This window comes from Zalophus californianus, chromosome 8 (assembly GCF_009762305.2).
Source record: "Zalophus californianus isolate mZalCal1 chromosome 8, mZalCal1.pri.v2, whole genome shotgun sequence".
Taxonomy (NCBI): domain Eukaryota; kingdom Metazoa; phylum Chordata; class Mammalia; order Carnivora; family Otariidae; genus Zalophus; species Zalophus californianus.
This window is the reverse complement of record NC_045602.1, coordinates 38,147,327-38,215,061: the sequence shown is the minus strand read 5'-3', so window position 1 is coordinate 38,215,061 and position 67,735 is coordinate 38,147,327. Positions and strand designations below refer to the sequence as shown.

At 42.8% G+C, this 67,735-nt stretch overlaps 2 protein-coding genes and 1 pseudogene across 3 annotated transcripts; 1 reads left to right on the top strand and 2 right to left on the bottom strand.

The window, feature by feature from the left end:
* Window positions 1-8,885: 8,885 nt before the first annotated feature.
* Window positions 8,886-13,503, bottom strand: LOC113938399 (interleukin-36 beta-like). Its single transcript, XM_027623838.1, has 4 exons — window positions 13,488-13,503; window positions 12,824-12,931; window positions 9,892-10,031; window positions 8,886-9,098 (listed from the first exon to the last, which is right to left on the bottom strand). Exons 1-4 carry the CDS (start codon window positions 13,501-13,503, stop codon window positions 8,886-8,888), a joined length of 477 nt encoding a protein of 158 aa, XP_027479639.1.
* A 17,941-nt stretch (window positions 13,504-31,444) lies between these two features.
* On the bottom strand, window positions 31,445-62,787 carry IL36G (interleukin 36 gamma). Of its 2 annotated transcripts, none has more exons than XM_027622715.1 (5): window positions 62,703-62,787; window positions 36,300-36,367; window positions 35,730-35,834; window positions 34,918-35,057; window positions 31,445-32,169 (listed from the first exon to the last, which is right to left on the bottom strand). In XM_027622715.1, exons 2-5 carry the CDS (start codon window positions 36,346-36,348, stop codon window positions 31,960-31,962), a joined length of 504 nt encoding a protein of 167 aa, XP_027478516.1. In that variant the 5' UTR covers window positions 36,349-36,367; window positions 62,703-62,787; the 3' UTR covers window positions 31,445-31,959. The 2 variants fall into 2 exon arrangements, with proteins under 2 accessions (XP_027478516.1, XP_027478515.1); XM_027622714.1 differs by lacking the exon at window positions 62,703-62,787 and adding an exon at window positions 36,864-36,909.
* LOC113937838 lies at window positions 50,823-51,765 on the top strand (annotated as a pseudogene).
* Window positions 62,788-67,735: the final 4,948 nt, after the last annotated feature.

Here is a 67,735-nt window from a genome sequence, read left to right as displayed (position 1 = left end):
AGATGCCTGGAGTGAGTTTGGCATCCAGGGTCCGATCTGCACTAGTTGATATCCAACCTAGAGACAGGAGACCAGATACAGAAATCCAAGGCCACCCTACCCTTCCTCTCTCAGCCCTTACACCCATGACTATTTGCCTTCAGTCTGGTGATAAGGGGAGAAGATCCCAAGAGGACATGGTTTGTCCAGTCCTCAATGGGCAGTTTCCCACTGACTCACTCTCCTTGCTGAGTTCGCACCTGAAACACAAGCACAGATGGAGATTCAGCAGTCGAGAGAATAGGCTCTCTCCATCCCGTCCCTGAATCCATGGATTCTATGAAGCTCAATTTTTTTGTCCTCATTTCTGTCTCTTTGTCTCCCTCTTCTACCACTGGTCCTTGAAGTCATGAAGTTTATCTCTTCTCCCTGCATTCTGGGATCATGCCTTCCTAAAATAACTAGTCCCACAGCCTCTCATTTGAGCCTTAGTCTTCACTATCTTGTATCTTCCCCCACATCAGCCATCCTCCTCAGACTGGAGACACAAGGAAGTCACACACTATCATACATCTCACTCTGTATGAACTACCACTGTGAGGCAACCAGAGGTCACAGCTGGGTTTGATATCTCCTATCAGGAAATTATCTTTCCTTTAGGAACTGGACCTTCTATAGAAGACACATGGAGCAGAGATTGCTGGAAAAAAAACTGGGCATGCCCAGAATCATCTGACTTCCCAGTGAGAAAGCTCCTCTATCTGCAAGGAAATAGAAGTACCACAAAACAGGGTCTCGGCCAGAATGACAAGAATTTTGTTTTTGTTTTGCGGGTTTTTTGCAAGTGTCCATATATACTTTATTCACACAAAGTATTATCACCTCTTGGGTCTCTGTGTTCAAGCAAAAGTCTGTGGCCAGGCCACCTGCACTACGCCTCAAGACCACCCAACTGAGGACATTCTTCCAAGGGACACTCAGGCTTTGGCAGAGCTGGGCTTTTTGTTTTAATAACAAAACTCAATTCTAAAAGTACATAAATACTAACTGGGGAGAAATTAAGTTTTACAACAATGGAACTCAAAATTCCAAAATGGAAAATGTAGAAAGTGAGAGCCGATCTACACCCCACCCCCTAGCTACACCCCATCTCCAAGCTCTGGCCTCAAAGAAGGGCAGTCCTGGGCACCTAGTCTTCTGTTCCCCGAGCTCTGGGCCCCTTCCCTCTCATCTGCTGCTGATCCCAGATGGGGATAGAGTAGAGTTTGGTTTTTGGTCAGAAGCCAAGAGCAGTTGAAGAAAAAAAATGAAGGAATGATATCAACTTTCTCTGCACAGAGGACTGGCAAGGACAGCTCAGAGATGATAGCATTTGGGTTAAAACTACATTATTTGCCAATTTAGTTCTCGTATCTTTCACTTTCTTGGGCAGATCCCTGAGCCCAACCAGCAGTGAGAAGCTCTCTGGGGGTGGGATTATCTGGTCTGGATACTTTGTTCTCTAAAGCCTCCTCTCCATCATCTTGTAGCAAGAAGAAAAGCATCCTTCCTGTTTGGGCAGTGCAAAGCTCAGATCACAAGCTGTTCTCTGGACTAAGTTATCAATACAATCTATCCTCTGGGGATATCTCAGCCCCACGTAGGGCTTTGTAGTGGAGGGGAGGGAGGTGCCTATCAAGCTATCATTTAATCTGAGGAGGAACAATACCACTGGACTTCAAATGTCAGTATCTAAGGCTCACCAAAATTCCTGCTATTCATTCTCTCAAGGAGGGAAATGCCCAAGGAAGTTCTCTCATTGCAGAACTGCCCTAATTATGGTGCAGAAATTAAACTGGACTAAGAAACACAAAATTATCCATGCAAATTTAGTAGTACAAAACATCCACTCCTTTAATTGATCTGACCTAGAGTCAAATCAGCACATAAAATTTAGTATACAATTTTATAAAAGATTTTATTTATTTATTTGAGAGAGAGAGAATGAGGGATAGAGAGCACAAGAGGCAAGAGGGTCAGAGGGAGAAGCAGACTCCCTGCTGAGCAGGGAGCCCGATGTGGGACTCGATCCTGGGACTCCAGGATCATGACCTGAGCTGAAGGCAGTCGCTTAACCAACTGAGCCACCCAGGTGCCCTAGTATACAATTTTGATGAAAATTTGCCTCTAAAGCATAAATATCTGGTAGTTACTAAGGCTAGCTGCCTAAAGTGTACTTAAATGTGTTCAAAACTAGACAAAATAAAAAGACAACTATAAGGATACAGAAGAATCCCATCATTCATATAATGATTTGAAGAGTGTACAAAATCAAAAAGTATGGACCCAACTGGGTCTTCTATAGGAGCTGGGTCGTCCAAAAGAGCAAATGGTTACCTTCTCCGGGCTATTGAGAGAATCCACAAATGAGACTCAAAAGAACTCCAAAATAGCAAAGGGTCTTGATGCTGGAATATCTACATAGGCCCATGACAGAAAGAACCTGGATATGGTGGATACACAGCCTTGTGGAGGTTGAGAACCATACCTCCATCTGTGGTCATAGATGCATACAGACACTCATGCTCATCGTGGGGAGGGACAGAGAGAGATGCCACTTGGTTCTCAAGCACTTATAAACACACCTAAGCATCAGAGGGAGGAATCTAGAGTCAGGGCTCCTCAACTCTATAGATTCAGGTTTAGTTTTAGCAATTATTTTTGCTATAGTTACGGTGGTTCAATTACATTCTCCAGACTGGAGAAACTTAGGGAAGGGCAAATTGCCTACAGGTGGAATGCAGGCAGGGTAGTGCAGCCCTAGATTTTTGTCTTGCCCAGACATAGCCTCCTCTGATTGACTGAATCACCAAGGTTGGGCCTCCAACAGCATCCACCTTACTCTAAACCAAGAGAGGGACATCTCTGAGTTCCTGGCTTTGAGAAATCAGGATAAGGCACTCTGAGCAGGATCAAGTGCTTACTTATTTCTTGGCTCAAGGGCCTCTGAAGGCCTGAGAATGACCTATCCAGGAATTCAGCTATTTGGGCACCCAGAGAAATGCACTCTTCTGAAGGGTCAGGAGATGGAAGTTCTAGTTCATCATTGACTTTATTTATCACCAAGAAGGACAGGGATTGAGGCAGAAACTCCAACACCCAGGTGAAAATGAATGTGAAAAATGAGCTTGATGCTCTCAAGTATATTCATCAGAGGTTTGATTTTCCTCTCTAGAGAAAAGAGGAAAGATGCTATGTTTTGTGATTTTGGATAAACCCTCCTGGGTTTCCTATATTTATCTCCTTAAAAGGGACTCAGTCCTCACCCCAGCAAAAAAAAGACATTTCCAGATGAGTAAAACAAGGGCACAGAATCATACTATTTAAACTCATTTTAATTTTTATCATAGTAATACATGCACATTGCTTTTAAAAGCCAGATAGGATTTTTAGAATGCATAACTATAAACAATAGATTCCTGCCCATGCCATCTTCTTTCTCTTAGCCCAATCTTCAGATCCATTCAGGAAAGGTATTCTCTATTTGCAGGAATTCCCATACCTCTCTCCTGGACTGAGCCTTATCCTGTGACTCCTGAGTCTTTTTCTTCTTCTTGGTCTCTTTCCTTTTCTAATCCACCTCTAAGGGCCTTCTAATCATCGAGGTATAAATGTCAAAATACTTCATGCTTTGCTTTTCCTTCAGTGCAATCACTTCTTTAGGGTTTGCAGTATTCACTCCACTTTCCCACTTGGTATCAGGCCCCCTAACAACATTCTAGTCAAAGTATCCTAACTTTCTTGTCATTTTTCTCAGAATGGTGGAGGGCAAGATGATAGTTTGGTTTTGGAAGCTGTTCCCTCTTTTTTACCAGACCTAGTGCCAAAATGTTGCAAGCAAAGAGCAAGAATAGGAAAGGCAGAGCCCCTCTCAGGACACTGGCTTTGCGTTTGCAGGGAAGGTGTTCCCACACTCCTGGGTGTAGTCTGGTTTCATCAGATTTCAGTAGGTGGTGTGTGTGTGGCTGTTGGGGAGGATATGATGATCAGCATCACCTTGCCTCCACCCATTGTTAAGCACCCTTGGAGGGACCTGAGTTGCTCCCAGGCTCAAACTCTTTCCAGGGTAGAGCATCTCATCACATGACCCATTGCTCCCTTGGAGAAAAATCCCACAGTTCAAAGCCTTCTGCTAACCCCAGGCTTCTTTACATGTGTCATGAGAGCCTCTGGGATTATCTTCTACCCTCCGATGTATCTCAAAGTTCTGAGTTGGGGTGGGAGTTTCCACCAACGGCTTCTGAAGAATATTACCCCATAGTCCCTTCAAGCTCTGCTGGTGTAAGGAACGTTAGAAGAGTTTTGTGTCTTCATATACCTCTAGAAAAAGCCCACGCTTTCTAGGCACTGGGAATTGGGAAGAGGTTACTGGGGAAAGTTGTAAGCCAGAGCCTCAGCCTTAGAGAAGATGCCTCTCTCTTCTGGATCCCTAATGGGATCTTGAGTCCATTTTAGGGACCAGGATACTCACTATGGTGACTTTCCCTGGGCTCTGAGAAGAGGAGGAGGTCAGTTCCTCAATCATTCATTTATTAATTTATTAACAATGTATTTATTCAACATATATTTATTAAACACAGACACTGCACTAAGGACTGGAAATACAGTAGTAAACTAGACAAATACCACTTCCTTGGAATTGAGGACTTTATAATGTAAGGAGGGAAGTAGAGATAAAGACAAATAAACAAAGTCCTTACAATTGTGTGAAGGAAACAGTCAAAAATGGGAGATAGAAAATTCAGGAGGTAGAAGAAGGGGCTTACTGTGGACATGATGCTTAAGGAAGGCTTCTTTGAGGAGGTGACATATAAAGAGGTGACTTGAAGGAGCCAGAAAAGCAGAGAATGAGAGTAAACTAATATAGGTATAGGGATGTGCATGAGCACGGCATATGCAATGGTCCTGAGGCTATAAAGAATTTGGCACACATCCAAAAACTAACGATGTATTGTATGGTGACTAACATAACATAATAAAATTAAAAAAAAAGAATTTGGCATATTCAAGGAACTAAAAGATTGGCATCACTGAGAATAGTAATAGGGAGAAAGAATTACCTTGGAAGATAGAGGAGTTTGAGGCAGGGGTCAGGCCATCCAGGCAACCCTTAAACTATGGAAGGGGATTTGCTTTTCCTTCTAAGTGCTAATGGAGGCACTGAAGGAGTGAACATAGAAATGACATAGTTTAGATTTACATTTATGGAGATTACCCTGACTGGCTCACGGAGACTGGACTGAATGGGCAGAGGGAGGAGTAGATGGAACTCACCAGTCAGGAGTCTGATTTACAGCACCAGCAAGCTATGGTGGCTGCCTGGTTTGGATTGGAGAGTGGCAGAGAAGCTGAAGAGAGATGGGTGGATTGGAGATCTTTTGAAGGTAGACGTCTTTAGAGATAGACTTCATGGATTAGAGGTAGGGCTCAAAGGAAAGGAGGAATCAAGGGTGGCTCCTAGGTTTCTGTCTTGAGTAACTGAGATGGAGAAGATGGGGTGTGGGAACGGGTATGTCTGATTCCTTCAAAATCCATATGATGAAATCCTAAAGCCCAATGTGATCAGATAAGGAGGTGGGGACTTTGGGAGGTGATTAGATCCTGAGGGCAGGGCCCTCACAAACAGGACTGATAGCCATATGAGAGAGGCCTAGGAGGCTTTCTCCCCTTCCACCATGTGAGGCCCACAATGAGAAGTCTGCAACCCTCTGAGGGCCCTCACCTGACCATGTTGGCACCCTTATATCACACTTCTAGTCTTCAGAGCTGCAAGACATAATGTTTGTTCTTATTATGCTGCCAGTCTAAGGAATTTTGTTACAGTAGCCCAAACAGATGAAAACCTTCCTCAAACTAGGAGAGCCAATAAAATATCTGAGAATACCTCTTGGGTCCTTCTGTGGTTTCTCTTCTTCCTCCTCTTCTTCCTCCACCACCACCACCACTTCCTCACCTCCTCTGTGAGAGGGTGCAGTGTAGGGTGGGCGAGCTGTCTACCTCCTGCTCATCTCCAGTGCTCTTGGGATTTCCAAAAAGTTAGTATTTATAAGAACAGCCTAGAGTTATTTTTTTCTATCACTCTCTACTATCCTTTCTACACATTCAGCTATTTACAGAACTCACATTCTTTGCAGCCCTTCTCAGAAAACCTGCTTACTCTGTGTCCATTTCATTGCCACCAGAAGCCTCTCATAGCCATCCTTGGGGTCATTTATGCTTCGTCCTGACCTTGTCAGAGAAAAAAAACTGAAACACTGGATTCCCCTGTTATCATTTTCCTGTGCCCTTAAGTAGTTTATGAGTATGCATAAATGTATGTTGGTGAAGGCTTGGATAAAATCCAAGAGGGAGATGCCATGGAGTCAGTGGACATTGGCTGGAAGCCCTCTGGGAAGCTCTGGGTTGTGCTTTGTTTCTACAGCCATCCCCTCCTGAGAGAATATCCTAACATCATTGCAGTCTACTAAGGTTAGACTGGCATAGAAGGAGGAGGAAGAAGAGTTGAGACAGAAAAGTTCCTAGCCAGCTTTTCTGTGCTTTCCTTCCCCACCTTCTCTGAGGAACTTTGACATTCCTCACACCCTTCTTGCAGTTAGGGCTGCCTCTGCCATGATAAAGCAAACTCCACTCTGACACACTTCAGTATCATTGGAGGATGCTAATACATGCAATGAGAATTCATTTGTTTCAACAATATATTTTGAGCAACTATTACGTAGGAGGCAAGATTTTGCACCTAAGGAGTATAGAGATATCAAAGTCACAATCTCTGCCCACTATGTACCTAGAATCTGGTTGAGGAGAAAAGAGCAAAGAGGCCAAAACAAGGAGAAAAAACTCTAGCACAAGTCGAACAAAAGAAATGTCTGTCACATGGTAAGGCAAAGTGCTATAGACTTCAAAGAAGATAAGATGTTGGATTTTCTTGGGAGGATGAGGAGCAGCCTCTAAACACTTCAGACAGATGTAGGATATTAGGAAGACATAGGCAGGTGAGAGACACAGTGATGAAAGTGGCTGAAATGTTTGCAAAATCATGTGCAGAGGCACAGAGGGAAGAAATCCAACGTGCTGGGTGTAGCTGGTACAGAAAAGAAGCTCACTTTGATTGAATCTGTCTTAGCCTGGGTTTACACCGGAAAGCAGAACCTGAGACAAGGGTTTTGCATTCAGATGGTGAGAAGTGACCCCAGGGAACAGAAATGGGGCATGGAGAAACCAAAGCAGGGAAATGAGATAAGCCAATGCAAGAGTGTGTTCTTGAGCTCAGCGCTGCCATGGATGACTATGACTCAATTCTACTGGGACCCTCTGAAGAACCCTGTAGGTAGAATGCATCTCAGAACTGTGCACCTGAAGGATCCAAGAGAATAGCAGGTACCCACCCACTCCCACCCCCCACTGGTCAAGGGTTCTTCATGGGCAGCTCCATCTCACTTCCAGGTGTGTGCATGTGTGAGTGCAAAGCAAGTTCCTGCAAGTGTCTTTCCCCAAGGTGTCCTAGGAGCCCCCGAGCAGAGAGAGACAGATGCTTGGTGCAGCTGAGATGACATGATGTCAGGTTACACCTTTTCAGAGCTGGTCACACAGCAATGACTAGAGTAAGAGGTAGGCAAACAGGATGTAAGGGGGGATTCAAGGGTTGTCTCAGGACCATGGCCAGCGAGGCACCAGGAGATAATGCCACAAGGATAGGTTTTGGAAGAGATTATGTCTCGGTAAGAAATTTGAACTTAGTTAGCAATGGGTATCCATTGCAAAACCTGATACCACTGCCTGTCATATGCAGAGAAGGGGCAAGGTCTCCTGAGGGAAGAGAGTCCATCATGCTCACATTCAAGTGCAGGATATTATGGTAAATTATAGTTCCTTGTGACTGGCTAAGTGAATCTGGAGATTTTATTACAGGCTTTAAATAAAGTAACCCTCACCAAAGGGACAACTGGCCTAAAAGTATCCCAGTAAAGAAACTGTTAGTTAAGGATTTGACTAAAATTCCAGAAAACATGAATAATAACAGGAAAATATCAAAGCTGGTACTTCTCCTTTGAGCTAATTTGTAAGTGAAAACAAAGACAATACAATAAGTTCTGAGAAGTCACCTGAAAAAAATTTAAACTGATACAAGTGATTCTCTGAAATATGGATTGATTTAAATTCACTACAGTTAATAATTAATCTTAACCAAAGTATGTGTTATGTGTCAAATTATTAACTAATGATATTATGAATCCATTATGATGATCAAGACATGTAAAATTTTTATTTCACATTTATCTTATCCTTTAGATTCATCTTTGGTGGGGCACTTGGCTGGCTTAGTCGGAATAGCATGTGACTCTTGATCTCAGGGTCATGAGTTTGAGCCCTATGTGGGGTGTACAGATTACTTAGATAGATAAAAACTTTAGATTAATTTGGGAACAGACATCATAATATTTATAATAAACATGCAGAGAATTAACAGATAATACTCTTTTATTGATAGGGTTCTATGAACAAAAATGTTTGGAACTCACATCTCTAGGCCATAGGTCGTCAGAAGCAAAAGAGAGAGGTGTGTACAGGAAGCATTTTGGATGTTGATTTAACTGGACATGGCAGATAAGTGGATGGTGGGACAAGATCAGGAAAGAATAAAAAGTAACTCAGGTTTTACACTAGGATGATGTTCAGGGGAGACATGGTGCAGAAATGGATATCTAAAGGAAGAGGTGGTTTTGGGTGATGAGAATGAGGGGGACTACGGATGGGCATCAGTGCATGGAGGTCTCTCAAGATGATGACTTATTGTGTTTTGGAATGGAAGATTCTCTGACTGCTTGATCCTCTCTCCTGGAATCAGCCACCCACAGCCCAGGCTGAATTTAGTCCTGAGGATCTAAATAGAAGTTAGTGGTATAATTTTTGCCCCTCTCCTTGGTAAGAATGACAGGCTGACCTGCCATTTTGGAATTGGCTATGAACCAGTCCAGGTAGGAGACAGACTCAAAGGTGGAGGTGGAGCCCTCCCTACTATGGAAAAAGAGAAAGGGCTTCTGCGCTTTCTTCTCCTTGGACATATCCATGATCTTTTTCTCCTAGGATTAGGAAAAAGGCTCATTAGAGAGGATTACTGAGAGGAAGGGTCTAAATAACACAGCCCCGAGAGTGACTGCTTCCCCAAAGGGAGGGACAGAGGCCAGGGACACAGGCAGGTGAAAGGACACCAAGTGTCAAGACAGACAACCCGCTGGCTCCCAATAGCTTTGCTCCATCCCAGCATCCTATAACACCAGGTGTTTCTGATTCTCTGAGACAGCACTATCTTCCCTGAGAACAGAGACCAGCTTAAGTCTCTTCTGTGGGTGCTCCTGGTGGGCACCCATCTGCAGGTGTGGGCATCTCACAAGATTCCCAGCCTCCAAGTGGGTTGACATCTTACAGCGTTCATCATAACCAGAAGGGTTCGCTTCATAACTACAAATGCTACCTTCGGTACAGAGACCACAGGCATATAATCCACAAAATCCAGACTAACAATCTCCCCCTGTCTCCTCTGCCACGCAGTGGCCTTTGCTTAAGTGGGAGCAGCCCAGCATCTTGGAGGACTTCTGGGAGGCAGTTAAAGAAAACTGATGATTAAGAAACCACCATTCCTTGGCCTTTTTGAAACATTCTCATGGGTGTACCCTCTAGCTTTCGGAGAATGCTCTTACGTTCAAATGAGTGTTACACCCATGCCCATTGACTTGGGGGTCAGCCAAGTCACATTTCCTTCCTTAAAGTGAACAATTCAGGATTGAAAAAATGTCATTTTTATTCAGCAATATGTTAAATGAAATAAAAAGTGCATCTCACAGTGCTTCTCTCATTAGCTGTACGATCACTCACCTTAAGCTGCAGAGTAGGCTGGCCCTGAATTTCTGCACAGAAGAGACAAAGATGGTTGCCCTTGATTCCCAAGTAAACTGGATTGCCTTTTCCTGCATCATGAAATTCTTTGTCTGTACATGTTGTTAAATCAAGACTGACTGGAAACACAAGGAAAAATGGAAACAGGTATCAGGTCCCAAGCAGCAGAAAGTCCAGTCCTTCTGGCCGAACATTACTCCTCCTAGCCAGGGGGGATGCTGAGCAGTCAGGAGTCCCTCAGAAGGCTCCTCCCATTCACCATGGAGCTGAGACCCTTCATCATTATCTGAAGCCCATTTTCACTCTCTTACTTAATATCAGAACCCCAGTTGTTACCAAGGCATATTGTGTCCCAAAAATAAAAATAAAAATTCCCTACCACATTTGCAGCTAAATTTGATCATACGCTGAAGTTGTAGCCCATTAGATAAATGTGGAAGTGTTGTGTGGGATTTCTAAGAATGTTCTTTAAAAGGAGTTGACTCAGCTGGGAGAAGCTCCTTATACCCTGTGTCTTCTTACTGCCAGCCTCAAATACTTGGTTGATGGTTGAGGAGAACTCGAGCTTGGTAAAGCAGAAAGCTAGAATCTTTGGACTATGGGGTTATCATGGAGCCACCACACTGGCCTCAGCCTGCCTGCTTAGCCTTCTTTTTCATGAGAAAGAAATAAACTTCTTAGTTAAGTCCCAGTTATGTGGGTTTTTTGTCACCATCAGCTGAATTTAATTCCCAACTAATTTAGCCCAGGAGCCTGGGTGTTCTGCTTCTATCCTTCTGCGCAGGGGGTTGAGAATTCTCCAGTCAACTCTCTTTATTGAATTCCCACTTAGGACAAGGCTGCATGTGGGCACCAGAGATTTAGCTGAGGATAAGACAGACATTGTCTTTGCCCCTGCAGAAAATGAGACCAAAATATGTAAGCAGAGAAATGACCAGAACCACAATAAATTGCAATGCCTGCTTTGGGGTAAGGGACCAAAGCCTGAGACAGTAGGAGACCAAATTTAGATAGAGAAATCAAGAAAGACCTCTCTGCAGAAGTGAAGTTCAAACCAAGACCTTAAAGTTAAGAGGAAACTAGTATATGAAAACATGGGAAAACATGGTGCTGGAGAGGGTCTGAAAGGAGAGTGTCACAGGGAAAGGATTGGTTAAGGCCGCTATGTGACTCTGAAAGAAGACCGGTGCCCCTGAGATCTCCCCACTAGCCCCCACCTCCCACCCCCAAGACACAAACACATGGGAATGATACTGTTCAATTAACATTGTTCAGAAGGTCACTCTTAATGTTTTGTAGAGAATGGATGAGAGGCTACACAAATGAAGGGTGAGGGAGGGCAGTGAGGAGGCAATGGCAGTGGCCCAGGTGAGAGATTATATTATCTTAGAAATAAGGCATATTTTGCACAGAGACTCCTCAGTCTTTGCTGATGGATTGGACAGAGATTGAATCAAGGATGTCTCCTGCACTTCTGGCTCGAGGAAACAAGTGATGGTAATGCCACTAATAGAGATGGGGAAGACTAGGCTCATCAGCAGTTTTGAGAAGTCAGATCCATAATTCTGCTTGGGATAGATGAAGTTAAAGATGTCTGAGGGGACATCGAGAGGACATGGGTAAACTATCCAGAGGGGACTTTTTGGTTGGAAGCATAAATGCCAGAGTGATAGAGATGATACATCAATCTAAGAGACCAACTCCCAGTCACTTCAGTGGGGTTACATAATGATTGCAGACTGAGATCCGAGGATCCCCGGCATTTGGAGATTTTATAGAGAAAGTGGAGTCGGAAAGGAGAATGTCAAAGAGAAGCCAGTGAACCACAAGAGAATGTTCCTACAGAAGGAGAAGATGGGGGTGTTCAAGAAAGAAAGAGTTATCAATTATGCTGACTGCAGCTGAGGAACCAAACATTATGAGGACAGAGGAGCATATTTGGTGACCTTGGGAAGGGGAGCTTTAGAGAACAGTTCAGAAGTCAGGTTGTTTGGTGCAAGTGTGAGCAGGAGATGAAGTGGAAACAAGTTGTGTAGCCAGCTCTCCTATGAAGTTTGGCTATGACTAGTACATATCACTGTATGGAGATTGGCATACAGGGAAAAAAAGAGTGGTAGTAAGAGTGGAATGTGGGAATCAAGAGAAGGTGTTTAGTATTAAACTTAGAAATATTATATTAGAGCATGTCTGTCAGTGATAGAAAGGATCCAGCCAACAGACAAAGGTGGACTATGCAGGGAAGAGAAGAATTAAATCGAACAGTCATTAAGCGTCTGCCTTCAGCTCAGGTCATGATCCCGGGGTCCTGGGATCAAGCCCCACATCGGGCTTCCTGCTCCTCAGGAAGCCTGCTTCTCCCTCTCCCACTCCCCCTGCTTATGTTCCCTCTCTTGCTGTGTCTCTCTCTGTCAAACAAATAAGTAAAATCTTTAATAAAAAAATTAAATCAAACATTGAAGTCCTAGCAAAAGGGAAAGAAGCTGAGACAGATTGATTTTTGCTAGGAGAAAGGAATATCCCCCATTATCAGAAGACAGGACACCAAATTAGGAAAGTGTGTAGGTTTGATAGTGAAAAGATGATCAAGTTTGATTCTGGGGACATAGGTAGTGATACGGTTGAAATTTAAAGGAGAGAAACTCCAAGGAAAAGGTCAACCACTGCTTAAGTGGATAATCTCTTCTTATCTGCAGACATTTTCTCTTGATAAGAAGAACTGCCAACCCCTCACATCCTCATCTCTAGGTGCAGGGTTTCCTCTGTGGAAGAGAGCCTTCTTGTCCTCCCTGTGGACATTGGGCTGCCGCCCAGAAGTAGGAGGGGCCCAAGGCCAGGCTCAAGCAAGCTCAGCCCCAACCCCCAGAAGCTGGTGTCCCTTTTAGAGGAAACAGTGGCTTTGATTGTCACTCACCAGGTCTGACATTTCTGCTAAAAGGAGTTGCTATTAATGAATTTTCTTTCAAGATCCACACCATTTGTTGAGAATCATAAACACCAAAGATTCTGGGACTATCTACCGCTGAGAGAAGACAGAAAACACAAAACATATATGAGGCTATTATAAACTTCAGGACCCTAGCTGCATCTTGGTAATAATGGTTTTTGAATCCTTGGGGGTAGGCTTACTGCTCTGAGAAAGAGTGGCTATAAGGAGAAAGGGAGAAGAAATAAGGCAGGAACTGGTTTGTGGATCAAAGCGTCTGTAAGGATCTACCTGCATTTATAGTCCCCAAAAGATTTTCAAGATTTGTCTTTTTTCTAGGGATATCAGTGACTTGTCTTTTTCTGATTGATAGTCTCTGGGTAGTAACAAAACCAAAAATATTCAAATTGGTCATCGATATGTTTCTTGTTTTTTTCTTTACCCTCTTTATTGAAATAAATAATAATTCTGAACATACATAATAAGAAAAGAGCTAAATGCTCTGAGATTTTCAAATGCAGGTTTTGCAATCTGCATATTTTAGCAAGAAATAAATGCATCTATAACTGAGTAAATGATAGGGGCCCGGTACTCTATTGTCTTTGGTGCAGGATGGAGATATTTCCAGGCTGGTTTGAAATTCACCACTCACATTGTGTGGTAGCCATGATGGTTTCAGAGCTTCCTGTGAAGAGGACAAGGTAGATCAGATAATAGAGAGGAGGTTGTCAGCAGCTGGTCTTGTGGGGGAAAGAAAGAAGAAAAACATGTCATCAATTTCTCACTGCCCCTCCTCCACCCTGGTATTTTGTGTAAAAATTCTTTTGAGAAAGCTGCCCCAAAATCCTGTCCCAAATACACATCTGAGACTAAGGATGGGGTTTTCCAAGGCCAGAAAACCCCAAATGGAAACTCCCATCTCTGTCCTGACTGGTTAGTCCTTGTTCTCCAGACTCTGATGGCCTTGGGATGCCCTCCATCCATCACATCTGTGATTGTTAGGAAGTTCCAGAGCATCACCTCAGGCACTGTTTTGTGCAACAAGTCTCCGGATTTAAAGGAAGGAATGGAGGGGAGACTGGGCATCTATCTCCATTCTAGCTTCCCATATGGCTGGTGAGTCACCACTCATCCGGACTTCAAGCTTGAACACCACTAAATAACTAGCAGCAAATCTGCCTCTATAACCCCGTCTTCACCCATTCTTCGTCCAAAGAGGCATCACTAGGATCTCTATTAGGTGTTTTGACTGTCAGGGGCCATCTGTCCCTGGGCTTCTGATTAGGGAACCAGGACAGTTCTCCAAGAAGGCCATAAACTCCCCATAGCGAGAGCCAGCTGTTCACATCCCTCCCCGCCTCAGGATCCTCACGGCCTGATTCAATAGTCATCACTGGACAGGGAGTAAGCAAATCACCACCTGTACTCTTGGAAGAAGCCTTAGCTTCTCCAGCACCCTGTGCCTTCCACCAAGGCCCCCCCAAGTCTCCCCAAGGCTAGACATAGAGCAGTGAAACAAGACTCCCCACAAATGGCTTCTGAGCTGAAGTTACCTTTGTCTAGGAGATGCTCTTGTCCATGGATCCAAAGTTAAGGTTCTATCTGCATCCAAGGGCTCTGGAAAGTTTTCTAGGACTCCTAGTTCTTTTACTGAAAAGACAGGAGAAACCAGAGACCCAGATGCAAGAGAAGATCAAAGGTCAATAGGCTTTGTGACTTCAGGCTGTACCTGTAATCTGTTATTATGGACTATGGCTTCCTCTGCACTCAGGTGCTCTGACTGACTCCAACAGGTCCCAAGCATTTTATCCACATGCGGAAGGAAGGAGGTTCTGCCTCACTTGGGCTGGGACTGCCTGACACTCAATATTTGCTGGTTCCTGGTGCCAGAGGATTCAGTGAGTCTTTATGTAAATATCAACCAAGCATCGCTATGACTTGTCTCTTCACCCTGAAAAAGTAGGGCATGCTAAGCCCTTAAGAGCAATGACCAGGAAATATAGTCATCAACATCGAGTTTGAGGAAAGAAATATTATGGGACTGCCCCAGGGCCCATGACTGGATTCTTTTGCCACAAAATGACATACTGGAATGTTATTACTAGGAGTGGAAGCCCCTAGTAGGTTTAAGATAGACTAAGGAAGGGGTGGGTTCCCTAAGACCTGTGTAGCTTGCAACTATTCCTGGTCCAGTCACCATATTCTCTGCCAATCTCAGACCAGGTAAAAATGCCCCAGTGTATGCTTCTCCAGCTTTTCAGAGTCTGTTTGCATGCTGCTTCTCCACTCAAGGGAGCCTAACCTGGGCAAAGCCAGCTTTTGTGCACCCTGCCTATCACTGACTCTAGATCACTACCTTGGATTAGTGGGAAAGGGAGCCTGGCTCCCAGATGCTCCACTGCTCTGAGCTAGCAGACACACATTAGGTCTTACATAAAGGAAAGCTGAGGCAATGCTGTTGATACTCTGCCCCAATCCCTTCAGGCCAACTGAGTTCACTGTCACTGTGACAGTTCCCAGCACCTGTCAGCTTCATACCTCAAGGGTATTCATCTCAACGGCAACCTCAACCAATGGGGGAAAGGGCTCGTGGATAAATGTCCCAGCCTCCCCAGCTTCTGGTGGGACAATGGTAGGGTTTCTCAGGGAGAACCCACACTATGATAGTAGTTTAGTGTTCAAAAGCCAGAGACATGTGTTCAAAAACCAGAGACTTATATTCAAAAGATGTGTGTTCACAATTAGGCTTTGCAACTTTCAGACTTGTGTCCTTGGCAGAGTCTCTTCACATCTCTGATCCTCAAATGATTATTATATGAAATGCATTGTACCTTGTTAGATTATTGTGTGGGTTAAAGAAGAGTATGCAAAGCCCCCAGTACATGACAGCTTCCTGTAGCAACTGGCCTATTAAGTCTCCTAAGTCTGTCACCAGACCCCAGATCAGCCTATTTGTCTCTACCAGCCTTTTTGCTTTGACCACCAATAGATCATCCTAGCTCTTGACATTTCTACCTCATCAAATTACCTAACTACCTAACACCCTCATGTTCACACTGTATACAGTTCCAAGGGATTCCCACTGCACAGTGGGATGTGAAAGGTCATTATCATCTTGTCCTGGATAGCCCCATAACCAATCCTTCAGGAGTGTGGAATCATAAAGCACCCACACTTAAATGTGCAGTAGGTGTCTCTGACTCAAAACTAGGATTCAGAATCAATCTGTGGCTATGATGAGGAGTTGCCCTAGGTATCCATTAGCATGAGTTGATTTCCACACTCTAAGAAGAAAGTCTGGAGCCTATGGCATCACCCCCATGCTCCTTATGTAGGACCAGACCCACTTGGATATCTTGAGGAGAGAGATTCAATGTCCTGCCATAAGGTACAAAGAAGCAAATATTCAAGATACATTGGTATGGATGATGCATGCCAACTCATTCGGGACCAGAGCTAATAAGATGTGGATCCTTTCAGATTCATTATTTCATCCTATAAATACATGGAGCTCCATGTAGCCAGTGCCATTAGTTGAGGTGATGGGGGCTTTCATGATACCAGATAACCCAAGACCTCTACTTATGTCTCCCTAGTATGGAGGTGTATCCTTTACCACCAAGGTGGTGGATGATCCTGAGAAGGGACACTGCGTCAAATATGTGAAGGAAATTTCTCTCTCTGTAAGAACTCCATAGGAATAAAATCTAGAGATATAGCCCTCCTTCTCTCTTCAGGTAGCCAGAACTGGATCCAACTTGGGATTTCATTCCTTTATCCACCCATATCTATCCTTCACTACTTCACATCAAGGTCTAACATGTCACCTCAGTTCCATAAATCCTTCCCAACTTCTATAGCACAATTCCCATCATTCAATTTGGCTATTGTTCACATATTGCCAAGTTATTAAATGGAAGAGTCTTTGTTCTATATATCCTCAATATTCAGAGTGTGACCTGTGGACCAGTATCATTCGCATCACCTGGAAGCTTGTCAGAAATGCAGAATCTCAGGGTTTATCCCAGACTTATGGAATCAGGATCTGAAATAAAGGAGCATTAAAACTACTGAACTATATGTTCTGTGCTGATATAACACACACACACACACACACACACACACACACACACACACACACACACGCCATACTCTAGTCACAGCAGCACAAAAAAAGAAAAAAAAGGTCAAGACTCAGGAGCCGCCTATGACTGGAGGGGGGACAAGCAAACCAGATCTAGACCCACTCTCACCTTTCCCCAATCTCTGGAACCCATGAAGTGGGCTGTCTTGGCACTGAACAAAGTGGGGGAGGGAAAGATATAAAGAAAAGAAGTAATTTCTGGAAGGCTATGGCTGTGGACAGGCCCTCTGGAGGATTTCCACTTTGAGTACTCACAGCTTGATTGAGCCAGGAACTCTCAAATTGGTTTAATGTAGACCAAACACTTTCCACCAGAAACAAAGAGAAAGCCTCTCTAGAGGAGGGCAGAGCCACTTAAATAATTTTACAAAGACAACAAGCCACAAGGAGTTGAAGATTACTAGGTATACAAGTAAACAAGATCACAAGAACAAGAACCAAAAAAATAAACAAAGCAAGATAGCAGAAACATACACAGACATCAGATTCTGTAATTATTATACAGAGAGCATAAAACAACTATCCTAACCATATTTAAGAAGCAAATGACAAACATGGATATATTTTTCTAGAACAGCAAACTATGAAGTGTGGCAGATTTGGAAGAGTTAAACAGCATCTCTAGAATTATATAACACAATAAATAAAATGACATAAACCAAAATTTGTATTTAGCAACAGACAGCACACAGCAGAAGGAAGAATTAGAGAGTACCACTGATGGTATAGGAATTTCTAGCACTCAGTGCCTCCCAGAAATGTCAATTTGAACTATTATCCATACATAAAAATACTTCCACAAGAGCTAAGAATTCCAGGTGAGGGATGACAGCACCTGGGTAGAACACAGAAATAAGAAAAGATGCACTGAAAAAAGGATAGGAAGCATAGTTTCACATTACTCCCATTGCCCAATCCCCCAACCAAGCCAAGGTAGAGACATCCAACTCATGGGAGGAGAGTGAAGTAAGGAACTGACTTCACAGTGGATTCTACCACCAGCCCACACCAGCACCAGACTGACTCCTGTGGCCTGAGGCTCTGGGCCTATCCCAGCACCAGGCCAGTTCCCATGGCCCCAGACCTCTGGTGGGCTCCAACAACCAGGCTACCAGTCCACCCAAGCACTGGGCAGACCCCCACAAACCCAGGCTCCAGAGAGCCTCCTGCTAATCCAGATTCCTGGCCCTCCCTAGCATCAGGCTGACTCTCATGGCCCTAGGCTACCAGCCTGCCCCAGCACCCAGGGCAGCCTTCACAAATCTAGACTCCAGATAAGCTCCCATGAATGAGGTTCCTGGCCTGCCCCAGTTCCAAGCTGGTACCATTGGCCCCAAGGTTCAGGCAGTCTCCCGTGGATCTAGGCCCCCAGGCTGCCCTAGCACCAGGACAGACCCCATGGCCTCAGGCTCTAGACAGGTTACACCCATAAACTTAGGCTCTGGGTGGGCTCCCATGGGTGCAGGCTACCAGCCCACCCCAGCACCAGGCTGGTCCCTAGAGACCCAGTCTCCAGACTAACTCCCATGGCTCCAGCCTCCAGGCTAGCCCCCATGGATCCAAACTCCAGAGTGGCCCTCATGGCCCCCGAAGCTACAGGTTCAGGCTTGCCCAATTGCTAGGGTGGCCTCCATAGTCCCGGCTTCCAGGCCAGCTCCCATGAACCCAGGCTCCAGGGCCACCCCACCATCAGGCCAGCCCCTGTGGACCCAGACGTCAGGCCCATCTACACAGACCCCAGTCCCAGGCCTACCACCAGAGACAGGCACTGGGCCTGTGAACCCAGTGAACCCAGACACAGACTAGCCCCTATGGACCTAAGTACCAGGTCTGCTCAATTGTTGACCCAGGCAACAGACATGCCTATGAGAACTTCAGCAGCAAGCCCACCCAGAATCTCTGGACAAGCTGACTGGCAAAGGGCTTTCCCTTCCAAAGCCAGCCTACAAAAACTGAAAGAAGTGCCTACTTCCTTAAATGCACAGACATCAATAAAGGTCACAAGGATCACAAATAATCAAGAAAACACAACACCACTAAAGAAAACTAATAAAACTCCAATGACTGACCCTAAAGAAATGGAGATAAATAAACTGTCTGACAAAGAACGCTGAATAATCCTTTTAGAGAAATTCAGTGAACAACAAGAACACACAAGTAGACAACAAACAAAACATGTATCAAATAACCACCTTACTTTGTACACATTAAACTTATACAATGTTATATGTCAATTATACCTCAATAAATCTGGAAACAAAAAAAAAAGTAAGAGAGAATTGATTAACTTGGAAATAAATGAGAAGAAATATAAATTATAGCACAGACACAAGAATGATGGAAAATACAGAAAAGGGTGGAAGAGATGTGGGGAATAAAGTGAGAAAGCTTATGACATTTATTGGAGTCCCAAAAGGAAAGATAAAGTAGGGCAGAGGCACTATTTGAAGAAAGAAGCGCTAGCAATTCCTCAAACTGACTGGTGAAGACACAAATTCACAGATTTAAGAAACACAATAAATTCCAAGTAAATAAAAAGAAATCCATCTCAGACTGAAATTGCATAGAATCTAAGACAAAGATAAGCTAGTAAGAGCAACAGATAATAAAAAGGCACTATCTTCAAGGAAGCAAAAGACTGACAACTAACTTCTTAATAACAACAGTGGCAGTCAGAAGACAGTAGAATGATATCTCAAACATGGAAAGAAAAAACTTGCAATGGAATTCCACACTCTGCAAAATTTCTTTCCAGATTAAAGGCAAATCAAAAACAGTCTCAGATAATTTAAAGCTCATCATGTGGAAAGACTCACTTTGGGGAATAATAAAGGAGGGGCATCAAGGAGAGAATTCTCTATAGCAGAGAATTTTTTTAAAGATTTTATTTATTTATGGAGTGCCTGGGTGGCTCAGTCGTTAAGCATATGCCTTACGCTCAGGTCATGATCCCAGGGTCTTGGGATCAAGCCCCACATCAGGCTCCCTGCTCCGCGGGAAGCCTGCTTCTCCCTCTCCCACTCCCCCTGCTTGTGTTCCCTCTTTCACTGTGTCTCTGTCAAATAAATAAATAAAAATCTTTAAAAAAAGATTTTATTTATTTATTTGAGAGAGAGAGTGAGTGAGAGAGAGAGCACAAGCAAGGGGAAGGGAAGAAGCAGACTTCCTGCTGAGCAGGGAGCCTGATATGGGACTTGATCCCAGGACCCTGGCATCATGACCTGAGCCCAAGGCAGACACTTAACCAACTGAGCCACCTGCTGCCCTCTATAGCAGAGAATTCTATGCTTTTTTTTGGAAATAGCTCTTTGTGTGTTAGTGAGCCCTCATGGAGAAACACATATATGAGGCACTAAGTGACCATTCATCCCAAACTGCCCATTTTGATTTGAATTATGTCAGACTACCAAGCAATAAAGTTAGACACATGCCCAGCAGCCATTCACTCTCAATCCAGAATTGAATTCAAGCAGAACTAGAGGGTACATGTAAGCTATATGAGCAGGTAATGCAGACCCCTATGTCACCCAGCACAATTGTACAAATGCCCTTCCCCTAGCTTGCATTTGCAGTTGTATGGAGGGTCGCCCTATAGCCAGTTGAATGAGGAGAAAAAAGCCCAAGTATTGTTTACAAATGGGTCAGCTGACTATGGTCTAAAAGGCAAAAATGGATTGCAGCTATTTTACAACCACACTTGGCAGTGCCTTGAAAAATAGTGAAGAGAGGAAATAATTCAATGGGAATAGCTGGGAGTAATACTACTAGTCATTCACTTGGTATTGTCCCAAAGGAACAATACACACAGATTCCTGGGCAGTAGTCAATGAGTGGCTTGCTGATCAGAAGACTGAAAGATAAGGAGATAGGGAGTAAAGACATGTGGATGGACATACGGGAGTGGACATAAATGTGAAGATGTTTGTATTATATAATACAATGTTAATGCCCACCAGAAAGCATCGACCACAGAAGAGTCACTGGATACCCAAGCAAATAAAACCGCTCTGCTAGTTGACATTAGCCAACTACCCTAAAACAGACACGACGGGCATATGAACAGTGGGAGTGCATTCTATTCCTTAAGGCCCTTAGTAAAATAATGATTCTTAGACCCTGCTCTAAACCTACTAAGTTGGAATTTTGAGGTGAATGGGTTTTAATTTACTAGGTCCAGAGTGAGCCCAAACATCTGAGCTTTTAGTTCAGACCCCAGATGCTTCTGATATTGTTTCAAGTTTGAGAAATACAGATACACAATATATTTCAGCACTGACACCATTACATAACAATGTTTAGGTGGCCAGGAGTGTTCCGCCCTAGGTTGGGTCATCTGCTGATACACTACTAGGTAAGGATAGCCCCTATGATGGGAACGAGGTGGCGCAAACGTTGCTCTGCTGTCTTGCTCTGGGTAATTGTTGCTGATTTCTCACACAGTGCTTTATAACATCTCAAGAGAAGGAGACAGAAATTGAAAGACCAAAAATCAAGATTATCATACTTCCAGGCCTTCTAACAAATGTCAGTGCAGTCCTCAACAAGTCATATCCACTTCCAAGGATCCCCCCTTTCCTTTTTTTTTTTAATTTTATTTATTTATTTGACAGAGAGAGACACAGCGAAAGAGTGAACACAAGCAGGGGGAGTGGGAGAGGGAGAAGCAGGCTTCCCGTGGAGCAGGGAGCCCGATGCGGGGCTCGATCCCAGGACCCTGGGATCATGACCTGAGCCGAAGGCAGACGCTTAACGACTGAGCCACTCAGGCGCCCCAATCCCCCCTTTCCTTACCCATAAAAAGAAAAGGCTGAAGGAAAATGATGTCATTCAGAAAAGTTACCCAAATCTTGAAAAAGGCAAAAGGATTATTGTGTGCCTTTTCTTTTTTTTTTTACTTTTTATTGTTATGTTAATCACCACACATTGCATCATTAGTTTTTGATGTAGTGTTCCATGATTCATTGTTTGTGCATAACACCCAGTGCTCCACGCAGAATGTGCCCTATTTAATACCCATCACCAGGCTAACCCATCCCCCCACCCTCCTCCCCTCTAGAACCCTCAGTTTGTTTTTCAGAGTCCATCATCTCTCATGGTTCATCTCCCCCTCCGACTTACTCCCCTTCATTCTTCCCCTCCTGCTAACTTCTTTTCTTTTCTTAACATATATTGCATTATTTGTTTCAGAGGTACAGATCTGTGACTCAACAGTCTTGCACAATTCATAGCGCTCACCATAGCACATACCCTCCCCAATGTCTATCACCCAGCCACCCCATCCCTCCCACCCCCCACCACTCAGCAACACTCAGTTTGTTTCCTGAGATGAAGAATTCCTCATATCAGTGAGGTCATATGATACATGTCTTTCTCTGATTGACTTATTTCACTCAGCATAACATCCTCCAGTTCCATCCACGTCGTTCCAAATGGCAAGATCTCGTTCCTTTTGATGGCTGCATAATATTCCAGTGTGTATATATACCACCTCTTCTTTATCCATTCATCTGTCGATGGACATCTTGGCTCTTTCCACAGTTTGGCTATTGTGGACATTGCTGCTATAAACATTGGGGTGCACGTATCCCTTCGGATCCCTACATTTGTATCTTTGTGGTAAATACCCAGTAGTGCAATTGCTGGATTGTATGGTAGCTCTATTTTCAACTGTTTGAGGAACCTCCATACTGTTTTCCAGAGTGGCTGCACCAGCTTGCATTCCCACCAACAGTGTACGACGGTTCCCCTTTCTCCGCATCCCCGCTAACATCTGTCGTTTCCTGACTTGTTAATTTTAGCCATTCTGACGGGTGTGAGGTGGTATCTCATTGAGGTTTTGATTTGGATTTCCCTGATGCCGAGCGATGTTGAGCACTTTTTAATGTGTCTGTTGGCCATTTGGATGTCTTCTTTGGAGAAATGTCTGTTCATGTCTTCTGCCCATTTCTTGATTGGATTACTTGTTCTTTGGCTGTGGAGTTTGATAAGTTCTTTATAGATTTTGGATACTAGCCCTTTATCTGATATGTCATTTGCAAATATTTTCTCCCATTCTGTCGGTTGTCTTTTGGTTTTGTGGACTGTTTCTTTTGCTGTGCAAAACTTTTTATCTTGATGAAATCCCAATAGTTCATTTTTGCCCTGGCTTCCCTTGCCTTTGGCGATGTTTCTAGGAAGAAGTTGCAGAGGCTGAGGTCGAAGAGGTTGCTACCTGTGTTCTCCTTTAGGATTTTGATGGACTCCTGTCTCACGTTTAGGTCTTTCAACCATTTGGAGTCTAATTTTGTGTGTGGTGTAAGGAAATGGTCCAGTTTTATTCTTCTGCATGTGGCTGTCCAATTTTCCCAACACCATTTGTTGAAGAGACTGTCTTTTTGCCATTGGACATTCTTTGTCCAAGATGCTTTGTCAAAGATGAGTTGACCATAGAGTTGAGGGTCCATTTCTGGGCTCTCGATTCTGTTCCATTGATCTATGTGTCTGTTTTTGTGCCAGTACCATACTGTCTTGATGATGACAGCTTTGTAATAGAGCTGGAAGTCCGGAATTGTGATGCCGCCAGCTTTGCTTTTCTTTTTCAATATTCCTCTGGCTATTCGGGGTCTCTTCTGGTTCCATACAAATTTTAGGATTATTTGTTCCATTTCTTTCAAAAAGGTGGATGGTATTTTGATGGGGATTGCATTGAATGTGTAGATTGCTCTAGGTAGCATTGATATCGTCACAATGTTTGTTCTTCCAATCCATGAGCATGGAACGTTTTTCCATTTCTTTGTGTCTTCTTCAATTTCTTTCCTGAGTATTTTATAGTTTTCTAAGTACAAATCCTTTGCCTCTTTGGTTAAATTTATTCCTAGGTATCTTATGGTTTTGGGTGCAATTGTAAATGGGATCGACTCCTTGATTTGTCTCTCTTCTGTCTTGTTGTTGGTGTATAGGAACGCTACTGATTTCTGTGCATTGATTTTATATCCTGCTACTTTACTGAATTCCTGTAGGAGTTCTAGCAGTTTTGGGGGGGAGTCTTTTGGGTTTTCCACATACAGTATCATATCATCTGCAAAGAGTGAGAGTTTGACTTCCTCTTTGCTGACTTGGATGCCTTTCTTTTTGTTGTCTGATTGCTGTGGCTAGGACTTCTAATATTATGTTGAATAGCAGTGGTGAGAGTGGACATCCCTGCCGCGTTCCTGACCTTAGGGGAAAAGCTCTCAGCTTTTCCCCATTGAGAATGATATTGGCTGTAGGTTTTTCATAGATGGCTTTTATGATATTGAGGTATGTAGCCTCTATCCCTATACTCTGAAGAGTTTTGATCAAGAAAGGATGCTGTACTTTGTCAAAAGCTTTTTCTGCATCTATTGAGAGGATCATATGATTCTTGTTCTTTCTTTTGTTAATGTATTGTATCACGTTGATTGATTTGCGGATGTTGAACCAGCCTTGCAGGCCAGGGATAAATCCCACTTGGTCGTGGTGAATAATCCTTTTAATGTACTGTTGGACCCTATTGGCTAGTATTTTGGTGAGAATTTTTGCATCCATGTTCATCAGGGATATTGGTCTGTAATTCTCCTTTTTGATGGGGTCTTTGTCTGGTTTTGGGATCAAGGTAATGCTGGCCTCATAAAATGAGTTTGGAAGTTTTCCTTCCATTTCTATTTTTTGGAACAGTTTCAGGAGAATAGGTATTAATTCTTCTGTAAATGTCTGATAGAATTCCCCTGGGAAGCCATCTGGCCCTGGGCTTTTGTTTCTTGGGAGATTTTTGATGACTGCTTCAATTTCCTTCGTGGTTATAGGTCTGTTCAGGTTTTCTGTTTCTTCCTGGTTCAATTTTGGTAGTTGATACATCTCTAGGAAAGCACCCATTTCTTCCAGGTTATCTAATTTGCTGGCATAGAGTTGCTCATAATATGTTTTTATAATTGTTTGTATTTCTTTGGTGTTGGTTGTGATCTCTCCTCTTTCATTCATGATTTTGTTGATTTGGGTCATTGCTCTTTTCTTTTTGATAAGTCTGGCTAAGGGTTTATCAATCTTGTTAATTCTTTCAAAGAACCAGCTCCTAGTTTCCTTGATCTGTTCTACTGTTCTTTTGGTTTCTAGTTCATTGATTTTTGCTCTGATCTTTATTATTTCTCTTCTCCTGCTGGGTTTAGGCTTTATTTGCTGTTCTTTCTCCAGCTCCTTTAGGTGTAGGGTTAGGTTGTGTTTTTGAGACCTTTCTTGTTTCTTGAGAAAGGCTTGTATTGCTATATACTTTCCTCTCAGGACTGTCTTTGCTGTATCCCAAAGATTTTGAACAGTTGTGTTTTCATTTTTATTGGTTTCCATGAATTTTTTTAATTCTTCTCTAATTTCCTAGTTGACCCATTCATTCTTTAGTAGGATGCTCTTTAGCCTCCATGTATTTGAGTTCTTTCTGACTTTCCTCTTGTGATTGAGTTCTAGTTTCAAAGCACTGTGGTCTGAAAATATGCAGGGAATGATCCCAATCTTTTGGTACCGGTTGAGACCTGATTTGTGACCTAGGATGTGATCGATTCTGGAGAATGTTCCATGGGCACTAGAGAAGAATGTGTATTCTGTTTCCTTGGGATGGAATGTTCTGAATATGTCTGTGAAGTCCATTTGGTCCAGTGTGTCATTTAAAGTCTTTATTTCCTTGTTGATCTTTTGCTTCGATGATCTGTCCATTTCAGTCAGGGGGCTGTTAAAGTCCCCCACTATTATTGTATTGCTGTCAATGTGTTTCTTTGCTTTTGTTATTAATTGCCTTATATAATTGGCTGCTCCCATGTTAGGGGCATAGATATTTACAATTGTTAGATCTTCTTGTTGGATAGACCCTTTAAGTAAGATATAGTGTCCTTCCTCATCTCTTATTACAGTCTTTGGTTTAAAATCTAATTTGTCTGAGATAAGGATTGCCACCCCAGCTTTCTTTTGGTGTCCATTAGCATGGTAAATGGTTTTCCACCCCCTCACTTTCAGTCTGGGGGTGTCTTTGGGTCTAAAATGAGTCTCTTGCAGACAGCGTATTGATGGGTCTTGTTTTTTAATCCAATCTGATAGCCTGTGTCTTTGGATTGGGGCATTTAGCGCATTTACATTCAGGGTAACTAGTGAAATTATGAATTTAGTGCCATTGTTATTGTCTGTAAGGTGACTGTTACTGTATATTGTCTGTGTTCCTTTCTGATCTATGCTGCTTTTAGGCTCTCTCTTTGCTTAGAGGACCCCTTTCAATATTTCTTGGAGGGCTGGTTTCGTGTTTGCAAATTCCTTAATTTTTTGTTTGTTCTGGAAGCTTTTTATCTCTCCTTCTATTTTCAATGACAGCCTAGCTGGATATAGTATTCTTGGCTGCATATTTTTCTCGTTTAGTGCTCTGAAGATATCTTGCCAGTCCTTTCTGGCCTGCCAGGTCTCTGTGGATAGGTCTGTTGCCAATGTAATATTTCTACCATTGTAGGTTACATATCTCTTCTCCCGAGCTGCTTTCAGGATTTTCTCTTTGTCTCTGAGACTCATAAGTTTTACTATTAGATGTCGGGGTGTGGACCTATTTTTATTGATTTTGAGAGGGGTTCTCTGTGCCTCCTGGATTTTGATGCCTGTTTCCTTCCTCACATTAGGGAAGTTCTCTGCTATTATTTGCTCCAATATACCTTCTGCCCCTCTCTCTCTTCTTCTTCTGGGATCCCAATTATTCTAATGTTGTTTCGTCTTATCGTATCGCTTATCTCTCGAATTCTGCCCTCGTTTCTCTCTCTTTTTCTCAGCCTCTTTATTTTCCATCATTTGGTCTTCTATATCACTGATTCTCTCTTCTGCCTCATTTATCCTAGCAGTTAGTGCCCCCATTTTTGATTGCACCTCATTAATAGCCTTTTTAATTTCGACTTAGTTAGATTTTAGTTCTTTTCTTTCTGCAGAAAGGGTTTCTCTAATAACATCCATGCTTTTTTCAAGCCCAGCTAGTATCTTTAAAGTCATGATTCTGAACTATAGGTCCGACATCGCACTAATGTCGGTATTGAGTAGGTCCCTAGCTGACGGTACTACCTCTTGTTCTTTTTGCTGAGGTGATTTTTTTCGTCTTGTCATTTTGTCCAGAGGAGAACAGATGAATGAAAGAACAAAATGCTAACAGGTTAACAATGTCCCCAGCAAATATACTCTATACAAATCAGAAAAGACCTGAAACCAGGGGAAAAGAAAGGGAAAGAAAGAAAAAAGAAAGAGGAAAAAAAAAAGAAAAAGATAAACACAAACAAAAACAGAACAAAAAAAAACAGAATATGATCAAATATGATCAGGCTAGTGCATAGATCAGTGCCACACACTAGATTTGGGGTGTATTTTGGTCTGTTAGAAGAAAGTGCCTCCTAAAATTTTAAACGAAGAAAGACTCCTATATGTACAAAATAAGGGTTGATACAAAGAAGGGATGGAAGATGACTGTAAAGATGAAAATTATAAAAGATTTTATAAAAGGAATTGATAAGAAGTTGTTTGAAAAAAGAAAGAAGAAGTTTTAAAAAAAAGAGGGAGAGAATGTGATCAGACAGGAGACTAGAGCAAAGCCATACACTAGTGATTTAGGATATATTTTGATCTGTTAGAAGAAACTGTATCTCGAAATTTTAAAGACAGAACAACTTATATATATATATATATGCCAAAAATAAGGGTAACTACTATGAAGGGATAAAATATGACTCTAAAAATGAAAAATAAAAAAATTTTTTTAAAAAGGGATTGATAAAATGTTGGTTGAAAAAGGGAAAAAGAAAAATTCAAAAAAAAAAGTTAAAAAAATTAACTTTGAAAAACTAATGGTAAAAAAGCCATGAATTCTATGTGCAGTATTCCCCTAGCGCTGGAGTTCTCCCATTCTCCTTGATTGGTAAACTTGGTCTTGGCTAGCTGGCTGTTCGTGCTGATCTTCTGGGGGAGGGGCCTGATGCCGTGGTTTCCAAATGTCTTTGCCAGAGGCGGAATTGCCCCACCCTTGTCAGTCTGGGCTAAGCAAGCTACTCAGGTTTGCTCTCAGGAGCTTTTGTTCCCTGCAAGCTCTTGGTACAGCTTTGGAGGACGAGAGTGAAAATGGTGGCCTCCCACTCGCCGCCCGGAGGAGCTGAGAACTCGGGGCCCTGCTCCTCAGTGCGCCCCCAGAGAAAAGCAGTCAATCACTCCCGTCTCCCCAGTCTCCGGCTGCACGCCGTGCTCACCCCACCTGTGACCGAGCGTTTCTATCTCTGGCACCCGACCCCGTGTGGAGTCTCCAAACCCAGCAGATCCCTGCGATGCGCTCCTGCGCCGCTCCTCCTGGGGGAGGAAGGGGAGTCTCCCCAGCTCTGCTGCTTGTTGGGTCCCTGCTGGAGGAGCAGTGGCCCGACTGGGCCGCGGATCACAGTTTATGGCCACCCCGAGCTGAGAGCCCATGCCTCTGCTCCGTCTCTGCAGCCGGCTTCCCCGCTCCAATACCTGGGAGCTCTGCCACACTCAGGCACCCCCAGTCTTTCTGTGACCCCGAGGGTCCTGAGACCACACTGTCCCGTGAGGTTTCCACCTCCCGCTTAGCCACTGGAGCGACGTCCCTCAGCGGAGCCGACTTCTATAAGTTCCGATTTTGTGCTCCGCGGCTCTACCACTTGCCAGAAGCGGCCGACGGAGGCCCCCTCCCCCGCCGTCTATCCTCCCGAATATCGCCTCAGATTCACTTTTCCGCACGTCCTACCTTCCAGTAAGTGGTCGCTTCTCTGTTCAGTTGTTGCTACTCTCTTCTTCGATCTCCTGTTGAGTTCGTAGGTGTTCAGAATGGTTTGATCCCTATTCAGCTGAATTCCTGAGACCAGACAAAATCCAGGTCTCCTACGCCTCCACCACTTGCTCCGCTATTGTGTGCCTTTTCAATGTCATATTAGAGCATTGTCTAATGGGCCCACCCGAAGGTCATACAACTCTCTATAAATATAATTTTGTTTGACTTACTACTTCTATTAACTTGTAGCAAACAGATAAAGGGCATATGATTTTTGTACAGTAGAGAGGCAAATGACATCTGTCTGGTAGAAAAGATAATGTCTAAAGTTGGTAACTCAAGAAATAGAGGTAAAATATATCCCTAGACACATGGAGGAAAACTGAAAAAAGAGCTGAAAAGGAGTTAACAGTTGCCTCATGGAAATAGGATCAGGTCAGAAGAATATTGCTTTTAATCATAGACATGTATTGTTTTGGAAGAATGTTCTTTTAAACAACTTTTTAAAGTCTGAGAAAGAAAAAGTAATGTTTTATTGACATGAAGAATTATTTATTACAGCCACTGTTCTTAGGGTCCCGGAGGCAGCATCTTCAGTCCCTCATGCCCAGTTGTTCATGAGTTCAGGGACGGTATCATCAGGTCCAGCTTCAGGAAGCAGTCTTGGTCTTTCAGCAGTCCTGGTGCCAGAAGATATGATTCCCAAAGCAGAAAAACATCCCACTCAACAGTTTTCACTGTAGTTGTGATTTTGGTGACCAGGTTCTTAATTCCTTACCAGAATCCAAAAGCACCTCTCTCAGTGTAATCTGTCAGATTTACACCTCCTCAGGAGCTTCCTGGGTATAATCTGAAACTGGTCCTCATATGTGGAGGTCAGGATTGAGACCAAAAGGAAAGAGACGATTCACCCCAGATCGGTAGGTGCCAAATTTAATAAACAAGAAAACTCACACACAATGCTTGTCTTTGAGTGGTTACAAGACAAGTAGATCTCCATACTCACCCACTAGAATATTAAAACTGTGTGTAGAGGCTTTAACTGGGTTCGGCCACATACACCATCCAGATATTTCAACATCACATCACTATTTCAAGGCTATGTCCTTAGGGCAGCTTCTGGGAGCAGGAAAGGCAAGCAGAACACACACACTGCAAGGACAGGGGAGCGGGTAAGGAGCCTCCAACTGCCAGAGTCCAGCTCATGGGTCAACTGGTGGTCATATCCTCTCAATGACCTCCCCCAACACAATGCATCAAGCCCTTTATACCACCCCGTTGCTAAAGACCCAAAAGAACCAAATCCTTCAAGGAATGTTGGCCTGGAGCTCCTAGAACTCAAATGCCAGAGCATTTGATATTCAAATGTGTGAAAACTAGATGTTCCCCAGGCCATAAACCTGAAAATGAGGATGTCGCTACTCACAGGGGCCTTCCATGATTTCATACGCTGTGGTCTTTCTCAAATGTGACAGATAAGTCAAGGGGTCCCTGGAAGTCTGTTCTCCAGTTCCACAAACTATGAGATTACTATGTTTTCATTTTGATTACACTCTCAATATGCTATCAGAACCTCTTCTGGACCAGCAGGATAGCCAGTTACATGACACCAAGACTCATATTTGAGCTTTGTTTGGGCTCAAATCTGTGCCAAGTGACAACCCAAAGTGTCACAGTGTCTGCATGAACAGTTTTGGTGGTAGAGAAAAGAGATGGGACAACGGAATCACCATACAGCCTGTAGTAGTCTGGAGATGCTGTAACACTCAGACCATAATCATGTCACAAGCAAATGTGTCATTGGATCCCAACTGTCAGATGTAACAACCGACACTATAACGATGTAATTGGCAGATGTAAGACACTGCCACCATTTATTAGCAGTGAGGATAGTCATAAATATTCAATAACCAAGTCTTCTATTTAATATCCCAGAATTAGCTCAGTGCCCATTTTAATGTTTTTTATAAAACTACAATGCTAAAACTATACGTAATTGAAGAAGAAAACTTTAAAGAATCAAGAGACCTTGCATTAAATCGGTGCTTACTGATTGCTTACTGGCCTGGCTAGTAGAGTATGTGGTCTGATGGTCCAAAAGTAGAAAAAAAAAATTTAATTTACTGGTGCTATGCTATTTTGGAAATTGTATTTAAGCAAATAGAATTTTCTGCATTTGTAATATCAGAGTGAAAATAAGAAATGTATTATATGCAGAACCAGATCTGAGCTACATCTTTCTACAGTTATATTCACAATCAGTGATTTAATTTCATCAGAATACATCATCTGAAGCATGGCTGGTGAAAACGCTAGGCTCTCTGTTCCAAAGAAAGGGACTTTCCTGCAGTTTTTAAAGGGATTATGTGGATGGTGAGTATGCCTAAAAGGAAAAGTCTAGAAGAGGCAAAGAAATCAAGGCTGTGAGACTGTACAGAAAGTAGTGAAATAATAGTTCTCTTTTACATGCATTATCTCCTCCCCAGCCTATCAGCAGTGACAGGGGCCCTCCTCCCCCCAGCTAAGCCCAGGTCCCAGGCTCACCCACAGAGCTATCCTCATTCAATTACTCTTGCTAATTTCAGTTTACTATGTTTGCTATTTCATTTTATATCTTAGTTTTAGCTTTCTTATTGTGTAAACACATGAAGTTTATATTTGGCCTTATGTTTACATATTAGAATTAGGAAAAAACATAATTCTTCTGTTATTAAGAATTATTTATCTTTAAAAGTTCTTTTAAAAGGATACATTATGCAACTTGAGACATACTGGCAACATACAAACTATATGGAATATGTAATCCAAATAGGAAAGGAAACAAAGCAAAATAAAAACAATCAGTTCCACACTAGTCACCCGATCTTGGGTAAGATTCATGAGCTCTGAGCCTTCTCCATATCCACCCCCAGGGAATGCCCTAATGTCTTTGGGTTCTGACATACTCATACTCACACTGGGGGATGGCTGTGGGATGAACAGCTTCAGCCTGAGAGAACCTTACATCACCTTTCCCTCCTATGTCTGAGCCCACATTCTATGCCTCAGTTGCCATGAAGTCATTCATAAAGTGCGGTGATAACAGGGTCCTGCCCACCTCTCAGCACTGATGTGAAATGACACTGAGATAATATAGAGGAAATCACACTGGGAACTTGAAAATTTAATATAAAGACCTCTGACCAAGCTGCCCCCTCCAGCCTGAGTTCAAGCGTTGATATTTAAATTGAAGTTAACATTGTACACTCCCCCCTGGTGCGAAGTGAGGAAGATGGGGTGGCCTCTGTCAGAGGAGGCAATGAACAAGCCAGGGAAGGCCACGGACTCGAAGGTGGAGGTCCTGCCGTTCTTTGAGTGGTAAAAGAGGAAGGGCTCCACGGGCTCGACTTCGTTGTACAGATCCAGTATCTCCTCCTCCTGAAATATGACAGAGAAGGCCCCACAGGAGAAGCAGAGGCTGTTTGAGTCCTTCAGCGTTACTTGCACACAATCAGTAAATGTTCCAAAGCTCGAGAAAGCCTTATCCCTCTATTAAAACAGGCCTAGGAGCAGCAGACCCTCCCAGCCCCCAGCCTCAAATCCAGAGACAGAGGAGGAATGACACAAGGAACAGGTTAATGAACATGTGGGCACACTCGAACACCGCACTCTTCTCACACAAGAAGCCGAGCGGAGGAAAAGGAAGGAGATGCAGATTTGCAGCAGAAAACCAAGGACCTCTCCCACCAAAGCTGCAGCAGTGAGGGCCGCCGCCCTGCAAACACCATTCGTCTAACCAAAGTTCCGTGTTAGTCTTTGACCAACTGCCAGCATGTGAGAAAGGTCAGTGCCAGGAAAAAGACACAAGAGGGTCTAACAAACCAAAGGATTTGCATTCAAAAAACAACAACAAAGTAAATAGAGCAATCAGAAAATGTCTTCTATGTCACATATAGAAGTACATTTTGTATGTTTATATAGCATGTATTTAAGTAAAGTATTTCTAACTAAATTAAAGATCTCCAGAGAGCCACTACACAGGAATAGTCTGTAATTCAGCCACATTCGAACCCTATCTCGTTACCAGGTTATTTTCTTCATTAGTTCTGATTACCATCTGAACTTAGTATATTTATCCATCAATCATATCATTACTGCCAGATTTGTTCATCACTGCATTCCTCAACACAGAGAAATTCAATAGAGATGTGTTTAATAAATAAAAAGACACTTTCTCATTTCAAACTCCAATACGTCCTCCTCCTCCCTTTCAGTGTCCGGCCTGGGAAGGACTGGGCTGCAGGTCGCATCTGCCCTCCCCAGCTTATGCCTGCTCCTCTAGCAATTCATCATTTTGGCTTTCTCTCCATCATTCCCATTAGCATATTTGCTGTCATTCTACCACCTTAAAAAATAACTGTTTCGATTGCCTATCACTGTTCCCAGCTTCCCTTTGCAGAAATTTCCCCGTAATAGTTGTCCATATACCCTGTCTCGGATTTTTCCCCTCCTGTCCCTCTCTTAAACCCCCTCCATCCAGGCTTTCACCTCCCGCACTGCAGCAATACTGTTGTCACCAAGGTCCCTAAGGACCCACACATGGCAGAATGCAGTGGTCAATTCTCAGTCCATCTGAGGACAAAACCACAATAGAAGGGCGGCTTACTAGACAGGACTTAGCTGAAAATGTAATTCTCAGTCCACCTTCACCACACTCCACATTCACTCTGTCAGCAAATCCTGTTGCCTCAATTTAAATAAAATATTTTCAGAGTCCGACCGGCTTCTATCTACCTTCACTGCTATCCCCTCATCCATCAGATCTCACATAGATCATGTCGAAGTTCTGCATAGGACTGTCACCCCTGCCCTCCACCACAGTCTGTTTTCAGCTAGCAGCCAAAATAATTATTTTAAAACCTATGTCTATTCATGTCACTCTCCTATTAAAAACATTCTAATAATTCCCCATTTCACTCAAATTGAAAGGCAAAGTCCTTATAAATGCCAGCAAGGCCCTTTGTGATCCGCCTTTATCTCTCCGAACTCCTCCTCCCTAATTCACTCCTGTCACTGTTTTTTTTGCTAATCCTTGCCCTCCCTGACACCCAGCTGGCTAACTCTCTTGCTGCCTTCTACTGTCTGTTAAAATCTTAGCAGGCCTGCTTGCACTATTTTCTACAGCAGCCCGACTCCACCTGGGTCTAGCACTGCCTGCCTCTCTTATCCTGCTCTCCCAGGGGACACAACACCCTTACACACATCACCAACTTACCCATCCTGATAATTGTTGTCTACCATTTTTCTCCTCCTGCTAGAATCCACGCCCCATGAGGGCAGGGTTCTCTGCCGTTCTGTGCCCCAATGTACGTCAGATGGCCGCAACAGAGCTAGAGGCCAGTAAGAACTCACACATTTGCTGAACTGATTTGATAAATTGAATTGAATTAAACAGAAGTTTATGGAGCTGAAGTTTATGGAATAAGAGTAAAGATTGAAATTTCAGAAAACAGCAAGGGGAGAATGATTTAGCAGATGGGAAGAGCTTAAAATGGAATCATGACTTCAAAAATGGAATCAAGAAATTCTCCCAGGATGCAACAAGCAAAAAACAAAAACAATGAAAGGATAGAAAGTATGGAAAATTAGACAAGATATTAAAGAGGGATCTAGAAGTTCCAATGACTAAGGCATAGGAATTCCAAAAGGAAAGCTAAGGCAGAATGAAGGAGAGAATATACTTGAAGAAACAATGGTTGAGAATACCTCAAAATTCAAGAAGGACAAACATCCTCAACTAGTGAGGGTCAGGATAACTCAATTGCATGTACACTACTCAAAAATATCCAAGAATATTAACTATGTTTAAGAATAGGAGAATATTTCTTGGGTGCCTGAGTGGCTTAGTCAGTTAAGCATCTGCCTTCAGCTCAGGTCATGCTCCCAGGTTCCTGGGATCAAGTCCCACATCAGGCTCCCTGCTCCACGGGGAGCCTGCTTCTCCCTCAGTCTCTGCCTCTCTCTCTCTCTCTCTCTCTCTCTCTCTCTCTGTCTCTCATGAATAAATAAATAAAATCTTAAAAAAAAGAATAGGTGAATTTTTTAATTCTAAAATTAGATTATCTACCAAATAAACATCTTATAAAAGAAATTGGCTTTTTTTTAAATGTCATTTTTCATACTCACCTTCAGTTGCAACGTGGGCTGCCCTTCAATGTTCTCGCAAGACAGACACATATCTGGATTCTCTATTCCCAAATAAATGGGAACTCCTCTTCCTTGCTCAAGCAACTCTGGATACTTGCATGGGACAACAGTGACAGTGACTATTAAAGGTAAGAGGGGAGATGGTGTCAGTTTCTTCTTGAAGTCAGGACAAGGCCAGCATCTTTCAGGTGGGGCAGGAAGAAACCTTTCGAGTGTCATCCCTGCTACCCCAGGCCCACCAAATGGCCAACTACTGTATTCATTCATTCATTCATTCATATGACATACCAGTCACGTCCCTAGGAAATGGAGCAAACATACAGAGTTAAACAGGTGGCAGACCCTGTCCTAGAGATTGTCATACCTCTGCTTAAACACCTGGAGGTGGGAAGCTCCAACCCCAAGCAGCCCCTCTGATCCTTGAAGAGTTCTGACCATTAGCAAGTTTTGCTTAATGTGATATTGAAATCTGCCTTCCTGTACCCACTCATTTAGTCCTTTTAGGACACCTTGAAGTCAAGCAGAATAAAATACTCCTCTTCCATGGGACAGGCCATCAGTCACTGAAAGCAGCTCTCTCCTGCCCCCCAGGAGGCTGCTTTACCCTCTCTGCTTTCTAAATCCTACTCCAGACAAACTTCTCCGACATGGCTTCCCAGGCAGGTGTGAAATTCTCCTCCTTCCAGGTGGGCCCTGTTGTCAAGCCACCCTTTCACAAAAGGCCAGTGCCAGCATCACTAATGTGACCCTTCCCCTGCCTCCAAGGCAGCAGCTACGGGATGAACACTCACCTGGGGTTACACTGTTACTCCGTGGAACTGTCACAATGGTCTGACCCTGAAGGATCCACACCTGCTGATTCAAGTCGGAGACCTCCCCAGTATGAGGTTTATTCACTACAGTTTAAATAGAAAAGAATAATGAGGAACCATTATAATTAGGCCGCTTTGCTAGACGCTAGGCCCTTCAGGAAGGAAGGTCCAGGGTTTACACACCAAAACTGACAGCATTCACATGACCCTCAGCTCAGCCTTTCTTTCTGGGAAAACTATGGGTTGTGGTGAGGAGGGCCAGAGCTGCAAATGGTCTAAGAGGGTAAACTGTCCCATAGGACATGTGTGTCAAGACCAGCTACTCCCTCTGATGACTACTCTGTGCTTGACTTGGTGCTGGGTCTGGAGTTAGAGCAGAGAATAAGCACTGCTCCCCACCCTGTAGAAGCTCTCTCTCCAGGGAAAGCTGGAGAGCACTGGGTGGTAAGGGCTATACACAAAGAGGGGCAGAAAATGCTGGGGCAGATCCAGAAGAGACAGGTATGAGTGCAGGTGTCCCAGGCCTCCAGAGCCCCATCTCAACATCACCTGCTGTAAAGGGTTCTCCAGAGATAGGGACTCCTCGAATGCATGTCATAGTGGGGTTGTCTCAACACCTGTGGGGACAGTGACAGGAGACATGAGCGTCAGGAGACATTTCCAAGACCTTCCCAGGACGCTAGTTACTGAGATCCTCATTCTGGACAAGGAACTGGGAAGCCTGGCCTGACACAAAGCCCTAGTCAGAAAATCTGAGCCACCTCCTGAGACAAAACTTCAAGGTACCGACAGGGAGGAGACATCAGGCAGAACTTCCTCCACCTGAAAATCCAGCCAGTGACAGTATCTTCCTAGATGTTCTAAGCCAGGCATGACTTTTGACCTTAAATACCCACAGCCCCCTAATGCCTGTGTCTCCTCCTCCTTCCCCCATTGACATCTGCTTCTGCCTGGGGGCAGGCCAGCTCTGCCAGGATCCCAGCAACTCCCTGGGAAGTGAGAAAGTGAGAAGCAGCTAGACAAGCACTGGACAAGACACAGAGCCTGGCATAGCCCCATCCCTTCCTGAGCCCTAAAGCACAGAAAAGAGGGAAGGCTGAAAAGTTGGAGAACCTTTATCAAAAGTGCAGGGGACTGAAACACAGCTCCAACAGCTCCCAAGAGCAGCGATGGGCTCTGACAGAGACTGCCGTTTATTTTGTACAATGGGGGAGGTGCCACCTACCTTGGGGGGCGTGGCAATTATATGTCAGAATATCCTGAGACTCAGATGAAGAAATCACAGCATCAGCATGAGCTGCCAGAGAAGGAGGCACCGAGCCACGCCCACAGGGAAACAGAGCTGATGACAGACCCCAGGCTTCTCAGCAAGGGGAGACTGAGGGACTTCCCCAGAACTCAGTTCTCCTGCCTTTTCATTCAGGCTATAACTGGAAATGCCAGGCCCTTCACAGAAGGAGTTCATCTGTTGAGGCAGGCAAGCTTGCCCTCTACAGTTCCACTAAGGGAGTCCTGTGATTGCAAAATTAGCTGTGGACTTCAGGCAGGGTCCACATGGCATTCCTGGCCATCCAACTACACCTGAACCACCCAAGCCACCCCTGAAAAGAGGACTAGGCTGAAAGCTCCCTTACTGTACTCTTTCAGCACCTCCACCCCCTTGGGAAGCCACAGGCACTGAGCAGCATACCCTTAATCAAGGCAAGCCTGGTCCCTGGTGCCCCCAAAATGCAGTGGACTCCAGAACTGCCTAAGAACTAAAATAGTCAGCAATGATGTCCCTAAAAACTGAGCCCCAGATCCCAACTTATCCCCCACCTCTGTTCTAGTAATGCAGGGCATTTGTAGGTTCTCAGTGAATGGTAACAGCTATTATTACTATTTTTGGCGGGAGGTACCATGTTTGTTACACCCCCACCCTCCATCTGCTGAGGTCAAGCACAAAAATTTTCTGCTGCACAAGCTAACTTGACGGAGGTGAATTTCAAAAAACAGACTGGAAACAACTTTGTATTTACCCGCCTAGCTGGGGGGTGGGAGGGAAGGGCTAAGACAGAACCTTTTAGGCAAGCATCTCCATGAGCTCCTCTTCCCAGCCCTGAAAAGTTCCTTGTTCAACCTCTCATACTTTTCACCCCCATCTCCTTGTTGCCCTTGGAGGAACATGGTCCTTTCCTGTTGAGGCCTCAATCCTATCACTTTCGGCTTCCAGTTTATCTGTTACCCCAGGAGAGAGTGTGATAATGAATTCGGACACACTTGTGTTCAAAGCCAGGCTCAGTCAGTGTCACCTCTCTTGTGTCCCCTCTGTCCAACTGAAGAGCCTCTCCATTGTGTATCAATTAACATACCCCCTTTCTTGGGATGTTCACCACAAAATGGCATCTAAAGGGTCCTATCATCTGGCCCCCAAATTCCTTAAGTCTCTGTTTCAATCAGGATCTAGTGTGGAAAGCAGAACCCACACAAGGAATTTCAAAGGCAACTGGTTATAAAATATGTTAGAAGGCTAAAGAGTAACAAGAAAGTGCTGAAGTATCCCCGAAATTAACAACTACAGGAAAGAAACAAGAGGGAACAAAAGAAGCTATGAGCTCAAAGGATCTTGTAGGACTGATGCCCAGACCTTTGGAGGGGACCCTCTGCCAAACTGTTGCTCAGACCTCTGAAAAGAGAGTGTAGTCTGTTCAGTGCATGAACCACAAATGTGGAGAGGAGGCATCAGCCCAAGAGATGCTCAGAGGGCCCAAGGGACACAACCCAGAGAGCTGTATTTTCATTGATTCAAAAGCCATTGAATATAGCTTGAATTTTCCATGCCCAGAAGAAGGTTGCAAAAACCTGTGTCTTATGATGGCATGTGTCCTCTTCGGCCTCAGCCTCTTATTCCACTGACCTTTCCCTCTCTTCCCAACATTCAGAGCATCCAGTACTTTCCAGAATTGCCAGCAATCAGTATCCATTCTGAAGTCCCCAATTTAAACTTTAGTGTGAATAACTATCAGAGAAATTAAAATAGGAGTGATGGTGATAAGAGGGAAGAACTGAACCACTGGGGTGGATAATTGAGGAACAGAGAGTCCATCTACTGGAGAAATGGACCAGAACTTTTGTCTTAGAGTAGAAGGGATGGATAATATGATTACATGATACCCTAGCTATATTTGAGAGGACTATCAATATTTTTGCTGGTTATAAAAAGGAATATGATTCTGCTATGTAAACATAACCCAGTTTGTCAGATTCTATTAATGTTCTATTGTCACATACAATAATGAAAATTATGCACACCATTAAGTGTGGCTTGAATTGAATTCAAGTAAGTACTCTTAAAGCCAAAGATCCTAGATGTGGAAATAATTTTAAGGGATCATGAAGTCCAGATTCCAATTTTTAAACTCTAAGATATTATCATCCATGTTTGTTTGGTATCAAGTCCTGCTATTTTGCTCACTTAACATGCCCATGATCTTGGTAAGTGGAGGGAACATCAATGGAAACCAGGTAGGGGGAGAGGGCTTGGTCATTCACCACCACTAGACTCTCTAGAACCTGTTCATAGATGCACAATCTCCATAACAATGTATTCATGTGGCCAAGCTGACATTCACAACAAATAAAGCAGAAGGAACCATGAAGTAGTAGAGCTTATCTGCTCCCCATAGTTGAAAAATAACAGAATCAAATTCATAGTAGAACTGGGCTTAGAATCTGTAATTCCCAATCCCCTAATTCAGGGCTTTCTGCTCCAGTGCCCGCCAGCTCCCTTGGGGCTCCCAAAAGGACCAAAGCCATTGTAGCTTACATCTATCAAGGGCTACCTACAAGCAGGGCTGGCAGTCTGGCCTGGGAATTGCTACTGGGAGAGAACTGGCACTCCCCTTGGTTGAATAATGGTGCAACATGATGTGGACCACAGACCATAGAGAACAGCCCGGGCCATTTGTACTTGAGTAGATTTGGGAAAATGGGATGCCAAGGAAATTCCCAGGGTGACCTCTGTAGGACTGCCTTTACCCCATGTGGGTATGATGATGTAGTTAAACTTGCACAAGCCTCTGTTCCTCTAAGGAGTCCAAGCCCATTGTCTAAGACTTGCTTCCCTGTGGGCTGACCTATCCTCACATCTTTCCTCAAGCTGGGTCTTCCACGAAAACCCAGACTTTCAGTTGTGGGCCAACATGCTATTTAACAGCTTCTTCTCCTTCATGTGAAAATGAAAGATAAGTTAACAAAAGTAACCCCCACACTCCTCACCAAAATGGCAGAAATAAATAGAAGGCTTAAAAGCATCAAGACAAAAGAATCCAACTATACAGGACCAACATCAAGGTACATTTCTCTAAATTTAAAACATCTATTGACCAAATTGTACACTTATGTGCAACCAAAATATAAAAAGCAAACAGCTAAAGCCTTCATCAGACAGCTTGTGGTAAAACATTTAAGGAAAAGTTTAGGTTAAATGCCTAAAGTTTGAAATTCCTGGACAAAGAGTCAATGACAGAGAACTTTTAGTCCAACAATCCACATCACATGAAATACAAAAGCCATGAAAGAAATGATGATAAATTGAACATTTATCAAAATTTTAGAATTTTGGACAAAACACACAATGGGTGAAAGTTGTAAGATAAGGTGCCTACAAGAAAATGTTTGCAATACATCTAACAAGCTAATACCTAATATTCAAAGTTTTTAAGTAGTTCCTACTAGTTTAAAAAATGCAAGTAATTTTATAGAAAAATAAACAATAGATGTAAAAAGCATTTTGCTGAGAAGAAAATATAAAGATCCAACAAATAGAAGTAATTATAGTTAGGGGCGCCTGGGTGGTTCAGTCAGTTAAGTGTGTGCCTTCGGCTCAGGTCATGATCCCAGGGTCCTGGAATCGAGCCCCGCATCAGGCTCCCTGCTCAGCGGGAAGCCTGCTTCTCCCTCTCACACTCCCCCTGCTTGTGTTCCCTCTCTCGCTGTGTCTCTCTCTGTAAATAAATAAATAAAATCTTTAAAAAAAAGAAGTAATTATAGTTAACCATACTAGTAATTAGCAAAATGCAAATCAAAGCAACAATGAGATTCCATTTCCACCCATCAGGAAGGCACAAATTAAAAAGGTGGTAGGCAATGGTGGTAAGGAAACAGATTCACTCACTGTATGGATGGATGTGTGAATCAGCACAGCCTTTTTGGAAAGCAAATTTGCAGGAGCTATTAAAAATCTAAATGTGTGTACGCCATGACTCATCAATTCTCCTTATAAGAATCTATCAGTTAAGTTTACTTTCAGCTTCAAAAGTTGGAAAACTCCAATTCAAAGTGATCAAAATATTCATTAGATCATAAACTTGGAAGTCCAGAAGCAGCACAGGATCAGAACTGCTGATCTGATAATTTCATAATGTCAGTAAGGATCAGCATTGAGTTAATTCTTTTCTGAACTGACATTCAGTACTTAAGGCCGGGTTTCCTCATATCTGTAAGATAATTTTCTGTGAGAATCAGAACTGCATGCTCAGGGCACCTGGGTGGCTCAGTTGGTTAAGCGATTGCCTTCAGCTCAGGTCATGATCCTGGAGTCCCAGGATCGAGTCCCGCATCGGGCTCCCTGCTCAGCGGGGAGTCTGCTTCTCCCTCTCCCGCTCCCCCCTCTTGTGCTCTCTCTTTCTCATTCTCTCTCTCAAATAAATAAATAAAATCTTTAAAAAAAAAAAAGAAAGAACTGCATGCTCAGACATTTACATTTTTGCAAGAAAGAGAATGTCTCTCCCACATCAAAGTCTTTCAAGTCTGCTTGGGTGAACTTGAGAGCCATGCTGTACCAGTCAGGTCCTAACAAGAAATATATGACACATTCAAAATTTGACAATTTGAGGTAAATGTAATAAAGGGATTATTTATAAAGATGTGGGCAGAGTGTAGGGAAATGCCAAGGCATAGATAATGCTGAACCCTAGGGCTAGTAACAGTAGGATACACCTCTTATTACTCATAGGCCTGAATGGACAGGAGGAGGAAACAGTTACCAAAATCCATGAGAGAGAGCTTTGTGGAGAGGGTAACATAATAGAAGCCATGACCTGCCTCAAGAAAAACAGCCTGGGGTGACCCCAGAGGGAAGTAACCAGCAATAAATACCCTGACCTCACTCTCTTCCCACCCTCCAATATCCTTCCAGTGAATGAAAAGTCATCAAGACTTGATGAAGTCATCCAGCATAGGCTAAGCCTTTTGCCCCTCAGGTCCATGTTCTTATTCCATGAGTTGGAAATCTGTGCTTCCTATCCCAAGGGAAATATAAAAAGACAGCAGCTTCTCAATCATCACAAGTTAGGTCAATGTGGTCATACTCCCAAATGAACGTTTTTAAAAGCCATTCCCAGTGTTACTCATATAAGTTAGAGGAAAAGACAGGAATGAGGAAGAAATAGTTAAGCAGTCAACTGATAGACTCCTTGATTCTGTAGCTATTCACAAGGTCTAATTTGGTAATCACAGTGGCCTTCTCCCATCATCTATCCCATTTTCCCCTTTGCCTTCTACGAGTACCTAAGTAGGATGCTCTTCTTCACCTTGAGGGTAAATCAAGCCTTTGTCTCTGTAGACTCTGAGTCCTTGGTGCTCTTCTTTTTTGGGTGCTAAAGTTTTCCATTGCCTGAAACTACCAGGCAGAGGAGTAATAAGACTTTCTCCAGGGAATCCCTTGGGTTCCAGACACAGTCCTGTGTACCTCCATCAAGTAGCAGCAACCTAGTTTTCCCTGAATAATCAGTATTAATCACCCCAACCAGTAAGGTGACTCCTTTCTACCTGTTTATTCAATGACACGAGGGGCCTAATGGCTATTGGGCAATCTCAGCTTCCAATTCCTCAGATCCTTGACTGTATTCCCTAGTGGAAGCATTTCATTCCTGGGCACTAGAACCTCCTTTCCATGGAGCTTAGGGTCACATAACAAGAAGAAAAAGTTCCTACAGTATGCCATTTGGTTTAAGAGTAAGAGGGGCTCTTCCCCACTCTACTCTTTGGCTCTTGAACTTCTGCATTCCCGTCATGAGGAAGACAGCAACATTTATCAACCAGTGGTTTAAGGAATACACTACTTTCAGTAAGACAGCACTCTCTCAAAGTGATGTGTTCTACTTGGCACAACACGTGACTCTTCAAAAGACCATTCCACTATTCTATCAAGATAGCTGCACATGGTAAAGCCAATGAATTATTACATAAGTGTGAACTTGCTGCCACAATGCCTTTACTGAAAAACATAACCCTTAGTTAGAAGTGATGCTATGTGGGACATCTTAGATAAAGTCATTCAGTAAATCTGCAAACGGTGTTGCTGGCAGAAGTACTATGAGTTGAGAAGATAAATCAATACAAAAAATTTAATGTAATCTCTACAATAAGAAAGCACTGACCTCTTCATAACAGAACAGTCCAATACAACCAATCTGCCACCAGGGAGCTGGCTGGTTTCACCAGGGAATGGTGCCATATCAGTGGTTTTCTGTTGATCTCTGTTGATGATGGTTTGAGGACTCTTCAGTGGTAGTAACCAGATCAAACTTGTTGAGGGGAAATCAAGCAGCTGAGTCCGTGCATAATCTCCATATCTGCCACCATGGTCACTTTGTACATGGACCCATTGAGTAGGCAAGTGACTGGGGAAGATTGACATCCACAGGTTGGGACACTTTGACCTCTCATTTATTGAGAGCCTCCTCTGCAGTAGATTCCCTTTGGTAGGCACTCATTTGAAAAATAAATATCTTCACATTTCCCACTTTGTGTCCATTCTGTGAGGTTGACCTGCATACCACTTTCTATACTTCCTTGTAGTCAATTTTCTAACCTTTTTCTTTCCAAGTTTCTGCCCAGCTAGCCAACTCATTGGCCCATGGATTAGTGTAGATCTGTATCACAGATCTCCTCCAACATGAAATGAATAACCAAATATGCTACCTCAAGTTCTGACCAATGGGAGGATTTTCCCTTCATCATTATTTTTCAAGGCAACCTGAAGGGGTTATAGTGAAATGGCAGTAGCCATCTATTTCCAGCTGGGGGCAGCAGATCAATGCATACATCCAATCAGGCCTACACTTTTTCTCCTCTATTCTAGATCTCCCCATGAGACTCTGGTATGAATTAAGAAATGGGTAGAAAAGCTGTAGGAGCAGATATCATGGGAGTCTGAGCTACCAGTTTATGAAGTTGACTTTTGCCTTTCAGATACGCTCGGGCCTGGTCTCCTACACACCATTGTTTTAAAATAGAATGTTCCTGTGCCTGTCCAATTTTATGGTTTGGTAGATCAGGTCATTCCAAGCTCATGGTGGGGATTTTAAATAGGATAGTCATTTCATGTCTCATGGTTAGGAATTCAGACCCTGTAATAAACAAATAGCAATTTTGGAGCTGATTTTCAGCAAAGCAGAAGAGGACATGGCCTTATTCCAAAACCCCAGGGATTTTCCCTATCATTTTTCACCTGGGGCTTGTAAGAGCTCCATTAAGTACCTCCATCTGCCCCAAACACTTCTAGAACCGGTGGGTCTGTTAATTCTTAAGGCCCATGGGGCAAATAAGCTTACATCCCAACCTGGACATTCGGCATAGTCTTTTCTGGCGCTAGGACCCATCAAAACTAGCAGCTTTATGGATTATTTGGTACATGGACCAAAACAGTATGCCCAGACAAGGAATGCTAACCCTAAAATCCAAAGAAGCCCCTTAAGCACTGTGCCTTTCTTTTTTTTTCTATGCTGGGAAATACAAAATCCAACAATTTGTCTATCACTTTTTAGGTGATATTCTGAGATGTCCTAGACTACCGGACTACTGGAAATTTCACCAATATAGCACACCCCTGAATGCATATCACTAGCATTTCTCTTTCTAAGGCATCTAGTGTGTTTGTTATTTCTTGCTTACCAAATTCAATTAGCATAATGTCATCAATGTAATGGACCAACACCTGGTCCCCAGGACTTATGATGATAAGGAATTGGAGAGTTGATACAGACATGAGGCAACACAGTCTTGCATGTGAAGGCAAATTGTTTCTGGTCATCTTTGCTCATAGATATGGGTTTTTTTAAAAAAAAAACATTTTCTAGGTGAATAGCTGTATACTAGGTCTTGGGTAAGGACAGTAAGGACAGTACATGCAGATCTGCAGCTTCAACTGGATTTACAAGTTAAAGTTTATGATGATCTCCTGGCATTCTCTGCAACCTATGCAGTATTTGTACCCGACAAAAAGGCAAATTAAACGGGGATGTAAAATTAACCTTGCATCTTTCAAGTCTTTGATGATGACACTAATTCTAGTCATTGCCCCAGGTGTGTAGTATTGCTTTTGGTTTTGGGTTTATTATCTTGGCAGGGGTGAAGAAGAATTCTAGGGGCTTCCCCTTTGCATTCTCTCCATAATAACCCTCACTTTATGAGAAGGAACCCAAAATGGGCATGTTGCCAATCACTAAATTTATCGATTTAAATTAGATAGATTCTAAACCTGAGAAAGTAATATAAGGCTGGGTCTTCAGACAGACTGAACTCCGAAGTCCATCTGTCTCCTGACCTTTATAATCTTCTACCTGGCTTGATGGACCACAGCAGCCTTTTGCATCTCTGGGGATCAGCATCAGTATGGAGCCAATATCTGAAACCCCTGGAAAGTCTTTCTCTCTTCCCAGGACACAGTCCTCTGATAAATGGCCACAAGTGTCTCTGGGTAAAGCTTGGGGGAAGAGTCCTACTATTTACCTGTCGCCTTGTATTAGTCTGCTTGGGCTGCCATAATAAAATACTACACACACGGTGGCTTAAGGAACAAAAATTTGTTTCCCACAGTTCTGGAGGCTGGAAGTCCAAGATCAAGGTTTTGGCAGCTTTAGTTTCTCCTGAGGCTTCTCTCTTTGCTGTGCCCTCTTGTGGCCTTTCCTCTGTGCACACATATCCCTGGTGTCTCTTCCTCTTTTTATAAGGACAGCAGTTTTATTTAGATTAGGACCCCACTATCATGACCTCATTTAGCCTTAATGGCTCCTTTAAAGGCCCCCCATCTCCAAACACAGTCACATTGAGAGTTAGAGATTAAACATGTGAAGGGGGGGCAGGGAAGAGACACAATTCAATCTGTAACACACCACTATGCAAAATTCTTCAAAGGGACCTGGCCTTTGCCTCAAAGGGCTTTTCACGTCTGTGATCTTCCTTCAGTCTGGAAAGTGGGTAAGAAACCATGAATCCTCCACTATAGCAATTCAAGTTAGGTTTTCTGCCTACCACACCTAGAACTTTTTTCTCATATATGTTAAGCAGCATCTTAGAAGCATCTCCATCGACTTCCCTTCTAGAAACCCTATGATGAATTAGTCATTGCCACAGAGTGCTGACATTGTAAATACATATGTAGCTCAGGTTGAGCTGTTGCTGTACAGGAGGCTCAGGGAGATGGAGAGAATGTTGGAACACACCTGTTACTCAGCTGCCCATTAATCATCCACCCCAGGATGACCCGAGGGACCAAGAGCAAATGTATTGGTGAAGGGCACTCCAGTCTCCTGAAGAACTCATCGGTAGCCACCCTCTCTGGGCTGGAGATGGTTATTTAAATTTCTAACATTAGAGGAAGCTAGGCAAATATTTGTAAACTCCTGTACTTTTTTTGAACTTTTTCTGTGTCTATTATTATTTCTAATAAAAAGTTAAAAAGAAAAATGAAATGAATGTATTATGGTAAACTGCTAGAGTAGTTGGTTTGGTACTGCTGATTCTCTGATCATTTTTCCATATGAATGAGGTGTTTAGACAATGAGAAGGAGAATTATCAGTTGGGCAAATCCAAACTGAGGTGTTCTCTACTATATTGCCTAATTGGTGATTTAAACTTAGTTTCTTTAAAAAATTAAATAAGATAAGCCTAATTTCTTGGTTGTTTTTCCCCAAACAAAACAAACATTTGTCTTGTCAGTCTGAGACTTCTCAGCTTTAACCAAAATTATCTATTATGCTGGCTAGAAAATAAATCTCCATAAAGCATTAATCTATTTAATATAAATAAAGACCTTATGGCTCCAGAAAATTAATTCTTAAAATTTTAGGTTATCTTTATGTTTAAGGATATTTCAAAACAAATCACATGAAATACTTAATAAATTAAAATTTTGGTAACAAATTAATTTTATTAAACAATTGAATTTCTAAAATATTCATAAGATATTAATACAACATTTTGGAAATTATTTTGGGGGAAAATATGATATTCTGAAGCCCTAAAGGCTACTATAAACTTTCATGTGCAAATTTTGTATGGAATGCAATTGCTGGATCATACAGTAAGACTGTGTTCAGCTTTGTAAAAAGAACAAAACAAAAAAAACTGACAGACTGTCTTCCAAAGAGGCTGAACCACTGTGCACTCCCACCAGGCATGGTTCCTGCTGCTTCACATCCTCACCAGCATTTGGCATTGTCAGTGTTCCAGAGCTTGGCCATTTCAATAGGTGTGTAATGGTGTCTCACTGTTGTTTTAATTTGCAATTCCTTAATGATGTATGATGGTGAGCATCTTTTCATATGCCTATTTGCCATCTGTATATCTTCTTTGGTGAGGTGTCTCTTCAGATTTCTTTGCTAATTTTTAATTGGGTTGTTTGTTCTCACATCACTGAATATAAAGAGATCTTTGTATATTTTGATTTACACCTACTTCTGTTTAATTTTGTTAACATGGTGGCTAGAAAATTTAAAATTCCGTATGTGCTCATATTTGTGGCTCACCATTCATTATGTTTTGATTGGACATTAAAGATGCAGCTTTGGTGCCAGAAAGATCAAGGCACCACATCAGTGAAGGTGCGGCCACTTGGTCCAAGCCTGTGTGGAAGGGGCAGGGGCTGAGAGCCAAGGCAAAACACAACATTTTGGTTTGACACTTTTGATACACTCATTTTTTTCAACACTAAAAAACCAAAACATTAAATGTAGAGGTTTTTAAAGTTAATTACCAAATAATATGTGCAACTGGGATGCTCATCTAATGCTCGGCTTCCCTCTCCCATTCCCTGACCCAACGATGTGGGGCTCAGGGTCTCGGTTTATCACTTGGATTCATGCTGCTGCCTGTTAATGGTTTACTTGCCTCAAATCCCCACTGATTGGCCTGTCCTGCTCATTTCAGTTCGACAGATTTTTCCTGAATACACATCTGCTCTTGCTATTGTCCTCTAAAACCTTCAATGATTCCTCACTGCCTGAACAATAAAGTTCAAAATCTTTGGCATGGCTCAGGACCTGGCAAGGGAAAGAAGTATACTCAGAAGGTGCACATTGGGAAGAATGTAAGCAAGGGAATATTTACAAAATTGCAGGCAGGTTTAGAGAAAGCAACAGGAGAGAATGAAGCACGGGAGCTGCCAACAGCTGGAATCCCCTATCCCCACACCCCCAAGAGGAGAAGGGGCAAGGGGCTTTGCCAGTGACTGGTATACCTAGAACTGAAGTATGGCTTCTATATCAGAAAGGAATGCTACAGACAACTGGGGGAGGGGGGCACACTAACCAAACTCTCCTCCTTCCCTCTGATCTCCCATTGCCTCAGCCCAACCAGAAGTCAGAGGACAAGAGACCCCTGAAGCAACCCACAAGGTCAGTCTCACAGACACAGAACAGGTAGAGACATGGGGCACATCCTCCTGAGACTCAGGGGCACCACTTATCACCTGGATTCCTGGCCCGGCCCATAATTGCCTACCCACCTCCAGGCGCTCCATGCTCCAGGCTGTCTGCCTGAGTTTGGCCAAGAAATCTCTCTAGGGGCGTCTGGGTGCCTCAGTTGGTTAAGTGTCTGCCTTCGGCTCAGGTCATGATCCTGGAGTCCCCGGATGAGTCCCGCATCAGGCTCCCTGCTCAGCAGGGAGTCTGCTTCTCCCTCTGACTCTTCCCCCTTCATGTGCGCGCTCTCACTCTCATTCTCTCTCAAATAAATAAAATCTTTTAAAAACAAACAAACAAAAGAAATCTCTCTAAAATTCAGACCCAGTTACACCACTTCCCCCAGCAAGTCCAAGCTCCATAGTGAGTCCACCAGACCCGTTATGAGCTGATTCAGCTCACCAGCTTGCTCATCGTGGATTCATGAATGCAAGTGTTTGGTTCATCACAAACCCCTTCAAGAGCCATCCTCAGCCCCTGCCCACTCCTAGATGCTGCTACAGAGAGGGCCTGGCTGTCACAGAATCCAAAGACCGCCCTTTGGTCACCCTAGAACACCTTCAGGACTTGGAGATAAGGCCCTGGCTGAGAGGTCAGCTGTGCCTCCTGGGACCAGCAGAGGGAGCCACGGCACCGAATGACATTAAAAGGCCAAGCCTCCGCAGGCCACATCCCGCGCCAGTTTGGGGGTTTGGGGGTTGGGGGGCGGGGGCGGGCCTGGAGCTCAACTCAGCGAGGCGTCTGAACGGAGGACCTTTGTCGCAAGCTTAGAATCATGATTGCAAACTTCTTTTTTACTGCATCCCAGTTTGAAATACATTTTACCTTGCAACCGAGTTCACACATACATGTAAATTTATTATCGGCTTATAATGTTATCCTACCAAAATCTGATGGAATTTCATAATGAAATACATTTTCAAAAACTACAAAATAGTTTAACAAAATTCAATTGAGCTAGTTAAAGTGGACTTTTGGTCTTTGTACCTTCAGCAAATTATTGTTTTAAATAATTTGCATTTATATGACTGAAGCCTTTTTTTGGTGAAATATTCAGATTTTTAGTTACTGAATGAATACATAAAATTTACCATATCAGTATATTTTACTTTTCTTGTTGCATGATTAATTTTTTGGAATTTTGAAATATTCTTTAAAATGTAGGTAACATAAAAAATTATGAAAATTTGTGTAAAGTCATAAAGGCCTACAGCCTCCTTAAGATGAAACATTCAATTTTCATAAATTGTTTACTTTCTGGGGAACAGGGTGTATAAAATTTAAATAAAACTAGAAAGGTATCTAATTCACAAGTCATTGACAGCCGTGGGGACAAAACTCTGTCATCCACATGTTAAAAGAAAAAACTGAGGCATATTAAAAATTTTAAGAATTTATTTGAGCAGAAATCAATTCCAATCCAGCAGCATCCAATCTAGCAGCTAGAAAGGAGCTCTGAGGAGCTGTGAAGAATGAAAGACTTTAATAGGCAGAAGGGAGCGGAAACAAAGATTGCCTACTTGGCAAAATATCAGGTTAATTTTTGCTTATTGCAAGGTTACTTTCCCTTAGGTGATGGCAGAGGTGTTTCAGGCAGATTACCTAGCTAGTGCCGAGCAGGTGACTCCTGAATGATCTGCCTTGTTTTGTTTTTTTTGTTGTTTTGTTTTTGTTTTTGTTTTTTACTGCTGGTTTCAGACTCCATTTCAGGGAGAGCTAAAACTGTAATTGAGCCTCAGTTTGGTGACATGGGGCTTAGCATGAATGACTCCATTTTGGTATTGGTGTCTTGTTTTGTAGCAGACATAATAACAATTATATTTGGATTCGTGCTCCAAATAATTCTCTTCCTTAGTTTAAAAGTCTTGTTTGCATGGAAGAGTTATCACCAGGAGCAGGAAACAAACTGTGAGGACACCTTGCAAGGTGAATGGAGATTCCCAAAGTGTCTACAAATGCAAAATAAGAAACAATGATTTTGTGAGCTTGGTTACAACAGGAGCTGGTCACAGAATGATGCAGTTAACTGTTAAAGGCAAATGCCTCACACAGTGGCAGAATCAGTCCCTTACCTAGCCTGTGAAAGCTGTTACATTGCTTGAGACCAATGGAGGGAAAAGAAAAGGTTCCACTCTCAAATAATAACTACTAATAGAATATTAAGTTAAAATTTTCATTTCAGATTGATAAAAATGCATAAGTAACTGTGCCCAATTACTACAGCCATTGAGATCCCTAAAGAGAAATTCTACAAGACAAGATACTGGGGATGAATATTCATGAGCCAATAAATGCTTTTAAAAAAATAAGATATTCTAGGTTCCTGGGATTCACGCTGCGGTAGCCATGGATGCTTTGGATCGAGTTGTAAAGCCCAAAATGAAAAGAGCCAAGAGATTCCTTGAGAAGAGAGAACCAAAACTCAGTGAAAATATTAAAAATGCTATGCTGATTAAAGGGGGAAATGAAAATTCCATGGTGACACAAGTACTTAAAGATGTATATGCACTGAAAAAACCGTATGGAGTTCTGTATAAAAAGAAAAACATTACAAGACCATTTGAGGATCAGACATCATTGGAATTCTTTTCAAAGAAGTCAGATTGTTCTTTATTTATGTTTGGCTCCCATAATAAGAAGCGGCCAAATAATCTAGTAATAGGTTGTATGTATGACTACCATGTGCTGGATATGATTGAGTTGGGTATCGAGAAGTTTGTCTCTCTAAAAGATATTAAGAATAGTAAACGTCCCGAGGGAACAAAACCCATATTAATATTTGCTGGTGATGATTTTGATGTAACAGAAGACTACAGAAGGCTAAAAAGTCTTCTTATTGATTTCTTCAGAGGCCCCACAGTACCAAATATCCGCCTGGCTGGTTTAGAGTATGTTCTGCACTTCACTGCATTGAATGGGAAGATTTACTTTTGAAGCTGTAAGTTGCTGTTGAAGAAATCTGGTTGTAGAACACCAAGGATTGAATTGGAAGAGATAGGGCCCTCATTGGATCTGGTTCTGAGGAGGACACATCTGGCATCAGATGATCTTTATAAATTATCTATGAAAATGCCAAAAGCGCTCAAGCCAAAGAAGAAGAAAAATGTTTCCCATGATACTTTTGGTACAACTTATGGAAGGATTCATATGCAGAAGCAAGACCTAAGCAAACTACAAACCAGGAAAATGAAGGGGTTGAAGAAGCGACCTGCAGAAAGGATAACAGAAGACCAAGAGAAAAAATCAAAGAGAATTAAAAAAAACTGATGGAACTTAGCCAGTGACTATAATGTTATTATAGTCTGTTTACTTAAGAGAATTATCAATCATCAGTCATTTCTAAGTTTCTTAAAGATTTTATTAAATATTTTTGTAGCATGGTAAAAAAAAAATAAAAAAATAAGATATTCTAGAAGCATTACAGGAGTTTGTGTCCTGGTAATTAGGCTGCGGAAATAGAAAGGTGTCATGGCTTTATGTCAAGTTCTTTCCGAAAGCACTGAGATTCAGTTACTTTGGGTGATTATCGAATTCACAGGGAAGATCTAGGGTGTAAAATCTTATGGGACATCTGAATTCCACACCACATGATGCTAAAACATCGGTGTGTCTTAAAAAACCCAACTGTTCCCACCCAATCCATTTTCAGCTCCTTAAGACATGGGAGCAGAATATTCCTGCTGAATAGTTAAAAAAAAAAAAAGTTTTACCAAGAATTTGTGAGCTAAATGTAGAATAGATATTTCATAATATATTATTCACCCTTACTATGTTTAATGGATTCTGATGTATGTTCTATTTCTCTTTTTTTTCTATTGATTTTTATGACTATGTTCTCAACCCACAATTGATGAGGCATTGTCCTAGAATCAGAGCTGGGAGAAAACAGATCATTGGCAGTTGGCTCTGGAGGGCACAAGGCCCTCTGGTCTCCTCCACGGACTAGCCCCACAGAAAGAGCCGAGCTTGGGACTAGCAGAAGAGTCCTTTTGGCCCATCCTGCCCCTAACGATCCTTGGACCCCACAAGTGCTTCCTATGTTAAATGGAGGAGTAACTCCTGCTCTTCTATTTCTGTTGTTGCTAAAAGAATTAACTTATAAATTAAACAAAGACTTGGGGGGCAGGAGGAACACATAGCTCTATGGAAGTATATCATGAGAATCACGCGGCAAGGACCACCTGTGTCCCCAGTCCTGTTCCTGGCACCACCTCTGTGCCCCATGGCCCTATGGGTCCAGGCCCAGAGCTGCAACCACTCACTGGGCCCAGTTAAAAGGCATACATAGAGCCAGAGTTAGGAACAGACTGTATCTCACAGGTCTGTTTCTAAGTCAAATTTTCAGAGTCACAAATGCTCACATAACCCATACTGTGGCTGCTCAGGTTTCTTTACAGAATGGCAGCTGCATTCCAAGAACAAGTATCCCAACCTCCAAAAAAGTGGAGGAACAGTCGAAGTTGCTAGTCTTTTAAGGCCTGCACACAGAAACTGGCAATACTTCATTTCTGTCATAATTCTATTGATCTATCACAGAACCTGCACTGATTCAAGAGGAGTACACATAAATGCCACCTCTCAACGAGAAAAATGTCAAAGAATTTGCCTTTATTTTTAATCTATCTTAGTCTGCCTTATTTCTAGTCCTCACTTATGCAAAATACACGTATGCTCACCCAAGGGCTCCCAAGATCTCATCCAGTTAAGGCATCAGCTTGATGTCCAGGACCTCATCATCTCAGTCAGATAAACTCTGGCCTACAGACCAGATCTGACCTGCCCACACATTTACACATTGTGTATGACTGCCTTTGGGCTCCAATGGCACAGTTGGGTAGTCATAACAGAGACTGGATGGCCTGTTAAACAGAAAAGATTTATTATCTGGTCCTTTACAGAAAAAGTTGCCCATCCCTGGTCTAAATCAGGTCCAGGTATAGATATGGCTTATTGGATGAAGTTTCTCCCAATCTGAAGACCTGTGAACCAAAGAGATAAGTTATCTATCCACACATACCCAACACGCAGTGGTAAACAGGCAGAGAGCAACCACAGAGATCTTCCTGTTCAGAAGGGGAAGTTCCAGACATACACAGCAGTCCCTGGTTCATAGCAGTTCACAAGTCCAGCTGGGACCACATCATCAATTCCTTGGTTAGGGACCTGCCTTGTTCCCTGGGAGCAGGCTACCAGGGAGCCATCAGCCCCACCCTCTGAGCCCCCCTTACTTTTCTGTATGGAGTAGCCCATGTCTGCAGTGGAGGGTTTCTCTCCACCTGCCTCTGGCCCATGGAAAGCTGGAGGTCTGTATTCGTTTCCTATGGCTGCTATAAAAAAAATTACCACAGACTTCATAATGCAAACATCTCAAACATGGTCCTCCAGGGCGCTTGGGTGGCTCAGTTGGTTAAGCGACTGGTCATGGTCCCGGAGTCCCAGGATCGAGTCCCGCATCGGGGGTCCCTGCTCAGCAGGGAGTCTGCTTCTCCCTCTGACCCTCCCCCCTCTCATGCTCTCTCTCTCTCTCTCTCTCTCTCTCTCATTCTCTCTCTCAAATAAATAAAATCTTTAAAAAAACAAAAAAACATGGTCTTCCAGTTCTGGAAGTCAGAGGTTGGAAATGGGTCTCATGGGCCAAAATCAAGATGTTGGCAGGCTCTTTCTGGAGGCTCTAGGGGAGAATTGTTTCCTTGCCTTTTCCAGCTTCTAGGAGGCACTTGTATTCCACATCTCCCCTCCATCTTCAAAGACAGCAATGGCTAGTTGAATCTTTTTAAACACTGCATCGCTCTGACTCTGACCCTCCTAACGTCCTCTTTCACTTATAAGAACCCTTGTAATTACCTTGGCCCACCTGGATAATCCAGAATCATCACCCTACCTCAAGATCCTTAACCAAATCACATCTGCAGGGCCCTTTTGCCATGTAAGGTAACATATGCACAAGTTCTGGGATGAGGATGTACATATCTTTGGGGCCATTATTTTTTTATATAATATGTAATATATATTTTTACATATAGTAATAATATAATATATATTTATATATTAAAGTATATTTATATATTTTATTATATAATATATAATTATATTTATATTTTATATTATTTTATATATTATTATATAAATATATTATGTATTAAAATGTATTTTATATACAATATATTTCATATTTATATAATGTTTTATATAGGTATATATTTATATAATATACATTTATAATATATATTTATATAATATTTTATATATTAAGGCCTCTCTTTTTTACTTCTCTGTCCCTTTCAGACCAAGCTACCATAATTCTTTTAAAAATGTTTTGCATTTTCAATGTATAATCAATTCCATTAGGGGAAAAACACATCTACATTTCTTTTCAAGACAGCCTGCTCTACCTTCTATCACCTGTGAGGCTTGTTTTTTTCAAGGACCTACTAGGCATGTCCTAAATCCCTCTGAGGTCTTCCAGTTTCCCACATTACTTCAGGCAACACTTTTTCTAAACTTCTCACCCCTACATAACACATATATCATTTTTGTCAGTAGCACTTTCCTCACTATCTTAGCCCTCACTAAAAGTCTCCCTAAAATCTTCCAACTTCCATCTGACACCCAAGCCCAAGACAATGGCAAATGTTGTAAGCTTTAGTCACTGGAGCACCTCACTGCTGGTACCAAATTCAGTTCCAATGATTATTACTGCATCACACACCACCCCAAAACTTAGTGGCTTATTTTACTCATAATTCTGCAATATGGGCAGGGCTCAGCTGAAATGGTTGACTCTGTTTCATATGGCTGAAGGATGCATTTCCAGGAGGCCACTCACTTGGCTGGCATGTTGGTGCTGGCTGTCAGCTAGGAGCTCAGCTGGGCTGTCAGTGGCACCCCAATTCCTTTCCACGTGGACCTCTTCCCAAGGCTGCCTGGAATTTCTCACAATGTGATGACTGGTGTACAAGAATACATATTTCAGGAGATACTACATAAAAGCTACCTTTTATCAAAAAGACAAGAGATAACAAATGTTGGTGTGAATGTGGAGAAAAGGGAACCCTTTTACACTGCTGCTGGGAATGTAAAATGTCATAGCCATCATGGAAAACAGTATGGAGGTTCCTCAAAAAACTAAAAACGGAACTACCATATGATCCGGTTCTGCCCTGGCTTGAGGCAACCTTCCCTCTGTGAGCAGGAACTACCATATGATCCAGCAATCCCACTCCTGGGTATATACCTGAAGGAACTGAAATCAGTATCTTGAAGAGATATCCACACACCCCTGTTCACTGCAGCATTATTCACAATAGCCAACATACAGAAACAACCTTTGGGCCTGTCAATGGATGAGTGAATTAAGAAGATGTGGTATACTTATACAACTGAATATCACTCAGCCATGAGAAAGAAGGAAAACTTGTCATTTGCAACAACATGGACGGACATTGAGGGCATCATGCTAATTGAGATAAGTCAGAGAGAAAGACAAATACTGTATGATATCTCTTATATGTAGAATCTAAAAAAAAAAAACTGAACTTGCAAAAACAGAGAGCAGAATGTTTACCAGGGGCTGGGGGATGGGGGAACTGGGGAGATGTTATTTAAGGGTACAAATTTGCAAATAGTAGATAAACAAGTTCTAGAGATCTAATGCACAACATAGCGATTATAATCAACAATACTGTTTATAAACTTTGAAGTTGCTAACAGACCAGATCCTAAGTGTTCCCAACACACAAAAAAAGAAATTATAACTGTGTGATATGACAAAGGTATGTTAGCTAAATACTGTAGTAGTCATATTGCAATATATAAATGTATCAAACCAATACGTTTATGCAATGTTATATGTTAATTATATCTCAAATTTTTTTTTTTAAGTTGCCAGTCCTTAAGACCTGGATGTGGCTGGGAATGGCACAATTCTACTGCATTCTGTTAAATACTGGTTAAGCAATCACAGAGCCCACTCAGAGTCAAGAGAAGGGAACACTGACCACCTTTGTCAAGGAGAAGAATGTCAAAGAATTTGTACTGTATTTATTCTGCCCTACAAATAGGCTATTGACTAATTGTTTGTTGCTTTCATTATTTCACATCAATCCACTCTCATTTTATTTTTTTCAATGAGGCAATAGTCTCAGTGTTATATAAGACACGACATACGGGGCACCTGAGTGGCTCAGTGGGTTAAGTGCAGGCCTTCAGCTCAGGTCATCATGCTGGGATCAAGCCCTCGTCAGGCACCCTACTCAGCAGGGAACCTGCTTTTCCCTCTCCCTCTGCCTCTCCCCCCTCCTTGTACCCTCTCTCACACTGTGCTCTCTCTCTCAAATAAATAAATAAAATCTTAAAAAAAAAAAAAAGGCATAGCTCCAGACATCCATTTAGAGCTGCAGGCATCGTACATCCCTAGCTCAGGTATGTGGTTCTCACCCCCAGTTTCTGGAACACCCTCCTGGGCTGTGAACACCATTGACTTTGGCCCTTCTCAACCCTCTGGCCCAACCCAAAATTGACTTCCTTAGCTGTCTGGCCGTCTTCTCACTAGGAGGACCTCCTCCCTAAGGCTTTTCTAACTTTTCCAAATTTTATCCCCAAGACCTTCTCTGAGCAACCTTCTCCAAGATACAAGAAGAGCCATCTTATCCCAGGAGGGATTTCCCTAGAAATCAATGGGTTGTCAGTGATCTAGGGGGAAAAAGAGAATGGCGCTTGAGAAAATACATACCTTGATGCATTGTGGTAGGGTACCACTGATATGTCACTTACTCCCTCTAGTCCACGGGCTGGACTGACTAATTTTGCAGGCAAATAGAAAATTTTTAGGAAAGTACTTCTGGAAGCCATTGTTTTGGCCTTCTTTGCTTGTTGGATACAGATCCCAGAAGACTGAATATAGCATTTTTTTTTAGGTGGCTCTGTGGATATCATCTGAGTGGATACCCTCTGAAGATTTATTGTGAATTTTATTAGCCTTGTGAGCCAATTCTTTTTTTTAATTTTTTTTAAGATTTTATTTATTTGATTTGAATTTCCCTGATGGCTAATGATGATGAACATTTTTTCATGTGTCTGTTAGCCATTTGTATGTCTTCTTCAGAGAAGTGGAAATTCAAATCAAAACCACTTTGAGATACCACCTTACACCAGTTAGAATGGCAAAAATGGACAGGGAAAGAAACAACAAATGTTGGAGAGGTTGTGGAGAAAGGGGAACCCTCTAACACTGTTGGTGGGACTGCAAGCTGGTACAGCCACTTTGGAAAACAGTGTGGAGGTTCCTCAAAAATTTAAAAATAGAGCTACCCTATGGCCCAGCAATTGCACTGCTGGGTATTTACCCCAAAGACACAGATGTAGTGAAAAGAAGGGCCCTATGCACCCCAATGTTCATAGCAGCAATGTCCGCAATAGCCAAACTGTGGAAAGAGCCGAGATGCCCTTCAATAGATGAATGGATAAAGAAGATGTGGTCTATATATACAATGGACTATAACTCAGCCATCAGAAAGGATGAATACCCAACTTTTACATCCACATGGATGGGACTGGAGGAGATTATGCTAAGTGAAATAAGTCAAGCAGAGAAAGTCAATTATCATATGGTTTCACTTATTTGTGGAACATAAGGAACAGCATGGAGGACATTAGGAGAAGGGAGGGGAAAATGAAGGGGGGGAAATCGGAGGGGGAGATGAACCATGAGAGACTGTGGACTCTGAGAAACAAACTGAGGGTTTTAGAGGGGAAGGGAGAGGGGGGACTGGTTAGCCCGGTGATGGGTATTAAGGAGGGCACGTACTGATGGAGCACTGGGTGTTATAGGAAAACAATGGATCGTGGATCACCACATCAAAAACTAATGATGTAATATATGGTGACTAACATAATAAAATAAAAAAAAATTTATTTATTTATTTGAGAGAGAGACAGAGAGAGAGAGTGCATAAGTGGAGAGAGGGGCAGAGGGAGAGGGAGAAGCAAACACCCCGCTGAGAATGAAGCCCGACACGGGGCTCAGTCCCAGGACCCTGAGATCATGACCTGAGCCAAAGGCAGACACTCAACTGACTGAGCCATCCAAGCGCTCCCTTGTGAGCCAATTCTGTCTGTAACTGGATGGCAGTCACCTACATGTCTCCAACTGCTCCAGGCTATTGGAGTCATCCTTTTTGCAATGTTTAAGCAGGAATTCGCTTTCCACCAACATATGGTGGAAACTCAATTTCCCTATCCCCTAACACTTCAGGGCCACCTCTTACAGTCCCTGATTTCTTATATCTGTTGATCTCTCTCATGGCTCACATATTTCAGTTTTTTCCTGTTTGTCCCAAACTGACACAGAACTTTGGTTTCCCCTCACACACACCCCACCAAAACCAAACTAAAACAAAACAAAAAAACCCCCACTCTAACAAAGCAGTTGTTACCAGCCCAGTAGTTCTCAAACTTGGCTTTAGAAACACCTGAAAGACTTTAAAGTATCCTGATCCCAAGTCTACTCCCTAGATCAGTTAAGTTAAGAGTTCCAGTATGGTTTTTTTTTTAACTCTTTTGGATGTTTCAATGTCAGCAGTGCTTGAGAGTCTCTCAGCTAGCCTGCACTCCTCAAATACCTGTGCATAAGGATCATCTGGGGATTTTGTTAAAATGCAGAGTCTGATTCTAGGTCTGGCATGGGGTTCCAGATTCATTTCTAACAAGCTCTCAAATGATGCTGCTGATCCCCTGATTGCTTCTTGACTATCAAGGAGCCAGCAGACATGGGAGATGACGACAGCCTAGCAAACAATTTATGCCCTTCTTGGTTGACACCTATCAGTGATACTGCTCTCAGGAACTTCTCAGAGACCACCTTACTCCTCTAGGCCCACCTCTCAGGCCTTCCTTTCTTCTCATTTCCCTCAGCTTCTCTCTAGTCTCAGACCCCATGCCTTATTCTTCCCTGGCTGCTTGTGGAAGCATCAGAGTGTTCTTTTTTTTTTTATGATTTATTTATTTATTTGGGAGTGGGAGAGAAGTGCACAGTGGGGAGGGGCAGAGGGAGAGGGAGAGAGAATCTCAAGAAGACTCACTCAGAGCCCAAGGTGGGGCTTGACCTAAGGATCCTGAGATCATGACCTGAGCTGAAACCAAGAGTGGGATGCTTAACCAACTGCACCACCCAAGTGCCCCCAGAGTGTTCCTTCTTTATCAGGCAGATAGATCTAGTACAATCTTCTAGCACATCTCAGTCCCACTCGGGATTTCATCCCACACCTAAATGCACTGTCAAAAGTATCTATTAATCCCAAGGAAGTACTCTGCCCAAGAAATGTCACCTCCAACTTCTAAGTCACAGGTTCCCAAACTTTCTCAACTCACTGTGCCCTTAGTGTATCAGGAATTTCTTCACAGAGCCTCTAAGATAGGAGTGCCTTAACAGTCAGTTCTGTTTATTAAGTAGTCAGGTTGAAACAACTTAATGATAGTGGTTTTTATGGGTCTGACAGATGTCTGTGTTTCCCTTGAAAATTTAAAACATCCCATGGCACCTCTGTGAGTGTGGTGAGGCACCCGAGGGCCCCTTGTTTCACACTTTGGGAACCGTGGTTCTAAACTAATAATTCGGATAAATGTGACCTCCAAATGTCTTAGTAAAGTAAGAAAACCTTGTAGCAAGGACTCTATCTGATCCAAATGGGGCCTGAAGTTGATGGGAGAGAAAAGGATTTCTGGGTGCTGCTTTCCTACCAGTCCCAACTAGATCTGGCACAAATGCCAACACTTAACTCTTAGCTACTGCTAAGAGATTAAATTTCTAGATTCATCTCCCAGTGGGATTCCCAAAGGACTCTGGAGTTAGAATAGTAGAAGGAAAAAACAAGGACAAAAGTAGTTTTCCTGATACCAACTTGTAAACATGACTCATCTTGTATCAGAAAATCTAGGAGGGGAGCTTAACTATTATCAGAAACTGTATCGCCTGATGGAGCAAACGGTTTCCAATTAGGAGCCCAACCCTACAGCACAATGACTCTTCACCCAGGCCACACTTTAAAATCACTTGGGAGCTTTCAAAAAATACCAGTGTCTGAGCACCACCCCACATCAATTAGATCAGTCACTGGGGATGGGACCCAGATCTATAATTTTAAAGCTCCTCAGGTGATCCTAAGATCAGTGGGTAACCCGGAAGAGAGTATAAACCATAGATCCCTGCTAAAGGTATCATGTTTATGGAGCCAGAAACAAGACTGTTGTGTTTGTTTATGTTTGTATATCATTATATAGTATAAATGCTAATCTATCACGTCAATCATATTTTATATCTTTTGTTCTACGTAGACTTAATCATCAGTCCTGTGTGTGGGCTCATACCCTCCCTCATGCAAAGCCTGAATTCAGCCACTGATGTTTGGTCATTTTCCCTATCAGAGATGGCATAGGGACAAGTTCCCTGTCTAGAATTGTCCTGCATCCCTATCCCCCATGAGCAGCGTTGATCAACTGAATCCCTAAACCCCCCCATAGTCAGGCAGATCCCTGGCCACTGCTGTAGTTGGTCCTGCCCCCTCAGACAAGCTCCACAAGGGCAAGTACAACCCCTCTGCATTTTCCTCAAGACTCCTGCCATCTCCATCCCCTTCCTAACACAAAACTGCTGCTCCTGGGTGCTTCCTGCCTCACCCTGTCATCCTCACCCTTTCACTGTCCTCACCGTCGGCCCAGCTGGTGCCCAACACAGCAGAGATCCATGTCACCTGGGCGTTGCTGATGTCATGGGCCCACCGGTGAGAGGGTGCAGAAGAGAGGGTTATAAATACCACCACGACTAACAATAATAATAATAATAACCAACTTTTATTGGATGTTATCAACACAACTACTACTAATAATAATGATGAACTGCCATTGGATATTATCAATACTATTACAAATAATAATAATTAACTTTCATTGAATCCCCTTATACCTCACATCAATCCTATGTAAGATAGCTTTTATTATCCCCATTTTACCGGTGGGCAAAATGAAATTTGGAGCTTAGGAATTTGTTCAGATTGTAAATGACTGACAGGGATTTGGCCCCAACTCAGTCTGACTCCAGAGTGGTGTGGTTAATTACCAAAGTTGTTCTATGAATGGATGAATGGGTTGGGGTGAAAAACTGAGAGGAACACATATTGCCTGAGCCCACTGGGCAAAGTAGGGATCCAAGGCTGGTGAACTGAAGGCATGTTCGTTGTTCATAATCTCTGGTACTGTTTTTCAGGAGTAAAAATCAATCCATAACCTTAAATACACATACTATTCGAGACCCAAACCAGCAAGTTCTGGTTCTAGAAGGTAGGATCCTCAAAGCAGTTCCAGACAAAAGCACCACAACCCCAGGTGACTCTCCATCTTGCTTTATTTAGCAGAAATGATTCTCATTCTCTCACTTCCCACCTGGCCTGTATAAAGCCCCTCTCCCGATGGGGCCTTCAGCCACTCTCTTCTCCAGGATGGGCAAAGGGCTGCCTCCTGTGGAGCAGCCTCAAAGACCAGCTGGTGGTGGGCAACAGTGACAGGAATGGGTCCCAAGGGGGTCGTGGATCTAAAAGAAGTTTATCTGGAAGGGTTGGAAGGAAGAAGGAGCCAGAGGCATAGGGAAAGGGAAATTCCAAGAATTGAGATGTTCTTGGCTCCTGGGACAACTCACCTATGAGAATTTGATGACTATGCCAAAGGAAAGAGGGCGTTGTACCAGAAATGTCAGAAGAAAAAAAGATCATTTTTCTAATCCTAGAGCTGACCCAGTTTTCTGACTTTTTCCAGAGACCTTTTATATATCAACTTCACACTAAAGAAAAGCTAATAACATCAAGAAAAATCATATATATATATATACATATACATATATATGTGTATATATATACACATATATATGTGTGTGTATATATATATATATATATATATATATATATTTCTTTGGCTGTCTCTAAAGGAGAACTCTGTCCCTCCTGTGATAGAGTCAAAGAGCCAAAACATCTCTCATTGCAACTGAAAGTAAGAGATTGGGAAAGAAATGCCTCCTGCCCTCCCAGTTCAGGGAAATGGGAAGCCTGAATGCTAAGGCTGAAAACCCAAACTTTGGCAAAGACTGCCTGATCTTTCCTTCTTTCCTTCACAAAGTAGCCTGGCTACCTAATAAATTCTCCTTTGTATTTCAGAAAAAGAACATCAAAGAAGCGAACTCACTGAACGAGGATCCCTTCACCTCCCTCAAGGAATATGTTGGCTCCTATTTCACTTTGGAGTCAGCTGCAAATTCCAGATACTTCATCTGTACCTCTAATTACACAGACAAACTGTGGGAGTAAGGAAAGATCTAGGAAAAGAAAAAAAAAAAACCACTCAATTCAAATTTCAAAATACCAGTGTGACTCTCTATACAGTAGGAGACTGAATCTGCAAATGGGAATGGCCAGACCAACAGAATTCTAACCCTCAGCTTCTCTAACGATTGGCCCACACTTAGGATGTGTTCAGTGACTGCCAGCTTTTCTATTTCGGTCTCCACTTCCAACTCAGGACCAACCAGAGAAAGCCAACTATGCTCTTCAAGCCAAGCATACAGGATGGCCCACCTCCAGCTTCCCACACCAACAACTCCAGTCAATACACACCTGAAGCCCTCCCCCTTTGTCACCACACAGCTTACCCACTCCTCTGCCTGCCTTTGAATCACTGCCAAATGCAAGTGATGGTGGCTGACTCCTTTGCTAGAGCAAATTCTAAATAAATAGCTCCTGTTTGTTCTTGTTTGAGTGGTCTTCACGATGAGGCCTTCTCTAAAGGCCTGATATGTAAGGGAAGCCATTTTAGATTTCTTTCTAAGTCAGCATGACTGTACATAAACTTTGTTTAAACCAAAAGCCTGATTTATGGCCCACCAAGCACACACTGTACACCTGCGTTGTAAATGAGTAGCCTGAAGGAAACCATCTTGTCCTTAAGATCTTAATCGATGCTCCTACTCCCTGCATTCCTTGACATTAAAATTTATGATTCCTGCTTACATCTTAATCTGTTGTCTTTTGAGCTTTTACAAGTTGTAAAAAGGTATATAACCATAAAAACTGTTCATTCCCTGGAGCACTTTCTTCACTGTGAAGAGCATGTTTCCCAGGCATCTATCTTGGGCTCAAATAAAATTCTCTTTCTTTCTTTTAGAGATTCTAAAAGGTTTATTCATTTTGTGTCAACATTTGTATGTTTCTTTTTTCTTTTTTTTTAATATTTTATTTATTTATTTGAGAGAGAGAGTGAGAGAGCACAAGCAGGGGGAGCAGCACAGGGAGAGGCAGAAACAGGCTCCCCACTGAGTAGGGAGGCCTGATGCGATGCAGGGCTCTATCCCAAGACCCTGGGATCATGACCTGAGCTGAAGGCAGACACTTAACCAACTGAGCCACCCAGGCACCCAACATTTGTGTATTTCTATAGAGAATAGCAAATAAGGACATATCTTCTCCCTATACCATGCTGTCTTCACCCTGCAAGCATATGGACTTTGCCTTCAGTGTCATTTGTCCCTTTAAAGTGTATGTTGTTTGGGCTATAAAAAGTAGAGTGTGGGGGAGCCTGGGTGGCTCAGTCAGTTAAGCATCTGCCTTGAGCTCAAGTCATGATCCCAGGGTCCTGGGATCGAGCCCCACATCAGGATCCCTGCTCAGTGGGGAGCCTGCTTCTCCCTCTCCCTCTGCTGCTCCCCTGGCTTGTGCACACACATTTTCCCTCTCAAATAAATAAAATGTTTTTTTTTTTTTTTAAAGTAGAGTGTGGTTAATTACAAAGTTCTGGGTGAAATAAATTTCTGGGAAGTGATGATCTTAGTACCTGTGGGTTTGTTGCTTTCCTAAACATGCCCAACCTCACCCGGGTGCTTCTGTTTCTCAAGATATAGCCAGGCTCTACTGGTTATCTCCTCCAAGAGGATAGCCTGGACAATGCAAGCTCTATAATAAATGACGCACATGGATGATGAATTCTAGGGAAGCTGATCCAGCTGCAGGCACATTGAGAGAGGTTCAGTGGGGTCCGGGGTCCAAGGGGTATGCCAAGGCACTGTCCATGAGTCCCCAGTGGAGAAGGATGGGGCAGCGGCTGTGAACAGGTGAGAGGAACCAGTAACAAAGAATCGGGAGAAGCTACTTCTGGGAAGCCTGAAGGCAGGCAGCAGGGCCCTCATGACTTATCTGGGATTAGGTCCAAAGCAAAGCAAGGTCCAGATACTAAAATGCTGTGGGGGTAGTGGCCAGGCAGGCAATCAGAATGGGAACCAGGAGTCAGGTATAGATTTGGGGAAAAGTGATGTTGGAGGCTAGTAACGGTGTGATTTCTCGGTTGCATATAACAGATCCAATGCTTACAGTCTAGATGATCCTTACCCACTCAGAAACTGTCATCTGCACTGGGAAAGCCTGGTAAAAATTTGGGGTCTGGAAGTTGGTGCCTCCTTTTGTTCTCTTGCTGGTCTTTCCCTTTGCATCCTTTAGAAAGGCAAACTCTGTGTCATCTTAAGACTAAAGCCAGTTTACCAAAACACTATGCCTTTTATAATTCAGTGAGCTATACAATTACTTTCTAATTGAAAATCGTGATACTTACAAAATTAGCTTACTCACTTGATTTATCTGATCTAGAGTCCAAAACATGACTAATATCTAAAATTAAAGTGATCTGATAAATAGCAAGATTTAACAATTCAGTTGCTTTTTTCTCTCACTGCAACCCAAAGAGATTATATAATCAAAATTACTTTGTGGTTACAATGTTTTCAAGAATTCTCCATTTTATATGATTATGCAAGTACTTAACTAATATTTAATGTGCTTTGTTTGCATTTATTTTCATTTTGGGAGCTCTAGCAACTGACAGTTCTTGTTTGGCAGCAGCATTTAGCCACTGATGTGTGTTATAAGAGGTCCCTCAACTTCATTATGCTGCCTTGAGATCATTCAGAATGGGCTCAGATGAGATCATAAATATTCTTAGTCTGACACTGGCCAGCATATTGACTGGACCTAACTCTGAAGGGATCATGCCTGATACACTGGAATGAAATTACTTTGAATATACTTGAATGGTTATTCTTGAAGGACCGTGCTTGATAAAGATATGGGGCCCCAATCTTATCTACTATGAAAGCTGCCACTTTGCAGCTTCCAAGGCCCATACGTAAGCAGTTGGCTTTCCCAGTCCTGTAGAGGTCAAAAAAAAAAAAAAGGTGGGGGGATTTGCAGTGAACTTAGATTGCAGGCTGCAGACCAGCCCCCTGCCTTAGCAAAGCAGTGTTTCCCTCCATTTTTGTTTGCCATCTGGCGAGAGCTGGTCTGAGTCCATCTTTCTCTTGAAGGATTTTGCTGACTGAGCCAGGAAGTAATTAGCACACACCAACATTAGGAAATTTGCCTTTCCTTTCCTCTCCTCTCCTCTGCAGCCTTTGGTAATTGGTAATATGTGGGCTCTGGCCACAGTTTCAGAAAGTGGATCAGGGGCCAGGGTCTGCTTTGAGGCTGTGTAAAAAATAAAGCAGTTTCTCTTCCCAAATTTCCAAGGAAAAGGTAAAGGCTGTCTCATGCTGTGGACGTGCCCCAAGGCCGATTTTTATTCATTGCCCTTCCAGCAACACTTGTTTCACTTGTCAGGTGAGGAAATGGGTTTTGTGCATGTCAGGAGACAGAGTGGAAGAGGATGGGTGGCAGGAGGTCCCTGGGCCTTTAAAGCACTGCCCCTTCCCTTTGTGCCCCCATAAGAACGGAAGTGCCCAAAGGTATCTCAATGGAGTGTCAGGGTACCACAGCTTGGGGCATGGTAAACAATCCCTGCCAGATAAGGAGATGCAGGTGGCTCCATGCTGTTCGCATCTCTCCCTTTTTTTTCACCTTTGCTTTTTTCTATATCAATAAATGAAACTCATCGGGACCACTCGAAGACAGACAGCAGAGCCTAGACTGACCTTGTCTGGAACCTAAACAGACCTTGAGCCAACTAATACCCACTTTTTCTTGTGATCTTGCTCAAGTGTCTCTTCCCCAAAGAAGCCCTTCTGATTTCCTGTTGGGTTACAATCCACCCCCATCATGCACTGGGCACTGCTTCTCCATTTACACTTGTTGTTGGCCTGATTAATGTCTGCCTCCCCACCAGACTATGAGCTTCGTGGGGACAGAGTCTGCATCTGGGTCTGCTCAGCCTTTCATCCTTTTCACCTAACACAGAGCCTGGCACAAGCACTTCTGTAATGAATGAGTCAACTAGCAGTGGGTTCACCAGGGCAAGCTACACTGTGCAAGCTCTGTGTGAGTAACCCTCTCTCAGCCACTGTCTTCTCCTGGGCACCTTGCTGCTGGGAACAGTGCACAGTCACCAGATGCACCACGCAATGGGATTTCTCCATGGTTCAGGCTCATGTCACCTGGAGCAGGATATCCCTAGTGGCGGATATTTCAGCCCAGATTAAATGCTAATACAGTTGGGTGCTGGTACCCAATCACTCAGAAATGGCTCTCAATCACAAATGAGATATATGGGGAGGAAGCAGTGTTTCTCAAAGTGTGGACTAGAAAGAAATACTTGAACCAGAATTACTTAGGGCTTTTTAACAAGGCAGCTAGACCCCTGAGTTATATCTCAGAATGCCTAAGTCAGAATCTCAGTGTGTATAACCCTGAGAATCTGTATTTTTTCCAGCTTTACTAAGATATGATTGACATATAAATAAGTTACAGGCATACAACCTGTTGGTTTGATGCATTTATGTATCGCAATATGATTATCACCATAGCATTAGCTAATGCTGCCATACCATCACATAATTATTTTGTGTGGTGAGGACATTTAAGATCTACTCTTTTAGCAACTTCCAAGTATACGATACAGTATTATGAGCTATAATCACCATGCTGTACATCAGATCCCCAGAACTTGTTAATTTTATAAATGGAAGTTTGTATCCTTTGGCAAGTATCTCCCCATTTCCCCTACCCCCAGGCCCTGGTAACCACCACTCTACATTGTTTCTCTGAGTTTAGCTTTTTTAGATTCAACATAAAAAATGATAAGATACAGTATTTCTCTTTCTCTGTCTTTTTCCACATAGCACAATACCCTTAAGATTCATCAGAAGCTTCCTAGGTGGTTCTTTTTTTTTTTTTTAAAGATTATATTTTATTTATTTATTTGTCAGAGAGATAGAGCATAAGCAGGGGAAGCGGCAGGCAGAGGGA

Excerpts from the sequence above, each read along its gene's own strand:
- LOC113938399 (XM_027623838.1), bottom strand. Across the intron at positions 10,032-12,823 it reads TAGCAGAAATGTCAGACCTG|TCAGTCTTGATTTAACAACA; the intron begins GTGAGTGACAAT and ends TTGTGTTTCCAG. Across the intron at positions 9,099-9,891 it reads AGCCTACTCTGCAGCTTAAG|GAGAAAAAGATCATGGATAT; the intron begins GTGAGTGATCGT and ends TCCTAATCCTAG.
- IL36G (XM_027622715.1), bottom strand. The coding sequence starts at position 36,348 with ATGACATGCATTCGAGGAGTCCCTATCTCTGGAGAACCCTTTACAGCA. Across the intron at positions 35,835-36,299 it reads TGGAGAACCCTTTACAGCAG|TGAATAAACCTCATACTGGG; the intron begins GTGATGTTGAGA and ends TTTAAACTGTAG. Across the intron at positions 32,170-34,917 it reads AGCCCACGTTGCAACTGAAG|GAGGAGGAGATACTGGATCT; the intron begins GTGAGTATGAAA and ends GTCATATTTCAG.